Source organism: Lactuca sativa, chromosome 2 (genome assembly GCF_002870075.4).
Source record: "Lactuca sativa cultivar Salinas chromosome 2, Lsat_Salinas_v11, whole genome shotgun sequence".
Classification (NCBI taxonomy): domain Eukaryota; kingdom Viridiplantae; phylum Streptophyta; class Magnoliopsida; order Asterales; family Asteraceae; genus Lactuca; species Lactuca sativa.
The window spans coordinates 168,793,173-168,865,261 of record NC_056624.2 but is presented as its reverse complement, the minus strand read 5'-3'; the positions used below and the strand labels follow the sequence as shown (position 1 = coordinate 168,865,261).

The 72,089-nt window shown below is 37.9% G+C and overlaps 1 protein-coding gene and 1 pseudogene across 1 annotated transcript; one reads left to right on the top strand and one right to left on the bottom strand.

The window, feature by feature from the left end:
- The first annotated feature begins 37,650 nt into the window (after positions 1–37,650).
- On the top strand, positions 37,651–40,538 carry LOC111908366 (vicilin-like seed storage protein At4g36700). Its single transcript, XM_023904192.3, has 5 exons — positions 37,651–38,018; positions 38,833–39,023; positions 39,243–39,326; positions 39,394–39,687; positions 39,780–40,538. Exons 1-5 carry the CDS (start codon positions 37,697–37,699, stop codon positions 40,368–40,370), a joined length of 1,482 nt encoding a protein of 493 aa, XP_023759960.1. The 5' UTR covers positions 37,651–37,696; the 3' UTR covers positions 40,371–40,538.
- A 19,059-nt stretch (positions 40,539–59,597) lies between these two features.
- LOC111902979 (40S ribosomal protein S13-like) lies at positions 59,598–60,347 on the bottom strand (annotated as a pseudogene).
- Between the last annotated feature and the right edge of the window lie 11,742 nt (positions 60,348–72,089).

Sequence of the window (72,089 nt, the reverse complement as noted above, 5' to 3'; positions counted from 1 at the left end):
TAAATTGACTAGCCCTGATCTACAAGCGTTACAATTATCACCCCCTTAGGATGATTACGTCCCGGAATCATCAACAAAAATAGGGCGTGGATAATGATTCCATATATTACCTATTCATCCTAAGTAATAATCGCAACGTCCATGTTTCCTCGAATGAGTATTTAACTCTAGGGCTTCTTGACTATAGACGATGCTCAATCTTGCATCTGCTTTTCTTACCATGTTGTACTTTCAATCGTAACCTTCGAGTTACCAAAAAAGTCCTTATTGTGGACTCCTTCTTCTTCTTAGGATAAATACTTTCATTTATCTATTGAAACAACCCGATGGGTCGTGCTCTATTGACCTCTCATCGCATGATGTGATGCTTAGACTCGGTCTTTTAGAGTTAAATTCCAAAATGGAGTATGCCTTCCTTCATATTCTAATGTGATATAATCACATTCAGCATGTAGCACTTCTACCTGCAAACTTCTTTTAACAACGATTGCAATACTATTGATCGCATTAATTTCAACCTTCTGACTTAAGTCAGATGTTACATCTAACTTGGCCCTCTAGACCACGTAACATACTCATTGCAGTCGAACTCAAATTTATATGACCACTAGGGTCGGAATAACAACCATCTCACTAGTCATTACCGAAACAAGGGTAATGACATACTCGAATAAAACGGAATAAATCACTAGCTTCTTGGTAACCTTGTGACTTTCCCTGATCCAAGTACGAGTCTTGTGCTTCCGATAGTATATTCATCTACTACCTTTCACACCTACTGATACCCGTCCCAAGTATTGTCTCGCAGTCGACCAAGTCACCATAGAAGAAAATCACACAACAATTTAACACATATGAAAGTGTCCAAATAATCATAAAAATTTCCCTAGACTCCACTAGGATTTCTTCATTTCTCTATCTACAATCATCAATTTTAGTTCAACTCGATTGGTGATGGAAATTCCAGGCGATGGGACAACTTCAAGAATTACACCAAGCCTTCTATCATCCTGCCAATCAAAGGTGTACTTCATACGTACCGTACTCCCCTAAACGTTCCGTTATTTTATCAGACATAAACTAAAGGCAAGACGCCACTCTTACGATATCTTCGATAGGTGTCATTCACTATCATAAGCCTCCTTCATTTCCTCCATTTACTCAATTTCTCTATGAGTCTTCACCATGACCTCTTGCACATCCAAGCAAATATTCGGTGTACCAAGTGAGAATTTAAGATAAGAAAGCTTTAATTACAATAAACGTATAAATCTCCTTATCACCCTGAAATGTTTACATGCTAGTTCTAATATCGTAATCATACGCTTAGAATCCTAAACACATAAGGTTTCTAGGTCCGGTCGGCAATAGACCATAGATCCGAACAAATAATAGCATCAATATAGCTATCACACAAAACATTTAGCACATAAAAGCATTTGAGGCATCATTCCTAAAATAAACCAGTGCTTGTGTCAATTTAGGTGTACTACCTAACATATTTTAGACACACTCCTCACAATCATTACTTAGCATTCTAAGTTTAAGTCAAGAAATTTCCTACAAATTCCTAGTTCGCTTTAACTAATGCTCTGATACCAACTGTGACATCCCCAATTTCACGGCCAGAAAAGACCGACTTGTTTATGCTTTGTTTTTTAAATCAGAGTAATCATTTAAAGAAATGTATTTTCATTATATAACACAATCTCGAGATGTCATGTTCCGATACAGACACATAAGCATAAACAGAACTTACATTATTTACACTAAAGATTTTACATCTCCTTTAATCTCTCTGTGAAATATATCTTCGTATCGATACCTGGGAGCCTGGTGAGCATATAGGGTTTTCAACTCACAATAATATAATTATTATATTCAATTATCAAACAATAAATTCAAATACCCACCCCCATTATCTCCATTTATTTCTTAAAGATTTATCTTAAGAACCGATTACCCTTCTCCCATTCATTCCTAAGGATTGCCCTAAGGAACTGGCACAAAGTCTAGTGCTATCAAGGTTCTTAGATTACCTATGGAGAACACGCAATTCACAATAATTAATGAACACCTAGTTCAAGAACACCTAATGAACACTTAGTTCCAATATTACCCAATGAACACCTAGTTCACAAACACTAAATGAACACTTAGTTCAAATATTACCCAATGAACACCTAGTTCACAAACACTAAATGAACACTTGGTTCAAATATTACCCAATGAACACCTAGTTCACAAACACTTAATGAACACTTAGTTCAAATATCCCTGTTGAACACTAAGTTCAAATATCTAATGAACACTTAGTTCGAATATCCCTGGTGAACCCAATCACCTAAGGAACACAAAGTACGAAAGCTCATAGTTCAAACAATGTGATAATAAAGTATATCTCGATCCTGCAAAAACCACTAATATTATAAACACATATAAATCATATTTCTAAAACAATATATCCCATCCCGTCGATCCCCACATACTGACCCTATACAATGATCTTACGAAATCTAGCCTAAGGAGTCGATATGAACCACAAACTAACGAAGATGCTTCATAAATTCCCTGGCAGCAAACGAGGATCAATAAAGACATCAATTGAGGGGAATGTAATAAGTTTCATCACGAACCTTTGTTCGTAAAAGAAAGAACCACAAGACAGTTAAGTCAGGGGTAGTTATCTAGATAATAATGCCTAGGCGTGGTCCGACTATCATGAGGTATTATACCCCCAGACTCTACCTATCCCAGCATCGAACTTTGCCTAGCAATGGCCTGAATACATGAGGTATTTCACCCCCAGACGCATCCTATCCAGCAATATAACACCAGACATACCTAGCAGTGGTCTATTACCGACACACTTTATTAGGCAGTCTACGAAGTTCCCTTAATTACTTCGTGAAAGAAAATGCCGACATATGAAGCTTGGTCGATCACTTCATAAAAGAAATGCTGACTCCAAAGCTCTCTCAAAATAAAAGTACAGGGAAATACTAATAGAGTATTTCCGTACACTCCTGTAACCGACACATAAAATTATCAAAAAGACTTTGTACATGATAGTACTTCTGGAACATTATAGTACTCTGGTATGCGAAAGACTCGTACCCGAGAACATAATAGTACCCTGGCACAAGCAACACCCAAGACAGAGAGCTTTGAAAAGGACTTCGTACATAAAATGTACTTTTGTACGTAGGACGTACTCCACCGATCATCAATCTCATGATACACTTACTCTTAACCCATCACTAGGCAAGCCTACGATGCCTATAATCAATTTTCGATACTATCTCCATTTGGAAACGCTAACTATGAGTGTACTTAGCACAAAGTTTTAAGTAATAATATCATATATACATATCTTAACACATATTGGACCATAACTGGTTCGTACGTTGTATATCATCAATTATATATATAACACGTATTTCGGGCAATAACAAATACTTCACAGACATATATAATTAATACTTTAATCAATACTTGTATTAAAATTATGTCCATGAAAGGGACTATACACATGATACCCTATCGGATGAACACTTAGTTCAAAAATACATAATTCGTACTTCCGGGTCTAAAATTTACCTCATTACCTAATCCATATTCCCGAATCTAAAACTAACCTCTTGATCTAATCCATACTCCCGAATCTATAACAATTTTATCTCTTTATCCTTTTATCTTATGATCCAAATCATCTTTTATCCCATACCAACAATTTCATCTACTCATGCTCTACCCAACATATTCGTAGATACAAAATATGTATACATTTTAACTCATTAAAAGCTATATAATTTATCCATTCCACAATTATCTCAAATAAACAACAATATATACACACATAACACGTATTTCATAGCAAATATTTAATATTTATGTGTAAGAAGAAAGTGACTATAGACTCACTTGAGAGTATCGGGAGTGGGAGAGTAAGAGATGAGCAACCAAACTCGGTTGCCCCTTGAATTCTATTTATAGGGTGAATTTTCTGGGTTTACCTCGTGAGTTTCTAATGTTCACCTTGTGAGCTCGATACCTCATTGCGTTCGTCATGGCCACTTACCCTGGAAGACATCCATTATCTGTTCACCTCGTGAGCCACTAATGCTTACCTTGTGAGCTAGGCTCACCTCGTGAACTACATATGTTCACCTCGTGAGCTCTGACATAGCCTTGGGGTTCACGCCCCGAACTTCAGGAATTCATAACTTTCGCATACGAGCTCCGTTTTCGACGTTCTTTATATCCACGCGTAGGTGAGCTCATTCTATACAACTCTCGATTAGACTTCGTTGGCTAATTTTGAATTTATTTTTAATATATTATAAATATATTATTTTTAGTAAGCCCGGACAGGAAAACTCCGTTATAAATTCATAACTTCTTCATTCTACGTCCGTTTTCATTTGTGTTTTTACCGTTGCACTTCCATTGACGAGATCTTCGATTCTCGTTTAGATTGTTTCGGCTAAAAACCACTCGATCTCAAAGTCGAACTCCGGACTGCATACTGCAAAGCTGAAACTTAGAAAAATCATAACTTCCTCATACGAAGTCCGATTTAGGCGTTCTTTTTACGCATGCTCTCGGTTTAACGTATTCTACGACTTTCACTTAGATCAATAAGGCCAAATATCGCTCTAACGTAAATTCACTATTTACGTTGCGCTGTGTCGTGCCGATTCTGTCGCGAAACTTCGATGGGTCATAACTTCTTCGTTATAACTCGGATTTCGGCATTCTTTATATGTACGAAATCCTTGTAACATATACTACAACTTAGTTAAGATTAATCCTTCTAGATAATCTTCCATCAAAAAATTATTTTTGATGCTTATCGTCTCTAAATTGACTAGCCCTGATCTACACAGATGACCGTAATTCAACGGGATACCACACAGACACTTCCGAGTCTCTCGTGACTTTCAAGGAAGAGATCGTTGACCGGGATTAAACCGTTTCATTTCTTTAATGACATCACTAGAATCCCTTAGGTAACTTGCTTTATTTCTCTATCTTTGGCACACTCTTGTACGAAGATCCTTGTGATTTTCAAAAAGTCTAGTTCATAGTTCTATTGATTACTTTCAGAATCGGAGAACAAGAATTGGTGAATTACTATGAAATAGTAAACTAAAATGGCGGACTTTAAGGGATGGGATTGCGATAATGACGCACGAAGATTTCAAAATTAGCCTGGCATCCAGCCCCCTGACACATGCCTAACACACCTCAACCTGTCACGCTTTTCCGGGCGTTTTTTCAGGGATATGGAGTGTCAACCACTGGTTTTATCTCACCACTAATTACGTATATAAGGAAATTCAAAGCGTCTTTCCCAATCACAACTTTCAAAGAATTTCTACTTCCGGTGCTTGCAACATTTTCTTCATGACTGTTCATCATCTTCTGCATCGATCTCCATGGTTGGTTCATCAGAAACTCCATTTGTCGCTGATCAAACTGCTTCATTAGGGCTACTGGGCATCAAGGTTAACCAAAATCTCATCTTGGACCTTGATCCATCCAAGTATGGCGCTTTTCTCCAACCACTGATCAAATGCCTTAGATACTCTCCTTTGGCTAATGTTCCATCGAAGACAGAACATGTTCCTTTGGCTCTTCTAACTAAAGCCTACTCTACTGCTTGTTATGAAAAGAGTAGTGCTACTATTACTTTCGAGCTTGGTAATCAACAATCATCCATCACCAAGTCCAAATTCAGTCGATTAATGGGGTTTCCCTCTGCTAGGGATTTGGTCGATCCTGAATCTATCCCCCATATACTATTTTGGAGATGTTCTAACAGATGGGCTACAACAATTATCTTGTAGTCCTATCCAAGCTCAAGAAACCTAACCTTCCTCCCATGTGGAATGGGTTGTTTACCCTAATTTTCAAAAGCTTCTCAGAGAGCGTAACGGGTTCTGATAGCACAAGTAAGCTTTTTCTTACGATTCTCTATGGTGTTTACTCTAGGATCAATGTAGATTACGGTTCAATTCTTTGGTCTTAACTCGTTCAAAGTATTGTTTCTGTAACAATGCACTCAGAGATATCTTGTGCTCTGTTTTGGGCTATCATCGTTCAGCGAGCAATTGATCATCACAACATTCCGGTGATAGAGGGTTCGGTGATTGCATCCATTCCAGTTTTCCATACTTCCAATTTTATTGTGTTTGACAGTTCAAGGTTCGCCTTTATCGAATCAATTCCAGAGACGATGCTTCGCAATGTTCCAGCAAAATATCGCATACAACCAGCATCTAGTCCTCATTGATTGACCGTTGTGATGCAAAAGGTCTTAGACGAGGCTGACAAACCAAAGAAAGGGGGTAAAAGAAAATCAAAGGTTGGACCTTCCGAGCCTGCACACACTCTAATGAAGAAAGTCAAGTGAATCTTTCGCAAGCCTAAGTCTCCTACACCAGACATTGAGGAGGGTTCGAAGTCACACACCATCTCCGATGTTCGTATACCAGAGTAAGTCCAGCATGTGACCGAAGACACAATTGTGTCTTCAGAACCCATGGTTTTGGAGCCATCAACTACTCTTCTTCAGGTAACTTTTTCTGTTCCCATAACAGATGACTTTTTCAAGGATTTTACTCCACATTCTCTTAATGCTACTTCTACTACACCAATCACGACTGCTCCCTGTCCGAATGTTTATGTGGGATTTTCAAAATCCCATGTGTCTATTGTACAATCCGTTCCTTTCTTCACAAACTCAACAACAACAACAACAACAACAACAACAACAACAACAACAACAACAACCACTAGTACACCACTGGTCACTGTCAACGTATCTGATACGGGGGCAAGGGCTTCTAGTTTTACTTTTGGTGCTACTTCTACTCCCATCTCACCCCTTCGAATTGATAATCCTGATACCATGTTCGGTGACAGTCGGGATGTTTTGGAAGACTTTCACTGCATCCCTTTCAAAGTCCAACAGGCTAGTGATGATGAAGATGATCTGATGACGAAGGGGCAATCTAAAGCTCTAAATGATAAGTCGGATATTCTCCTTGAGTCTTCCAAATCTTTGTCTAGTATTGAATATTCTTACGAATCTATCAAAGCTCTTATTGAAACTTTCAAAAAGAAGCATGCCACATATCTTGATGCATCTACAAAATTCATGGAAAATTCCGAGAAGACAGTTCGTGACACGACCGAAAAATTCGAAAACTACTATCTAATGTTCAAACCTTCATGGGTGAATTTAAAACATCTTTTGAATCCATCACCGCCACAGAAAATAAAGTCTTCGTCAGTCCAAAAAGAGAAAGATGTTTTTAAGAAAGTTTGCACTAAAATCCAGACTGACAATTCGGAGTTTCAAACCTCTATCTCCTTCAAAATTGAAAAGCATCAGGATGATCTGGCTATAGAGATAAAAATCATGGATCAACTTGTTGTTAAAAATAAAAAGGTGAAGTTTCTCTTGGTGAAATTATCTCATGCGAAATCACAGATTGATGCGATCAAGTCCGGAAAAGCTGTAATCAAAAGTTGTGTTGCTGATGCCAATGCTCACCTACATAATCTCGTCGAGACTCGTGATTCTCTTCTCACATTCTCTGTTCGTCAGTGTTGTGCTAAGAAACTGAAGCCCATCTTCTCCATGCTAGACCGAATTGAGGGTGTTTCAGAATCTTCTATTCCAAAACAAGGGGAGAACCGGGGAAATCTTCTGGTGAAGGCAAAGCAACTGATGGTGGTGATGAGCACGAACAAAAACCACCAAAGTATATTGATTCAAAGGATAATGTAGCTTTGCCATCAAGAGGAAAAGAAATATTGGTTGATGATAGTGATGAGGAGGAAGAAGATGAAAAAGAAAAGTTAAGGCGCAAGGGTCGTCGCACAGAAGTTGATGAGAATCACCGAATTGTCCGAGAAGCCGAGGAAAAAAAAGAGGAAAGCTCGTGAAGCCCAAGTTACTCTGGAAACTCAAAAGCTTCTTTTTCCTGCCTGGTCTATGGAGCGTATCTTGAACGAAGCCATCGATAATCCAAGTGTTTATTGGTTGGAGCTAGTTACTTTGTTTGACGTAGAAAACACTTCGGATTCACAACTTCATTTTCCCATGACTCCGAAAGCCTTCTTGTTTCGCTGCATTGACAGAGTTGAGAATGCTCTTGATTCTGACAATGATATCTATCTGATGCTCATCTCGGTTTATCTGAAGCATAGCAAGCCAAAATATCAAACCTGGAGTTCAAAGAAGATTACAACTGTGAAGGTTATTGCCCCAATTGAAACTGAAAGCTTCATTAATGCTCGGTTTAAAACTGCTCGAGGTGTTGTGAGTTCGTTTTTTGAATTTACACTCGCAGACCTGTCATGCCTTAATCCTTATGACTAGATATCTCTATTTCATTTCTTGCTTAAAGATGAACATAAATATGAAGCTATTATGGCTCATCTCAAGAGGATGTTGGTCTCGTACATCCACGAAGTCAGAAAAATGGATGTAGATATTGCATCAGTGCTCTGAAAGAAACCCATCGTCAAACCCAAAGAAGCCTCGTATGATGTTTACAAGGTGAAGCTGAGAACAATTTATAAAGACGATTGGAGTTTGGTTTTTCAACAAAGCGCTAGAGATGGTTCAAATTCTCAAAGATGTTTCTTCTCTCTTCCGGATAAGCAACTTTACTCCACTTCTTGCTTGAACTACATTTTGGAGTTAATTGTGAAATCTAAAGCGAACGACACTACAAGTAAGAAATGCTTCGCAGACATGATCAGATGGTATAGTGCAATTCGCAACAGTCTACTCAGTCTCATTCCAAAGCTCTTCAAGGTCTAAAAGCGGCAACATAACTTAAGAATTTGCCTTCCTTATTGACACAAAGGGGGAGATTGTTGGGATATTTTGTGTTGTGTCAATAATGCTTTGTACTTTAATAGTCCATTATGTGATGGGTGGGGCATGTCCACCCGTTATTTAAAGTTTGTAGGGTTAGACTATATATAGTGTAAACATGCACCGTATTAGGTATCGATTGTATTTTTCCCTACTTGCATTACAGTAGAAGTTCTTAATCGAGCTCCTCTAAGGAAATTATTATTAACCATTCGACACAATTTTGATCATTGCATTCATTGTTTGATTTACTTTTCTATTAAGAATCTATCGATAAACTCTCGTTTATTCTAACACTTAGGCCCATTGAGGAAAAGAGATTTAGACCCATTTGGGTGTGGGTAATGTAATTTGGATGGTCCAATAGTTTGGTTTGTGTTTTGGAGCCAAGGGGGTATATTGATAAAGTGTCAGTTCGGGCTTTTATGGAAATTGGATTTTAGTTCAGGAAGTTTTAAGGCAAGTATGAGTTGATATAAGGGTAGACCTTCTCGTTACCTTTTCGTAGATATAAGGATCGTCAAAAACGGACTTATAATGAAGAAGTTTTAGCCTTCGGAAGTTTAGTGGTTTTGGGTGAAACCGGGTATGCAGAGCGTACACAAGTGTATGCATGGCATACTAGTGTAAAGGCCAGTACGCGGGGCGTACATTGGTGTATTTTGGGCATACTAAGCAATATGATCGCCTACGCCTTATGGAGTACTTTGGGCGTACCAAAAGTACGCATGGTGTCCTCCAGTCCGATCCAAACCCTAATTTAGGGTCTTAGACCCTATTTAAGCTCTTTAACTCACCACCAAACCTTATTATCTTCAGCCTCCATCCCTCTAAACCCTAGAAACGAAACACTAGCCCCCATTCGAGTGGTTTTTGAGCTTTTGGTGTTATTTCATGCTTTTTGGTGTTTATAGAGGAAGAAGGAACTTATTGGAGAAGTGTGCTATTACTTGAAGCTTTTGGAACCAGACTTGTTTCATCATGATGTACATTTTGGAGGTATAAAGTTTCTATCTTGATGACTCTGGATATTAGATCTAGTTTAAGGTGTATTTTGGGTTCATATTGGCCCTTAGAGTCATCCTTGTGAGCATGCTCTACTCCAAGAGCTTAGAATGATGGATCTTGGCCTTTGGGAGGTCCCTTGTTCATAAAAATGTCATCTTGGTGAGTTATCTTGACCATGCATGAGTTGGATGTTTATTATGGATGTTATTAAGGATTTTAGTCCCATTAAGCCATGAAAAGGAGTATAATTGCCAAGTTTACGTGTTAAGACATCTCATTAGGGTCATATCTGAGTTTGGAAATCATTGGCTTAACCATTAAGATTTTAATATGGATTTTTACTCCTTGATGAGTAGGTTGGGCGTACGCAGGAGGTACGCTCAGCGTAATGGAGGTTTTGTGCATCAGCCATTTGTACTTTGTGCTTAGAGGGTGAGTATGTTGGGCGTACCATTTTGGTACGTGGGGCGTACTCCCCAATTTTCAATTTGGTCTTTTTGAGATTTGAGCCTTGTTGGGCCATTGGACTTCTAACTTTAGGCTATGGATGGACTTAGGGTTTTCTTGGAAGTAGCTCCATGATGGTTTCGTGGCCCAATCCGGTTGTTAGGCCATATTGGGCTTCATTGCTTTTGATTTAGGCTTTTGATTGCCATTTTGGGTTTTAGGCTTTTTATGTATTTTGGGATGGGCCTTGTTATGGAACAAGTAAGAAAAGGATAAAATGCTCTTTTACCGTTAGGAAGTTGGTTTATGGAGTGGGCCTCAGATTTTGGGTTATCGGGTTAATTGTTGATGAAGATTGTATTTATTAATAGTTGGCGCGAGGGTATCCGGTTCTGTGGTCCGAGCAGTTATTTGATTGTCAGCGGATTGAGGTGACTTCCCTCACTATACTCGATGGGTCGAAGGAACGAATTTCGGCCCATTAGGTTTTGTTTGCTAGTTGTCTTTGTGATCTTTCATGGTATCCTGGGTGATGCCCATTTCTATGGTGGGCTAGGCCCATTATATGACGGACTATGCCCATTTTTATGTTAGGATAGTCCCATGGAAGAGGAAGGGCTAGACTCATTGTATGTTACGTAGGTGCTAACTGTCTTCATGACTTTTTCATTTGTAGGATTGGGCTAGGCCCAACGATTTGGCAGGGTTGTTCCCATTGTGGTGGGTTGGGCCCAATATGCGGGATAGACCTAATATGAGGGCTAGACCTAATGGTATGTAATGTATGTGGTATTTTGGGTAACTTACTAAGCTTTATGCTTATGGTTTTTATGGTTATGGTTTCAGGTAATTCTGGTTCGAAAGGGAAGATCTCGCCTTGGTCACGGCGCATCCACCCATATTTCCGCATCATGATGATTTTGGGATTGTACTATGATAATTATTTTCTTATAAAAGTACTTTTGAAATATTTGGATAAGCAGATATTGAATGTTGACTTAAAGATAATTAATGTTTTAGTTGAATCAAAAATGAAATTTTTACCTCATAATTTCGGGATGTTACAATTACTCTGATGATTTTGATATTGTACATTGTGAATGTTTTGGAACAAGTTTGTGTTTAAAACTATTGATTTTAAAATGAAAATTTTTTTATCACACTTTTGGGATGTTACAAAGTCAACCGGAAAAATAAATTTTCCCACTTTCACCAACAAATCTTCAACAATCCCATGTGGGTGGGTGATTGAGTGATCCGCCATGTGAAGTGTCATCCTTGTGTTTTGTAGTTTTTATAAGTTGATCTTCTCGTAGAAAGAGTATGTCATGAGATTGATGCTTGCCCCCCCCCCCAAATCGGCCAAAACATTTATTGAAGTGGAATTAGAAAATTCATAAGGCAAAGTTAAACGGCCTGAACCTCCCATCTTGATTGGAAATCCATCAATGATTGCAGCAGAACACAACTTATTTTTCATGATGGTAGATGCTTTCTCCAATTCTTTTCGGTTAGTCATCACAACTTTAGAAAATTTAGGAAGCTTATCCATGGATTTGAGAAATGGATTGAGAGGGATAACACTTGTTCCATAAATTTCTTCTGGTCCGGCTCCAAAGAATTATTAAGGGATCAAGATGGAAATGGCAGAGGAGGCTGGTATGGTTTTAAAAATGAAGATTTTTTACTCTTTAGTGGCCACGTCGTGGCCTTGTGGGCACCACGTTATGGGCAATGGGCAAGTGGGCAGATGATTTTTCTTTTTCTGCTTCAGGCTTCTATTCTTCCAGATATGGATTGGGTTGTTTGGTGTCTGTATCATACACAATAGATGGCTCAGAACTACCATCTTCTTTAGTAAATATCGGCATAACATGAGGTTATGGTTTTGAATCGGGATTTATAGGTGGTAACCTCTCATAAACAAGTGTTGTTAATTGCCCAAGTCAAGTCTCAATGTTATTAATGGAAGCTTAATGATTTGTCATGGTAACATCAGTAACATCTTGTCTTTTTTAAGAGGCTTTCATAAACCTATTAAGCACTGACACAAATTCCATCTTCTTCTTGGGTGGTGGTTGTTCTTTTTGGTACAAGCCTCGACTAGTTTGCCAATATTTTTCTTCTTTTTTTCTTCTTTTACTCATCGTAAGGTAACCGCTCCTTCTTCGTTTTTCTCCAATCCTCATCATATTTGTCTCCAATTGAGTAATATACTTGGGCCTTCCGATTCCCATTCTCATCTAAATCACAATCTTTGGTTAAGTGGGGTCCACTACAATTCTCACACCCAACTCGTATGGTATGTATAGACTGATACAATTTCGTCATTCGCCGATTCATGTTCTCAAGTTTAGCAATCATTGCTCCCAATTTTTTGTTTCCTCCATCACCTCTACCTCTTGTAGCATCTTCTCACAGGTTATGATATTCTCTTGAGTGTTTTGCGAACTCTTCAATTAACTCTTTAATTGTAGTCGGATTCTTCTTCGTCATTGGCACTTGAGAATCAAGAATTTGTCTTGTTGTAACGTTCACCCCATCATAAAAATAGAGACTTCTTGTTGCATGTTCAAGTCATGTTGAGGACTACCTTTCCCAAGCTTCGTATAAGGACTCACCGATTTCTTGTTGGAAGTTAGCAATTTTCTTCTTTACCTTTGAGATCTTTGAAGGAGGACTAAATTGTTCAATAAACACCTCTTTAAGATTGTCCCAAGTTCAAATAGCTCCAGGTGCTAGTGACTTCAACCAAACTTTTTCATCTCCAGTAAGCATTACTAGAAGCATCCTTAGTAAAATCACGTCTCTATTAGCATTTGAGACATTGAAGTAGTTAGTGATGTCCAAGTATTCATCGATGTGCTTGAAGGCATATTCACGGTCCTTCCCAAAGAACGGGATATCTTTCAGCATAACAAAAATATGCCCCTTAAGTTCGAAATTTGCGGTTGTTGGAATTTTGGGTGGTACAAGACCCGGTTCATTGTCGTTACGTAACCTTTTCTTTTATTCCTCCATCGTTAGATCTGCAATGTCTGCCATCTCTTTGACCTTGATTTTTATCTTGTATTCTGAACTTTCTTTGGTAGATGTTTCTGGCTTGTATCCAACTTCCTTCTTGCTTGGGGTCTTCTCAAAAAGCTTGAATTTGTCAGATTGGAAAGTGCTACTTGATTCGTCGACCTTCTTTTCTTTCTTCTCATGGAAAGCTGATTCTGGATTTTTGGGTGGTGGAAGAATTGGAGTCTTAGATCATCGGGTCGTAAATCACTGTAACAAAAATAGAACAAAAACGTTAAAACGAACTAAAAATAAATAATGAGTCTGTTTGCACAGTGACCATGATGTGGCCAAAATTGCCTATAGCGTGACTAATGATCAGACAGAAATATCTAATAAGTGCAGAAAATAACTTTTCATAGTTTTTACCCTACAAAAATGATCGGCTAACTAAAAGTAATTATTTTTAACTAAATTATGTCGTTCCCTAGCAATGGCTCCCAAAATTTAACGTGAAAAAATATATGTATCAACTTTTAAATTTGTAAACCTAACTACTTACCTACTTTTGTACCTATAGGTAGTGTACCTAGTCGGATTATGGAATAGCTTGGGTAAGTCGGGTGTCAAACACAAGGAACTGAATTTAATTAGAAAATAACTACTTTTAATTAAACTAAGAGAACAAAATTAAATTGGGGGGTTTTTTTACAAATTTTCCAAGATCAGAAGAACTTAAATCAAACTACTATTAACTAAATAACTATTAAAACTAACAAGCAATAGAACGACCTTTTACTTCAAGATTTAAAGAGTACTTTCGTTTAGTTCTGATTCCCCCTTTTCGTATAGTTCATTTCTAGTGGGTGGCTTATATGAATTACCAACTTTTTACATTACTAGTTATTATAATCAAATACCTAGATATATCAATTACAAATTACCATACAATGATCAAGCATAGCTTAAACACAAAATCGATATAAGCACGAATTAGACTATGAATGATAAATCTAAGAGTTACTTTCCTATGATCAAGTCAAGCAACCAAACACAAATTATGATTAATTATGCTCTCTATTATAGTTATAATAAATCTAAGAGTTAATTATGTTATTAACTGTCAGTTACTTAACTCTAGGATATGACTAATCACTAGCTCTAATTATTTAATGATCATAAACAATTAGGTAACAAATTCATGCAATTAGAATGATCATTTATCACACAGAACAATATTAATAAGTAATAAAAATTAAAACTTCAACATGTTAGGGTTTTAATTATCAAACACAAGTAAAATCATAAAACATCCATAAATAGAAATCAACACATAAGATCTAGGTTCATCTTCACCAAATAGAAGTATGGGGTGATTAACCCATAACTAAATAGAAACAAGCCATAAATCAAAGTTAACTAGAAAAGACATGGTTAAATCTAGCAAACTGAATGATTTAGTGGTGATCTTTCTTCATTTCTCTTCAAAGCTTGAATGCAATCGTAAACCTTAGCTTAATCCTGAAGCCAACCTCTTTAATTCGACCTAACGTTCGGATATATATAGTTTCCTAAAATTTGGTTGTTGCACCGTGGGGATAAGAGTCATGGTGTGGGTATCATTTAAATCTCGTATGCGATAAGTCATCAGAAGCTTCTAGGTCAGGACAAGAGGCCACGCCGTGGCCTTTATATTTCCATGTCGTGGAATGCAAATCTACATGACTTCTCTTCTTTTTCCATGTTGCTTCTAGCTTTGACCTCCAACTTTCCAACTTTGTTCATTTTTGGTCATTTTCCCTCAAGAATTTCCTTTTCGGCTGCAAAATGTAATTTAAATCAATAAGTACAAAATATCTTTGCATTTTACCAAATTATAGGTTAAACATATTAAAATAATGCCTAAAAAATATATAAATATGGCAATATCAAAATACCTGACACTTGCCTTTTGCTTGCCCTCAAGCAAAACTGATTTTTACTATCAAACCATCACATTAAAATCCTAGCTACCAATATCGCACAAGCCAATCCATTTTGAGATTCTCCATTACATTAAGACTGCAACGCATGTATTTATGTCTAATTGTCCTAACCCCCCCCCCCCCCCCCCCCCAATCCTAAATACCTATAATACTCATAAACACTTCCCCACTTCTTTTGAACTTTTGAACAACATTCATTTTATGCATCCCTCTGAATATATCCTCAGAAATCTTTCTTAACCTCAAGGTAATTTTTGGTTAAGCCCCCAAGCTAACATATGGAAAAATAACCTAGAAAAAAAAATTCAAATAAATAATAACTTGGCAATTGCCTTATTATTGAGTCTTCGATTATTGGGTAAGTCGGGTGTCAAACATAGGGAACATAATTTAATTTATAAAATAACTACTTTTGATTAAACTAAGAGAACAAACTTAAATTGGGAGTTTTTTTTACTGATTTTGCAAGATCAGAAGAACTTAAATCAAACAACTATTAAAACTAACAAGCAAGAGAATGACCTTTTACTTCAACATTTAAAGAGTACTTTCGTTTAGTTCTGATTCCCCCTTCTCTTATGATTGATTTCCAGTGGATGGATTATATTAATTACCAATTCTTTACATTACTAGTTATTATGATCAAATACCTAGATGTACCAATTTATGAATTACCATTCAATGATCAAGCACATGTTATACACAAATTTGGTATAACCACGAATTGGACTATAAATGATAAATCTAAGAGTTACTTTCTTGTAATCAAGTCAAGCAACCAAGCATAAATTATGATTAATTATGCTCTCTAACACAGTTAAAGTTATTAAATGTTAATTACTTATGTAACATCTTGCTTTTAAGCACTTTCATTGTTGAACCTTATATTGAGATTTAATGCATATTAGTCCCTAAGTAAAAGAAAGAGTGCAAAAAGGCCTTAGTGGCATTTTGGTAAAACTGAGACTATGGGACTACGTTGCGCGTACGTGTGTACGCTAAGCATACTAGGGTGCGCCTCAGTACGCTAGGCGTACACCTCGTAATCATGGCGTACGTGAGGTTCATGTAAACCCTAATTTTTTGGGTTTTGGCTCATATTTAAGAATCATTATAGCCTCACATCTCATTCTTATTCAAACTCTTTCTATGGAATCGACCTTCAAGCAAACCCTAAGAGCAAGAGTGCATTTTGGAGCCTTTATATAGTTTTGAAGTTTTTTGTAGAAAGAAGAAGGTGGTGAGAAGATCATTAAGTTTAAGAGCACTTTGGATCTGGGATTTCTACCTTGGTTGCAACCTCCAGGAGGTATAAAGTTTAAAACTTTACCACTCCATCTTGTAGATGTAGACCTTCTCCTCTTTTAAGTCACTTGTTGGTCCCAAAATGGTGACTCTTGGGCACGATAAGATCTTTACCCATTAAGTAATCCTTTCAAACCTTAGGAAGGGTTATGAGTCATAAAAATGGGGTATTAATGGTTGGTTTTGCTCCATGCATTCTTTAGAAGGTCTTACTGTATTAAGATGTTGAGTTAAGCTTCTAATGGACATGCAAGGTCATAAAGTTGGAAAATTTATGACTCTTGAGGATGATTTAGCCTTGGATCTGGAAATGGGATGTAAGAGCTTAAGTAATTAAGATCTTAATGGACGTTTGAGAGGTATGAGTGTACACCATGCATACCTGGAGTACGTAGCGTGTACGAGGTCAAATATCTTGTCTGTGGTCAAGGGTTGATTACACCCCGCATACCTTTGGAGTATGCCCGGTATACGCGTTCTATATCAACTCCGCTGAGTTAACTCAGCTGGGTTGACCCGACTAGGTTGACTCAGTTGAATTATGGATTTTGATCAGTTTGACTTTGACTTTAACCAAGGGGTATTGTGGGTATTTTGTTTGGTGTGTGAGAATTGGTCTTTTGGATGGTGTTTGATAATTTTGTATTTTGGATGGATAGGTGTCGGTTAGAGCTGAGATTCGGAGTCGGGACGTCATCAACTATTACTCATATCGATAGGTGATTTTTCCTCACTATACTTACGGGTCGAAGGCACCAAGGCTGACCCGGTGGATTGGATATCCTATGATATGATAGTATATTATTATGATGTGTAGATTCGTTACATCGGTATCCTGCTAAGTATGAGCTTGATCTACATGATTATATGCTAGTTGTTGATATACATAGACTGGTAGATCTGTAGGACTACCTGTGATTTTGGTCTGCATAATTATTTTTTTTGTTGAATATATTTTTTATATGCTATAAGTCGACATATGGTGTTAGGTTAAGGTTGTACTGCTTTGTGTTGTAGCCAACAAACCCTGGAGCATTCCAGATACGAGCTGAGGGCCGGGTAGGGCATGCCAGACTCATATTAGGGCTCAAGAGCATTCCATATACGAGTTGAGGACCGGTTGGTATACCAGACTCGTATTGAGGGCTTGAGGGTATTCCAGTCTGATAACTGAGTGGGTCCGCTGTATATTGTTATTTCAGTCTGGTGACTGATTGGGCTAAGGAGCAAGCCATACATAAGCTGTGTGCCCCGAGGGCAAGCCATATTTTTGCTATGGGCTCAGGAGCAGGCCATATATGAGTTGTGGGCCTGATAGGCAAGCCAAACTCATATTGTGGGATCAGGGATAATCTAGTCTTTTAGTTGTGGATCCAGTACATGATGTTATTTGTATATGTTATCTGTTGTGTTGGTACTTTGGGGGAACTCACTAAGCTTCGTGCTTACAGTTTTAGTTTATGGTTTCTTGTAGTTTAGAGGACCGTGGCAAGGCGATGGTGTAACCGTACACATCTAGATTTTTATGTTGTTGATCTTGGGAGACTATGATTTTAAATAATGTTATAGAAATAATGTTTTTGTAAACACTTTGATTAGTAAATGGGTTTTTTTTTGAAAAGTTTAAAATTTGTTGAAATTTTTGGGATGTTACAACTTAACCCTAGGATATGATTAATCACTAGTTATATTTATTTAATGATCATAAACAATTAGGTAACAAATTCATGAAATTAGAATGATCATCTATCACACAAAACTTGATTAATAAGCAATAAAAACTAAAACTTCAACATGCTGGGGTTTTGATTATTAAAGACAAGTAAAATTATAGAGCATCCATAAATCGAAGTCAACATATAACATCCAGGTTCTTCTTCACCAAACAAAAGTATAGGGTGATTAGCCCATAACTAAAACAGAAACAAGCAATAAATCAAAGTTAACTAGGAAAGACATGGTTAAATCTAGCAAACTGAATGATTTAATGATGATTTTTCTTCAATTCTCTTCAAAGCTTGAGTGCAGATCGAATTCTTCACTTATGGAGGTTTTTTAAGAGTTTTTAGTCGTAAACCTTAGCTTAATCCTCAAGCCAAATTCTGGAATTAGACCTAATGTACGGATATATATATATATATATATATATATATATATATATATATATATATATATATATATATATATATATATATATATATAGTTTCCTAAAATTTGGTTCCCTCGTCCTGGGGATAAGAGCCATGTCGTGGCCATCATTTAAATCGTGTATGCGACAAGTTATCGAAAGCTTCTAGGTCAGGACAAGAGGCCATGTCATGGCCTTTATATTGACACATCTTGGCAAGCAAATCTGCACGACTTCTCTTCTTTTTCCATGTTGTTGCTATCTTTGACCTCCAAGTTTCCAACTTTTGTCGTTTTTGGTCCTTTTCCCTAAAGAATGCCCTTTTCGGCTACAAAATGTAATTTAACTCAACAAGTACCAAATATCTTTGCATTTTACCAAGTTATAGCTTAAACGTATTAAAATTATGCCTAAAATATACATAAAAATATGGCAATATCACTTAGCTTGACCTACGTGGCCATCATAGGCCACCTCAGTAGTCCTACGTGGTGTAGTTCGCTTATATGAGGCTCTCAATCAAACCTATTTGTTAACATGGTTACCCCAAATGAGGTCACATTCCTTCCTCAAAATCCTTTCTTGCGACCGATAAAACCTAAGGATGTCTTCCTCATCTTCTTGTATTCGAAACTTCATTACCTGTACTCGTCTTTGAAATGATGTTGAAAAAGAATGTCCTCCTTGTCATTTTCTTAATGAGATCAACATTGCATGCACATCCTAGAGTTACGATTGCATGCACATCCTAGAGTTACAATAACCCAAACCGGAGGTTTCAGAACTGCAAAAATTCACTGGTGAGGTTCATTCATTATAACAACATCCTTGATTGTTTCTTTATCTGAAAATTTCATACATTTTGTCATTCAAAACCCAAAATCTAAAGAATGTTATCAGTCAACTGTAGGGCCAAAGTGTATTTTTTTCAAGTGGAAAGATAATGTCATGGAGGAGGGACATTACAAAGAATGTGTTCGTAAGATGAGGTACGGGATTGTCAAGAAAGAAGACTATAGTGAGGTGGTAAAAGCTCAGAACGTGTAGTTCGTTGCATAATTCTGAACAACACTTAATTAACCAATAACCTTTTCATATCATTATTTTCAATTCAAAGTTGGTACCATTGACAACAACATAGTTGCATAACATCGATTTTAATTGAGTTGGATCTTGGAATCTTATACCAGGTATGGGCTTTTGCTTTTTCCAAGGTGTTGGTTTCTTAAAAATTAAATTTCCTTGAGTTATAGGTATAACTTCACCCCTATTATCATCATCTTTTTTGTTATACTTTGCCTCCTCCACTTGACTATATAATTAACTAAAAAACTCATCACCCTTTGTTCTATTCATAATCACTATTGTTGGGTTTTGATACGATATAAAAGTTTGTTTTTCATAAAAAAACGGCAATGGAAGACTTTAAAAATAACAAGTTTATTTTTAGTTCATAACAAAACCGAACCATCATGGATCCATTTATAGAGGTTAGAATGAAATAAAAACAACCATAGGATGTTTTAGAGATAACCTTTGAAGCCTTTGAACCCACTTGGTTTCAGGGTGTTGATGAAGATAACAAAATATCAAAGTATAAATCTTCTCTACAAGTATCCACCATCAAGAGAAAGGCACTTGGAATGCTAGTTCCTTCTTGTATTCTTGAGTGTCTAACGCCTTTAAGTGCTTAACTCAATTAAGCACTAAAGGGAACAACTCAAGAGGTCTTCTAAACACCAAACTAACTTCAAAAGTGTAACATCCCAAAAATCGAGACCAAAAATTTTTGTTTTAATTATATTGCTTATAAAATTTGTTTAAGGAAAATATTATTGATATCATTAATTCATAAACCATAGTTACATTTCTCAAAAACCATGTCGTCAAATAGTAATAATGTCAGAGTACAATCCTAGGAATCTCAAATGCGGAATCATGTGTGTGCGATGCGCTTCTACCCTGCCGGCTCCTTCCCCTTAGACGAAGAGTTACTTGAAACCAAAAACTGAAAACCGAAAGCACAAAGCTTAGTGAGTTTCCCCATCATACCACATAACCTACAATCATACATACTACCAGGCAATTCTGGGGTGCCCGGCCTACACATGTCAAGCCATTTTGGGGTGCTGACCTACCCATGTCAAGGCATTCTAGGGTGCTGACCTACCCGTGTCAGACCATTCTAAGGTGCCTACCTACCCTCCTGTCCGTCTCAACCGGCCATGGGGATTGTTTCACCCCCTACCACTATCACATAATAACATATCATAATCATGTTGTCAGACATATCTGGGGTGTCCGACCTACCCTTCGTCCCTAACGACCTAATCGGGGGACTATTCCCCTCCTACTACCACTATCGCATATAACATATCAAATTGGAACATAGAACACATCATGTAGAACAAACCTAGACAATTATTAGAAAGACAATCATCTAAAGACATTCCTTGCTGGTAGACCGACATTGTGGCCGTAGACCCACCTCTACTGGAAGGTAACTCACCACAATGTCGTGTAGTGTCTACACTATCCTTGGTATGGAAATCAACTCTTCTCGACTCCTCAATCCCTACATAACATTTGTTCTACATTACCATTTCATACTCATAACCCCTACAAGGGGCAACTCAAGTCCAAGTCAAAGTCAAGGTCAACACCTTGGTCAAAGTTAATATCTGGTTGACTAGACTCACCGAGTTGGTCCACCAACTCGTCGAGTCCCCACATCCACAAACTATTACAACCTCGTCCCTACTCATCGAGTATAGCAAGATCTCGACGAGTTCTCCTTCAAAAAAACATCAGGACCTTCTTCAACTGACTCGTCGAGTTCATCCTTGTACTCATCGATTTCATCTTCATCCGTATGAAGGTGTTTAGTCTATGACTCACCGAGTTCTCCTTGAACTCGTCAAGTCCGTCATCATGGGAGGAGTTCTTGGAGCAACTAAGGGTGCAGTATTGTTCAGAGATAGATCTGATTGATCTGAACAATAAGTTCCAAAACTTGAAGAAGGGGAAGATGAGCATAGACGACTATGCTACTGCATTTACTAAGAAAATGAAGTTGTTTCCGTACCTTGTGCCAACAGAACTCTCCAAGATAGAGAGGTTTGCTAATGGACTGCCTGCCGACCTTGGTCCGACAGTCAAGATGGCAACTACTCTGAAAACGGTTGTTCGTGCAGCTAAGAATGTGGAGGCCCAGCAGAAGGAAAAGGGTCTGGAAAGGATAGATGTTGGAGAAAAGAGGAAGTTCGATGGAACTTTAGGGTCCAACAAGAAAAACAAGTTCTCGAAGTTTGGTTCGAGGGGAAGTGGAGGTGAAGCGAAGTGGTGCGACAAATGTAAGAAGAAGCATCACGGAAGATGTGAGGTGGCGAACACATGCTACAAATGTGGAAAGCCAGGGCACTATGCCAATGAATGTACCCTCACTAAGAAAGTTTGCTATGGTTGTGGTGAGGAAGGACGCATGTCGAGGGACTGCCCGAAGAAGAAAGAGGCAGCTAGACCCAACATTCCACCAAAGCCAAAGGCGAGAGCATTCCAGATGACACTGGAAGCTGCTAAAGATGAAGCTGATGTCGCTTCAGGTACCTTTCTCATTAACAAATTGCCTGCCCAAATTTTATTTGATTCTGGAGCCAACTACTCCTTTATATCGCATGAATTTGGTAGAAAACTAGCCTTGCCTGTTGTTAGACTAGATGATGCCTTATTAGTCGAAGTTGCTAGTGGCAAGTTTGTACCTGTTAGCCATCGTACGAGAAACATCTTAATTGATCTGAATGGGAATAAGTTCCACGAGGAATTATTGCCTATAGAACTTAATGGTTTCGACATCGTGCTTGGAATGGATTGGCTTAGCGCCAATGATGCCGAAATTTTATGCAAGAAGAAAATAGTCAAAGTAAACCCGCCTGGGAAAGATTCGTTTATGGTGTATGGGGACAAACGCAGAGTGAATTCTGGAATCATTTCATTGATGAAAGCCAGAAAATGTTTGACGAAGGGGTGTACATCATATCTAGCATTCGTGATTGATGCTAAGAAGGAAAAGAAGGTGATGCAGAATATTCCAGTTGTGTGTGATTATCCGGAAGTATTTCCCGAAGATCTTCCTGGATTACCGCCTGATCGACAAGTGGAATTCCGTATTGACTTGTTGCCAGGAACAACGCCAATTGCGAAAGCACCTTATCGATTAGCACCGACGAAGATGAAGGAGCTAATGATGCAACTTCAGGAGTTATTGGACAAAGGTTTCATTAGACCTAGTTCATCACCCTGGGGAGCTCCGGTGTTATTTGTGAAGAAGAAAGATGGAAGTATGAGAATGTGCATTTATTATAAAGAGCTGAACAAGGCAACAATAAAGAATAGATATCCATTGCCAAGGATTGATGACCTGTTTGATCAATTGCAAGGTTCGAGCTATTTCTCGAAGATCGACCTAAGGTCAGGATATCATCAGCTAAAAGTAAGAGAGCAGGATATAGAGAAGACTGCATTCAGAACTAGATATGGACACTACGAGTTCTTGGTTATGTCGTTTGGACTAACCAATGCTCCTGCGGCATTCATGGATTTAATGAATATGGTTTGTAATACTTTCCTTGATAAATCCGTGATAGTGTTCATAGATGACATTCTGATTTACTCGAAAAGCCAGGAGGAGCATGGCAGACACTTGCGAGAAGTGTTGGAAGTTTTGAAGAAGGAGAAACTGTATGCTAAGTTCTCCAAATGTGATTTTTGGATTCGTGAAGTCCAATTCTTAGGTCACGTGGTCAACCAAGAAGGCATAATGGTTGATCCAGCAAAGATTGAAGCTGTGACAAAGTGGGAGCAACCGAAAAGTCCCACGGAGATTCGAAGCTTTTTGGGATTAGCTGGATATTACCGAAGGTTTATCCAAGGCTTTTCTTCGATTGCTAGTCCATTGTTAGCTTTGACCCACAAAGGAGCTACTTATGCTTGGAGTGATAAGCATAAAGAAGCATTCGAGAAGCTAAAGAAGAAGCTATGCGAGGCACCGATACTTTCTCTACCCGATGGAGTTGAAGACTTCGCCGTTTATAGCGATGCGTCTGGGGTTGGATTGGGTTGTGTTTTGACCCAAAGAGAAAAGGTGATAGCATATGCGTCTCGACAGCTGAAAGAACATGAAAAGAATTACCCGACTCATGATTTGGAGTTGGCAGCGGTAGTTTTCGCTCTGAAGATATGGAGGCATTACCTCTATGGCACGAAGTGCAAACTTTTCACTGATCATAAGAGTCTCCAGTATCTCTTTAATCAGAAGGAATTGAATATGAGGCAACGACGCTGGCTGGAATTACTTAAGGACTATGACTGTGAGATACTTTACCACCCGGTAAAGCTAATGTTGTTGCTGATGCTCTCAGTCGGAAAGTCAATATTGAAAGAAAAAGGCCAAGAGCGTTGAGAATTAAAGTTGTCTCGACTATTGTGGAAAGTATAAAGAAAGCTCAAGAGGAAGCTTCTGAAAAGAATGACCGAAAGGAGGAACGTTTGGGCAAAACGTTGGTGTTCGGTGTAAACAGTCACGGACTAAAGGTGTTCCAAGATCGGATTTGGTTTTGCTTAAAGTCTCGCCGTGGAAGGGACTTATAAGATTTGGTAAAAGGGGAAAGTTGAGTCCAAGGTTTATTGGACCGTTTAAAGTTCTTCAGAGGATTGGGAACCAAGCTTACAAGCTCGAACTACCAGAAGAACTGAATGGAATTCATAACACTTTTCATGTGTGTTATTTGAGGAAGTTCACGGGAGAAGTTCCCGACATAATTCCAATTTCTGAATTGAGAATTGATGAGAACAAAAGGTTGATTGAGGAACCAGAGGCAATTGTTGACCGAAAGACTAAGAAATTGTGACGCAAGATAGTTGGGTTAGTGCTTGTCCGATGGAAACACACGAATGGGCCGAATCTCACCTGGGAGACGGAGAGTGACATGATGGGTCGCTATCCGCATTTGTTTGTTGATGTGTGATTCCGGGGACGGAATCATTCTAAGGTGGAGAGAATTGTAACGCCTGTGTTTCCGGGCTTGCCATTTTTAGCAATGTAATAGTCTAGGTTAACCTTTGTAACCCGTTTTGAAATAATAAGAATGTATTATTTGAGTATTATGTGTTTTGTGCTTAATTGCTTAATTATGTGGTTTGATTAATTAAGAATAAAAATAAGCGTCAAAAATTTAAGTGTAAAATGAACTTAATATCTTTGGTTAATGTTGTAGTAGTTGAAACGAGGTTTCCGAATATATATAGAACGCCCAAATCTGACTTCGTATGAGGAAGTTATGATTTATCGAAGTTTCGACTTAGCGGTATGCAACCTGAAATACTCGATTTGAGATCGAGCGGTTTTTAGCCGAAGCAATCTAAACGAGGATCGAAGGTCTCGTTGTTGGTATCGAAGCGATAAAAAGTTAGGCGAGAACGGACGTCAAACGTAGAAGTTATGAATTTATAACGAAAGTTTCTGTCGCGGCCTATTAAAAATAAATAATAAAAATAAATTCAAAATTAGCCGACGGAGTCTAAACGAAAGTTGTAGAGCATAGTCTCACCTTCGCGTGGATATAAAGAACGTCGAAAACGGAGTTCGTATGAAGAAGATATGAATTTCCAAAGTTTGATAAATAAATTGTATTTATTTTTAATTGAAAAATCGGAAGCTTTATCCGAAGAGTAGTCATCGATCTGATCCGAGGTACGCGCCGCGTACTCGTGTACGCCCCGCGTACTCCGAAGGTGTCGACATCGCAGCAAGTGGCTTCGGATGACGCATGCAGTGACGACTTCGGAGGCCAGTACGCCCCGCGTACGCCTGTACGCCCCGCATACTCCGAGGCTCCAGCCTCTATAAAAGGATTCCGAAGGCAGCCGAGTCTTTTGCCAATTTCTTCTCTTCTCTCTCCCATTTTGCATCGTTTTGCGTGCCAGAAATACCCCGAAGCCCCGGTATTATTCTCGAGTCCCGAGATCCCGAAGATCCCGAGAAGTGCGGTTCCCGAGTCGAAGCTCTGCCCGCGAGAAGTTCCATTTTTATGAAGATCTTCCAGATCTGCTGAGGATTACTACTTCTGCAAGCCGTAGTGCTGTCTGATCATCTTCTGATCAAGTGAGTGTATACTACCTTTCATAAACACGATAATAATACAAGTATGGTTTGAGTGTATTAAGTATATTGTTGTTTATGTGTATAATTTTGTTGTTATAAGTATGAATGTATATTCATTCTCTTCTATCTCATAGATCTGATTTACTTTCTATGAAATACGTGATTATGTGGGTGTGCCTCATCTGTTATGTGGAATATGTATTGAATGGAAATGATATACAGGTTTTAAACTATGTATGAAAATATATATGTTTATCTACTAATATGTTGGGTAGAACATGGGTAGATAGTTGGTGTGTAATAAACAGATGAGAGGCCTCGATGTTGTTGTTGTTGTTGGTCTAGTTATTCAGCAGAGTATGGATAACGACCATGGACTCTTTCTAGACAGTCCAGTGGAACGCTAGCAGGTTCATAACCTGTAGGTGTTGTGAACGATGTGTTCACCGGTGTACTCTATCCCCCTCATGGTTGCCTTTAGGATATCTATTGTTGAGGAAACCCCTTAGCAGTGATGTCCGTCCCGATGAAAATCCTAGATTAGGTCCCTTGAGATAGATGTTATTTTAGGGACGTAAAGTGAGGATAACGGGAATGGGTAATCGGGATAGTGATTGGTTGGTGAAATTAAATATAACTTATTTATTGTGGGTTGAAACCCCTATATGCTCACCAGGCTCCCAAGCCTGACCCACTCAGTTTTATTTGTATTACAGGTAGTGGCGCGAGGGCATAAGATGGTTGAATCATCAAGTTCTTTTGTTTACAAGTCTGTATATGTTTATATTTGTTGAATGACTTGTAATGTTATCGTTTATGCTTTATGGTCTGTATCGGAACATGACATCCCGAGTTTTGATTATATAATGAAAATGCATCTCTTGATGAAATGTTTTGATAAATATTATTTTATCATGTTTTGTTTTGGGAACAAATTCCGCAACTCTTTCAAATCAAAAGGATTTACTCTGAAATTATTTAAAAGCATAAATGAAAATCGGTCTTTTCTGGCCGAGATTTTGGGGATGTCACAGTTGGTATCAGAGCATTAGTTTAAGCGAACTAGGAATTTGTTGGTATTTCTAGACTTAAACTTAGGATGCTAAGTGAAATTGTGAGTTGTGTGTCTGTTGGATTTTAGAGACGAGCACTAGTTATTTTAGGAAAGTTGCCTAAAATGCTTTTATGTGCTAAATGTTATATGTTGCCATATATGATATTAATTGTTCGGATCTACGGTCTATTGCCGACCGGATCCGGAAACCGTATGTGTGTAGGATTCTAAGCGTGTGTATACGGTATTAGAACTAGCATGTAAACGTTTCGGAGTAATAAGGATGATTTGAATATCTATCGTGAACGAGGATCTAATTTCACCTTATTCGGTGTGTAGATCAAAAAAATGGTGAGAACAAGGAGTGGCGTTGGAAACGCGGATGAAAACAGGAATCAAACGCCAGTGATTGAGCAAATACCTGTTGTAGCAGCATCACCAGAACCAATAACAATGGTTGCGGTGCAAGCCATGATTCGGGCTATGCTAGCCGAACAAAGGGAGGAGATGCAACAGATGTTGCATGATAATAGGGATGAACCTATCATACCTATTGAGGAACCTGAATTGATTCCCGAGCAATCGGAGGAAGGGAACAATAGTCGCATGATGAGTCAAGTTGGGACTCAAGGAGAACGAAGGAACGATCTGGAAAAGAGAAACAACAAGGATGGGCGAATGTACAAGAACTTCTTGGGCGCCAAGCCGCCAAGTCTTTCTGGAAGCCCAAAGCCTGTTGAGATAATGGATTGGATCTCTGAAATGGAGATGGTATTTGAAAGTTGCGACTGTAGCAACAAACAGAAGACCGTCTTTGCGGTTAGACAACTGAAGACTAGAGTCTTGATTTGGTGGAAGTTGTTGGCAGATACTATGCCACGAGGAGAAGCCCTAAAAATGAAATGGGAGGAGTTCTTGGAGCAACTAAGGGTGCAGTATTGTTCAGAGATAGATCTGATTGATCTGCACAATGAGTTCCAAAACTTGAAGAAGGGGAAGATGAGCATAGACGACTATGCTACTGCATTTACTGAGAAAATGAAGTTGTTTCCGTACCTTGTGCCAATGGAACTCTCCAAGATAGAGAGGTTTGCTAATGGACTGCCTGCCGACTTTGGTCCAACAGTCAAGATGGAAACTACTCTGAAAATGGCTGTTCGTGCAGCTAAGAATGTGGAGGCCCAGCAGAAGGGAAAGGGTCTGGAAAGGATAGATGTTGGACAAAAGAGGAAGTTCGATGGAACTTCAGGGTCCAACAAGAAAAACAAGTTCTCGAAGTCTGGTTCGAGGGGAAGTGGAGGTGAAGCGAAGTGGTGCGACAAATGTAAGAAGAAGCATCACGGAAGATGTGAGGTGGCGAACACATGCTACAAATGTGGAAAGCCAGGGCACTATGCCAATGAATGTACCCTCACTAAGAAAGTTTGCTATGGTTGTGGTGAGGAAGGACGCATGTCGAGGGACTGCCCGAAGAAGAAAGAGGCAGCTAGACCCAACATTCCACCAAAGCCAAAGGCGAGAGATGATGCCTTGGTAGAAAACTAGCCTTGCCTGTTGTTAGACTAGATGATGCCTTATTAGTCGAAGTTGCTAGTGGTAAGTTTGTACCTGTTAGCCATCGTACGAGAAACATCTTAATTGATCTGAATGGGAATAAGTTCCACGAGGAATTATTGCCTATAGAACTTAATGGTTTCGACATCGTGCTTGGAATGGATTGGCTTAGCGCCAATGATGCCGAAATTTTATGCAAGAAGAAAATAGTCAAAGTAAACCCGCCTGGGAAAGATTCGTTTATGGTGTATGGGGACAAACGCAGAGTGAATTCTGGAATCATTTCATTGATGAAAGCCAGAAAATGTTTGACGAAGGGGTGTACATCATATCTAGCATTCGTGATTGATGCTAAGAAGGAAAAGAAGGTGATGCAGAATATTCCAGTTGTGTGTGATTATCCGGAAGTATTTCCCGAAGATCTTCCTGGATTACCGCCTGATCGACAAGTGGAATTCCGTATTGACTTGTTGCCAGGAACAACGCCAATTGCGAAAGCACCTTATCGATTAGCACCGACGAAGATGAAGGAGCTAATGATGCAACTTCAGGAGTTATTGGACAAAGGTTTCATTAGACCTAGTTCATCACCCTGGGGAGCTCCGGTGTTATTTGTGAAGAAGAAAGATGGAAGTATGAGAATGTGCATTGATTATAAAGAGCTGAACAAGGCAACAATAAAGAATAGATATCCATTGCCAAGGATTGATGACCTGTTTGATCAATTGCAAGGTTCGAGCTATTTCTCGAAGATCGACCTAAGGTCAGGATATCATCAGCTGAAAGTAAGAGAGCAGGATATAGAGAAGACTGCATTCAGAACTAGATATGGACACTACGAGTTCTTGGTTATGTCGTTTGGACTAACCAATGCTCCTGCGGCATTCATGGATTTAATGAATATGGTTTGTAATCCTTTCCTTGATAAATCCGTGATAGTGTTCATAGATGACATTCTGATTTACTCGAAAATCCAGGAGGAGCATGGCAGACACTTGCGAGAAGTGTTGGAAGTTTTGAAGAAGGAGAAACTGTATGCTAAGTTCTCCAAATGTGATTTTTGGATTCGTGAAGTCCAATTTTGGGTCACGTGGTCAACCAAGAAGGCATAATGGTTGATCCAGCAAAGATTGAAGCTGTGACAAACTGGGAGCAACCGAAAAGTCCCACGGAGATTCGAAGCTTTTCGGGATTAGCTGGACATTACCGAAGGTTTATCCAAGGCTTTTCTTTGATTGCTAGTCCATTGTCAGCTTTGACCCACAAAGGAGCTACTTATGCTTGGAGTGATAAGCATAAAGAAGCATTCGAGAAGCTAAAGAAGAAGCTATGCGAGGCACCGATACTTTCTCTACCCGATGGAGTTGAAGACTTTGCCGTTTATAGCGATGCGTCTGGGGTTGGATTGGGTTGTGTTTTGACCCAAAGAGAAAAGGTGATAGCATATGCGTCTCGACAGCTGAAAGAACATGAAAAGAATTACCCGACTCATGATTTGGAGTTGGCAGCGGTAGTTTTCGCTCTGAAGATATGGAGGCATTACCTCTATGGCACGAAGTGCAAACTTTTCACTGATCATAAGAGTCTCCAGTATCGCTTTAATCAGAAGGAATTGAATATGAGGCAACAACGCTGGCTGGAATTGCTTAAGGACTATGACTGTGAGATACTTTACCACCCCGGTAAAGCTAATGTTGTTGCTGATGCTCTCAGTCGGAAAGTCAATATTGAAAGAAAAAGGCCAAGAGCGTTGAGAATTGAAGTTGTCTCGACTATTGTGGAAAGTATAAAGAAAGCTCAAGAGGAAGCTTCTGAAAAGAATGACCGAAAGGAGGAACGTTTGGGCAAAACGTTGGTGTTCGGTGTAAACAGTCACGGACTGAAGGTGTTCCAAGATCGGATTTTGGTACCTAAGTCCGGAGGAATTAGAGGTCTTCTGATGGAAGAAGCTCACAAGACCATGTACTCGATTCATCCGGGTAGCACTAAAATGTATAGGGGCCTGAAACCCTACTACTGGTGGCCAACGATGAAGCTTGATGTTGCAAAGTATGTGGCTGAGTGTGTGGCTTGTGCGAGAGTCAAGACACAACATCAGAAACCGTACGGGAGTTTAGAACCTTTGCATGTGCCAATGGGTAAGTGGGAAGACATTGCTATGGATTTTGTCACTAAACTGCCCAGAACAAAGAATGGTCACGACATGATTTGGGTGGTCGTTGATCGGTTCACTAAGAGTGCGCATTTCATAGCGGCCAAGGAGAAATGGTCTATGGAGAAGCTTGCGAATTCTTAGGTAAAGGAAATTGTGAGGCTTCACGGTGTTCCATTAACGATTGTGTCAGATCGTGATAGCCGTTTCACCTCATGTTTTTGGAAAAGTCTACAAGAGTAATTGGGTACCAAGTTATGTATAAGTACAGCTTACCATCCGCAGACTGATGGTCAGAGCGAACGAACGATACAAACACTTGAAGATATGCTGAGAGCATGTACCTTGGAATTCCTAGGTAATTGGGATGAACATTTACCATTGGTAGAATTTTCCTATAATAATAGTTTCCACTCGAGCATTAAGATGGCACCTTATCAAGCTTTGTACGGGCAGAAGTGTCGTACGCCGTCTTGTTGGCTTAAGGCTGGGGAAAAGCAGTTTATGGGACCGGAGTAGGTTCATCAAACTGCTGAAAAGTTGAAAATCATTAGAGAAAGAATGTTAGCAGCTCAGGATCGTCAAAAGAGCTATGCTGACAAGAAGCGAAGAACGATGACTTTTGAGGTTGGGGATTTGGTTTTGCTTAAAGTCTCGCCGTGGAAGGGACTTATAAGATTTGGTAAAAGGGGAAAGTTGAGTCCAAGGTTTATTGGACCGTTTAAAGTTCTTCAGAGGATTGGGAACCAAGCTTACAAGCTCGAACTACCAGAAGAACTGAATGGAATTCATAACACTTTTCATGTGTGTTATTTGAGGAAGTTCACGGGAGAAGTTCCCGACATAATTCCAATTTCTGAATTGAGAATTGATGAGAACAAAAGGTTGATTGAGGAACCAGAGGCAATTGTTGACCGAAAGACTAAGAAATTGTGACGCAAGATGGTTGGGTTAGTGCTTGTCCGATGGAAACACACGAATGGGCCGAATCTCACCTGGGAGACGGAGAGTGACATGATGGGTCGCTATCCGCATTTGTTTGTTGATGTGTGATTCCGAGGACGGAATCATTCTAAGGTGGAGAGAATTGTAACGCCTGTGTTTCCGGGCTTGCCATTTTTAGCAATGTAATAGTCTAGGTTAACCTTTGTAACCCGTTTTGAAATAATAAGAATGTATTATTTGAGTATTATGTGTTTTGTGCTTAATTGCTTAATTATGTGGTTTGATTAATTAAGAATAAAAATAAGCGTCAAAAATTTAAGTGTAAAATGAACTTAATATCTTTGGTTAATGTTGTAGTAGTTGAAACGAGGTTTCCGAATATATATAGAACGCCTAAATCTGACTTCGTATGAGGAAGTTATGATTTATCGAAGTTTCGACTTAGCGGTATGCAACCTGAAATACTCGATTTGAGATCGAGCGGTTTTAGCCGAAGCAATCTAAACGAGGATCGAAGGTCTCGTTGTTGGTATCGAAGCGATAAAAAGTTAGGCGAGAACGGACGTCAAACGTAGAAGTTATGAATTTATAACGAAAGTTTCTGTCGCGGCCTATTAAAAATAAATAATAAAAATAAATTCAAAATTAGCCGACGGAGTCTAAACGAAAGTTGTAGAGCGTAGTCTCACCTTCGCGTGGATATAAAGAACGTCGAAAACGGAGTTCGTATGAAGAAGATATGAATTTCCAAAGTTTGATAAATAAATTGTATTTATTTTTAATTGAAAAATCGGAAGCTTTATCCGAAGAGTAGTCATCGATCTGATCCGAGGTACGCGCCGCGTACTCGTGTACGCCCCGCGTACTCCGAAGGTGTCGACATCGCAGCAAGTGGCTTCGGATGACGCATGCAGTGACGACTTCGGAGGCCAGTACGCCCCGCGTACGCCTGTACGCCCCGCATACTCCGAGGCTCCAGCCTCTATAAAAGGATTCCGAAGGCAGCCGAGTCTTTTGCCAATTTCTTCTCTTCTCTCTCCCATTTTGCATCGTTTTGCGTGCCAGAAATACCCCGAAGCCCCGGTATTATTCTCGAGTCCCGAGATCCCGAAGATCCCGAGAAGTGCGGTTCCCGAGTCGAAGCTCTGCCCGCGAGAAGTTCCATTTTTATGAAGATCTTCCAGATCTGCTGAGGATTACTACTTCTGCAAGCCGTAGTGTTGTCTGATCATCTTCTGATCAAGTGAGTGTATACTACCTTTCATAAACACGATAATAATACAAGTATGGTTTGAGTGTATTAAGTATATTGTTGTTTATGTGTATAATTTTGTTGTTATAAGTATGAATGTATATTCATTCTCTTCTATCTCATAGATCTGATTTACTTTCTATGAAATACGTGATTATGTGGGTGTGCCTCATCTGTTATGTGGAATATGTATTGAATGGAAATGATATACAGGTTTTAAACTATGTATGAAAATATATATTTTTATCTACTAATATGTTGGGTAGAACATGGGTAGATAGTTGGTGTGTAATAAACAGATGAGAGGCCTCGATGTTGTTGTTGTTGTTGGTCTAGTTATTCAGCAGAGTATGGATAACGACCATGGACTCTTTCTAGACAGTCCAGTGGAACGCTAGCAGGTTCATAACCTGTAGGTGTTGTGAACGATGTGTTCACCGGTGTACTCTATCCCCCTCATGGTTGCCTTTAGGATATCTATTGTTGAGGAAACCCCTTAGCAGTGATGTCCGTCCCGATGAAAATCCTAGATTAGGTCCCTTGAGATAGATGTTATTTTAGGGACGTAAAGTGAGGATAACGGGAATGGGTAATCGGGATAGTGATTGGTTGGTGAAATTAAATATAACTTATTTATTGTGGGTTGAAAACCCTATATTCTCACCAGGCTCCCAAGCCTGACCCACTCAGTTTTATTTGTATTACAGGTAGTGGCGCGAGGGCATAAGATGGTTGAATCATCAAGTTGTTTTGTTTACAAGTCTGTATATGTATATATTTGTTGAATGACTTGTAATGTTATCGTTTATGCTTTATGGTCTGTATCGGAACATGACATCCCGAGTTTTGATTATATAATGAAAATGCATCTCTTGATGAAATGCTTTGATAAATATTATTTTATCATGTTTTGTTTTGGGAACAAATTCCGCAACTCTTTCAAATCAAAAGGATTTACTCTGAAATTATTTAAAAGCATAAATGAAAATCGGTCTTTTCTGGCCGAGATTTTAGGGATGTCACAATCTACTAGCTTCCACTCGAACTTCCAAGCTCCTTCTTATTTCTCAAGCTTCACAATCACCACAAGCACACAAAAATAGCTCAAGAACACTCAACAAGGTTAGGGTTTCGATTTAGGGTTTCTCTGAGTTGGGAGGGACGATGGAGGCTGGGTCGAGACAAGATAAGTTGTTAAAATAGGGTACAAACCCTAAATATTAGGGTTTTATCCAGACAGCCCTACTCGTCGAGTCGGTCTCCCGACTCGTCGAGTAGGTCACTTATCCTCCCATGCAAAAGTCGAGTCTACCTGACGAGTTGGACCTCCAACTCGCCGAGTCGCAGTGCAAAACATGAAATTACTTGAATTTAAATACGTACCAGGAACCGGGTGTTACAAAAAGAGAGAGAAGAAGAAGAGAAGAAGAACCTATGGTTCTACAGAGAAAAGAGAGGAGGAAGAAGAGTTTCACTCTTTCAAAAATGCAAGTCTCATGCATCTCTTATATAGCCCATGAAAAGTAAAGCATAACCATTAAAATAATCTAAAGTAATGGTTGCCTTTAGAAGCATGGGAGACAAAATGTTGAAGGTTGAAAAAGCAACCTCCCATACCATCATTATGCATTTTAAAAAGTAAGATTCTTTATTTTTTATACACTCCACGTTTATGAAATATAAATTTTCTTTTTAGGTAAAAGACAAAAGAATCCAACTAGTCCAAAATGTTGTGCATGACTTATTAATTCATACCATATGAAATAATAAACTTGTGATACTCTCTTATAATTATTATTTTTACAAAACAATAATTATACCCTAATTAAAATACAAGAATCGATATTATTTGTTAATAATCATATTAATAATAAATATACAAATATGCCAACTTGATAAAGGTGTGACCCTATAGGATCATATATTATTAGCAATATCACTCCATAATGATTCTTCGGCATATAGATCCAACAACTATATTCTCATTAAAGTGTAACTCCTCATCTCTAAGGTTATCAATTTCCTTTTCATATTCCCCATTATGAATACATGAATCCTCACTATCTTCTTCTATCTCAGGACCATACCAATCCTCTATTCCTACACCAACATAGTCCACATAGGTGGGAATTATACCATCAGTTCCATAAGCATAAAAATGAAACCAACATAGTCTCCATCATTTGCAATAAGAGTAATCCCGAATAAAAGGGGCTTATCTAGCCTTTCACTAAAATAACTTATTTATACTCTTTTTCATGAAACGTTCGAGAAAGGTGATACAATCAAAGTATGTCATTTTAGCACAATCATGATTAATGAATGTGAATTTGATACCATGATTATATGAGAAAGGATTTTAGAGAAAAACACCTTGGAAGTTAGCTCCACTTGACATTGTTGGATGCTTGGCTGTTCGATCAGAGAAACAAGATTACACCCTAGATTTTTTTGTTTCGTTCCTGGTCACTGAGAAGGGAACAAAAATGAGAGTAACTTCTTTACTTTAATTAATGTGAGGTGGATTACTTATGCGACTTTCAAAACTTTTTTGTCTAATTTATTTAAATGTCGCATCAGGAATGGAACTAGTTGTTCCCATTGTCCGATGTATAATGGTGTAATTGACATATAATTTCTTACTTTAAAGACAAAATTTTGTAAAAAAAAAAGAACTTTAGTCACTAAATTAGTTAAATGACCAAATTTATTTTGATACAATAACATTCTTTCCTTATAAATTCTTAAGCATGTTCCATGCTTCCATGGTAATTGTCTTCAACTTTTAATTTTTATATAAGTTAAATAAAGAACAAAATTTTACATAGACGTAGCGGGTAAACGAGCAACAAGCTATGCCGCAACCCCTTTTGGATGGCAAACCTAATTCTTTTAAAAAACAACATCTATAGATCTTAGGGTCATAACATTATTATGCATGACCCGTTGAACTCTATTGAATAGCTCCACAACTTCTGGCACAAGAAAAGTGAAGTATCAAATGCAAAAGCTATAAACGTGTGTTGATTTTACATGCACGCTTTCTCATGTTTTGCCACTTTTGCTTGATGTAACTTTTAAAACAGTTTGCCCTACAGTGAAAACCCCACTCCACAAGCCCACAAGAGGGAAAACCCTTGTTAGATCGACACATGCATGCTTTCCTCCAGCCTATCCAAATACTAAAACATCAGCTGATCTAAGTGTTGATCTTCCTTCCAATGGATCAGTCAAAAAGTTCACATGTGCCTCTTTCTTGGCAGAAACCTCAGCACGCCTAAATATGTCCAAAAGAACATCCTTAACTAGATCATGTCGGTACTTGAAACCTGGGAGCTCTTTAAAATGAACTGCATGCTCCCCAAAGGAGTCCAAGCATGCCTTGTTACAAACTGGGCAAGTCTTGTCAGCCGGAAATAAAGGGATCATAAGGCGATACTTGGGGATGACACGATACTCCAATGGCAACATATGCTGGCCAAAACCGTCAATAGGAATAGTCATAAGAAAATTCTGACCATGTGGGACCCTTAGACACTAAAAAATTATTTTCTGCCTAATCGGCATGTGAGTAAACTTCTATGTCTTGGACAATTTTACTAAAAATGACACTCACCAATGAATGTTAGGCTTTTGGATGGACGGTGTCCTTATTAATGAATCCTCCGTAATTTAAGCTATTCAATTATTTTTTTAGTGGTGACATTTAAAATTAAAGTTGATTATATTAATTATTGTTGCATCTTTTAAAATATGAATCCTTAAATTCAAATTGAAGTCCTTTTTTGTCTTTCATGGAGATGCACAAAGCCACAATACAAAGAGTAAAGATCGACTGACAACCCATACCAGCCCTTGTATTTTTAAGGTTTACTTTGATTTTTTATTATGTTTATTAATTAAATAATATTTTTGTACAGTGTTTTGATCTGAGCATTATAAAGTTTATTTTAATTTGTTTGATTCAAAATTACATTTCCCTTTTTAAAAGTGCGATTGTTGGCGCATGAGAATTTGGTACATTTGTTATATTTTATGTTGACGGGTTAAACAAATTTACATAAAATTTATTGTATTCAATTACGAGAAAGATAATTGTCATTTTGCGTATCCATACTATGAAGAAATCAGTTAACACTTCTTAAATATTCGTTTGTTTTTTTTGTTTTTTTTTGCAGAATATTTTATAAGGTTAATGTCATAAAAACCATCAAATTTTGAAGGTTTTGTCGGTTTTGCTCAAAGTTGAAATTTATGTCCATTTTCACCCAAACATTTTTGAAAAAATGTTCGGTTTTATCCTTTTACCGGTGATAACAGGTTTTTCAGATTACCATTATATTAAATTCGCAAAAAAACCTTAAGTTTACCATTTTTATGCGTTTTTATCCTTAAATTTATAATATTTTTACACTTTTACCCGTTACCCTAAGTATATATTTTTTTAATATACATATTTATATGATTTTTCTGTTTGAATATGTATAATATGAAAAAAAAAATACATAAGATAAAAATATAAACAAAAAATTATAAATTTAAGGATAAAAAGTAAAAAAATTTCATATAATTTCAAACCATTAATTCCAAAAAGAGAAAGAGCTGGAAAATGCCTATAACGAGTAACCACTGCATGTAAAACCCGAATACGACCAACACTATGAATCGAGGGTGCACCCGTTTCGCACCACCTCCCATTGACGTGTCCAACACCCAATGCCACGTCACACGACACTGATCCCTCTATTTAACGCCTTTATCAATTATCACCCCACGCACACTTTCAAGAAAAAACATTTACGAAAATGAGGGACAATTCTTTTTCACTTCGACTTGTAATCTTTGCATACTTTCTAGTACCTTTCATTCCCCACTTCCCGCATGCAATTGCAGCAACAGGTTTAGCTGGTGGTGTTCACGGCGGTACTGTGCCGGTGAGTGACGGACCTACGGTGAGGAAAGAAGAGAGGTGGCCTTTAGAGTCGTCGGAGTTTGGTGAAGTCTCAGGCGTTAAGATTAGTGATGGTGAAAATGGTTGCTACCACCTCCATTTTATTACCATGGACGCTAACTCTCTATTCCTTCCTGTTCATCTTTATTCACAAATGGTTTTCTATGTTAATTCAGGTATAATATATATGCGTTCCTAAACTCGATTTCCAGACCACTTTATATATCTCAAATCCACAATTGTGTGTGACTTTTTGAAGATTGATCATTGATATACAAGTGTTTATAGACACGACTTTAAATTTTGAACTCTCCGACTCAAAAAAGAAAAAATAAAACAAAATAAAATCATAAAACAATATTATATAATAGTGTAAGACTTTAAGGTTTAGTGAATATTTAAAATTATTAGTTTCGCTGTTTAAAAAAAGAAGTTAACCGTTTAATCTTTTAAGAAAAAGAATTACAGTTTATTTAAAATTTCAGCCAAAAGTTAGAATGGCCTTTTATTAAAATAGAAAATTGAATAATTATATATGAAATTATCTTTAGTATAAGATAAACTAAAACCTACAAACTTATAAAAAAAAAAATCAACAGCAATTTTAAATACTTTTTAAGTTATAAACTTATTTACCTAAAATAAAATTTTAAGCTCGTAATTTTTAAACAATTTTTTTTAAAAGCTAAAAGTTCTAAAAATATTCTTACTAAACACGAATTTTTTTTAAAAAAAATGTACAAATGAGATAATATATATACTTTTTAAAACAAACGACCCAGTTTACTACATAATTGATGTAATTTTTTATTTTTTATTTAATATTTTTTTTAAATAATTTTAAACAACACTTGGTCAAAGAATATAACTTGTAGTACTGATAATACAAAAATAAATAAAACCGAAACTAAAATCTTACTAAAATAACTTTCTGTATTTAGTAACATGTATCTATTTGAATTAATAAAGAGTACTTTGTTATATGATCAGGCAGTGGAACTCTGAACTGGATGAATGTCGAGGAAGATGACGATAAGCTCCGAACAGTAAAGTTGCAGAAGGGAGACATCTACAGACTGACTCCCCAAACTGTTTTTTACTTGCAAAACGACATACACTACCAAGACCCCCAGAAACTTGAAATTTACGCCATTTTTTCAGCTGCAGATGACCAACTACAAGTATGAGCATCAACTTATATATATATATATATATATATATATATATATATATATATATATATATATATATATATATATATATATATATATATATATATATATATATATATATATAAACACACAGAAGCATATATATACTCTGAATCTCTTGAATTTATCTTTGTTTTATTAGTTTCGTAATCAGACATTGACTGATCATATTTACACATCATAATGCAGAACGGACAATTCGCCAAAGCTTACGCCAGTGTTCAAGATCTACTGCTAGGGTTTGATGACAAAGTCCTTCAGTCATCCCTGAGTGTAAACTCACTGATCACTCACTCACTCTTATGTTTAAGAGCAAAATTAAGCCATTAAACTTTTTCAGGTGTCGGAGGAAGTGATAGAAGAGCTAAGAGAAGGGAAGCAATCTATGATTGTGCAAGGACAACCTGAAACGAATACATCCATGTGGGAAGTTGGTTCTCGAGCTATCAGAGCTTTCATTGGATCCAAGAATGATGGATTCTTCGAAGTCGAAAACGATAAGAAAGCATACAATATTCTTAAGGCAGATCGTGATGTTGAAAATCGCTATGGATGGAGTACAACTGTGACAAGAAAACAATTGGATGTGTTGAAAGATACTGATTTCGGTGTTGTAATGGTGAATCTCACCAAGGTCAGTTGTTGGAAACTTGTTTCTTTCAGAATGTTGAAAGGTTTTATAATCTAAATGATGTTTTTTATGTGTTTTATTGTTCCAAATTAAAGGGAGTGATGATGGGACCTCATTGGAACCCAAATGGCGATGAGGTAGCTGTTGTGTTGCATGGAGAAGGAATGATTACAGTGGTTTGTCCTACCATTGAGAAGCAAACATTATGCAAGAACTCAAAGTTTAGAGTTGCAGAAGGTGATGTGTTTGTAGTGCCAAGATATCATCCGATGGCTCAAATATCCTTCAATAACGACTCCTTTGTTTTCATTGTGTTCACGATTACATCAAAGAAAAATCATCCTCAATATCTAGCTGGAAAATCGTCGATTCTCAGGAAGCTGGGTAAAAAAGTGTTGACCAAGTCTTTTAATGTCAGGAACACGACAATTGATCAACTTTTGTCTGCTCAAAGAGAATACGCCATCTATGAATGCACGTCGTGTGCTGAGGAAGAAGAAGCTGGTAGGGAAAGGGAGGGAGGAGGTGGAGGAGGATGGAGGCATGATGAGAAAGAAAGAGAAGGAGAAGTAGCTAGAAGGGAAGAGGAAGAAATGCAAAGGAGGCAGAGAGAGGCGGATGAGGCGGCTGAGAGAGGAAGAGTGGGGGAGGGGGAAGGTGGCAGCAACGGTCGTGGAATCGAATGAAGGGGAATGTGAGGATGGATAAAAAGTACGTAGGAAGAAATGTTTGTTTCTATGAACATCTAATGAACTTGTTTACTAATAAAAGAGGTCAAACTGTGTGGGCAACCAAATTGTGACCATAATATCGATGTCATTGGCTTAAATAAACATAGAAGGTTTTATGGTTTATAGTATAATAAACTCTCTTTTACTATAGCAAAACACTAGAATTGGAATAGCACCACGAAACACACCCACAGCTAAAGCCCTCTAGTGAGAATTAAGATCAGGATGAACGCATCAATGCCAAGACATTAAGACTTTAGGAAGTTAAGACCGATAGTATACAATTTAGAGGTGTCACGACCTGTAATAACATCGAATATCGGAGACCCACACAACAGTAACCACAAGAGCACTTGAAGAGCATCATCAACGAACAAATGAATATATTGGAATATGTGATTCGATCCATATAAAAAAAAAAAAAAAAAAAAAAAAAAAAAAAAAAAAAGGCAACGGATTATAATCGAACCTTTGCATAACCAAGAGGCTAATTAAGTATCCAACTATATCAACAACCCATAGTATGTACAACAAAATTCGAACTTGTTGCAAGACAAACTCTTGAAACCGAATCCAAACAAATTTAACTTTACAACAATGAATTAGTAAAAACATCAACGAACTTATGAGCAACAAACAAAAATAGCATCGAGCTATAGAACATCGGCATAAGCAACACCTGATTATTGAATATCGATCAAGTAATATTAAACCCACAAAGATAATCAACACCAATTAACAATACACCCACAATACAGTTTCACCAATGAACATTTAAAACCATCAATGAGAAGAAGACCTTCAACCATTTGAAATGTTTTTCAAATAAAGATTATAACTTCAATATATATATATATATATATATATATATATATATATATATATATATATATATATATATATATATATATATATATATATATATATATATATATATATATATATATATATATATATATAAAACCTTGTAAGAACCATTAAACACGAAAAGACAAAACACACACCAAAAAAGACCCCCCCCCCCCCCCCCCCCCCGGTACATTGGAAAGGCGTCGCCTTGGAGTTCCAGGTCGGGGATATGGTGCTCCTGAACGTGTCGCCTTGGAAAGGCGTCATTCGGTTCAGGAAGCGGGGCAAATTGGGCCCCAGGTACATTGGACCTTTCAGGATTGTAGCCCGGGTGGGCAAGGTAGCATACAGGCTGGACCTACCAGCCGAACTCAGCCAGATTTACAGTACTTTTCACGTCTCCCAGTTGCGGAAGTGTCTGATAGACGATTCAGCAGTGCTGCCTTTGGAGGATATTCAGGTGGATGACAGTCTGAACTACATAAAGCGGCCAATAGCTATCATCGACAGGAAGTCGAAGGATCTGAGGAACAAGAGGGTGGCGCTAGTGAAGGTGCAATGGCAGCACCGCAAGGGCTCGAAATGGACCTGGGAGCCAGAGGACGAGATGAGAGAACACTACCCGAGCTTTTTCCGAATCCAGTAGCAGACCTCGAGAACGAAGTCTAAAATAGTGGGGGGGATTTGTAACACCCGGATCCTAGTACGTAATCAATTCCAAGTATTATTGCATTTTACCCTGAGACTCGGCGAGTCGAGTCGACTTTTCGCGCGGATTTTAAGTGACCTACTCGACGAGTCGGGAGACCAACTCGACGAGTAGGAGCTGTCTAGACAAACCCCTAATATTTAGGGTTTGCACCCTATTTAAACACCTTAAGTGGTTCCCTTGGCAGCCTCCAACACCCCCCAGACCATCCCCATGAAACCCTAGCCGTTTTTGAGTGATTTTGAGCTCTTTGTGCCATTTTGTGCAAGATAGAAGGTTGAAGAGGAGAAGAAGGAGCTTGGGATTTCAGAATGAGCAAGGAGATCCAGAGGTTTTGCTTCATTTCCTTTTTACTAGAGGTAAAAAGTCCAGACCTTGCTTCCCCTTTCATTAAATACTCTTTTGGAGTAATAATTTAGGGTTTTTGGAAGCCATTCTTGGATGCAATCACGATTTTAGGATAAGGACTTCAGATCTGGAACCATTGAGGGTTCCCATGGCATAAAGGTGCCAACTTTATGGCCATGGGAGACCCATGCATCATATAAACCCTTTTTTATGGATTTTTTAGCCAAAAGCCCCATGCATGGACGTCAAGTTTGTAACTTTACGTGAAAAAAGGACCCTAGGAGGCTAGATCTATAGTTTTGATGCATTAAGACCCATAATAATTGAATGTATAGTTTTGGACAAAGAAGGACTCGACGAGTCACTTGGGGTTTGGTTGAGTGGTAGGAACACTTAGCCTGCTAGGGGTTTGTTTTGGACCTGGAAATCATAGGACTCGGCGTGTGTATGAACAGACTCGGCGAGTCCAAGGCAATGTCCCAACCTCTTGAAGACAGACTCAACGAGTTCATGGAGAACTCGGCGAGTCAGAGGCTAGACTCATTCATTCGGATGAAGATGAACTCGGAGAGTTCAAGAGCGAACTCGACGAGTTAGTTGAAGATAGTCAAAAGGTGTGGTTGAAGGTGAACTCGTCGAGCTCTTGCTAGACTTGACGAGTAAGGACGAGATTATGGCAGTAAGGAGACGAGGGGACTCGACGAGTTGGTGGACCAACTCGGCGAGTCTAGTCAATTAGAAGTTGACTTTGACCAGGGTTTGACCTTGACTTTGACTTGGTTGTGGGTTGACTCTTGTAAGGGTTATGAGTATGTAATAGTAATCGAGAAAGGTCGTTGTGTAGGGATTGAGGAGTAGAGACGAGTTGATTTCCATGCCAAGGACTGTGCAGATACTACACTACATCGATGTGAGTTACCTTCTAGTAGGAATGGGTCTAAGGCCACAATGCCGGCCCATCATCAGGAGTTGCTTGATAGATGATTGTCTTTGTGATAATTATCTAGGTTTGCTATTATCTTTTATATTTTAGGTGCTAGCATGATATGACGTTATGTGATAGTAGTAATAAGGGGGAAAAGTCTTCGGCTACTGGTCAATAGGGCCCAAGGGATGGCCTAGTACCCAGCTATGCTAGAAAGTATGTTTATGTTATGTTATGTTATTATGTGGTAGTGGTAGAGGGTGAAATAGTCCCCATAACCGGTTGAGATACACTGGAGGGTAGGTCGGGCACCTAGATATGCCTGACAGGGTAGGCCGGGCACCCAGATATGTCTGGCAGTACGTGATTTGTATAATATGTGGTATGATGGGGGAACTCACTAAGCTTCGTGCTTATAGTTTTCAGTTTTGTTTCAGGTACCTCTTCAGCGAAGAGGAAAGAGTCGGCGCAGTTGCTGCACATCAGATTTCCGCACTATGTGATTCATGGGATTGTACTCTGGTTTTATTACTGTTCGATGTTTTGATTGTGAGACATGTTCATGATGATTTATGGATTGATATGATATCGACAATGTTTTCATTAAATGATTTTATAAACTACTTAATTAAGAACGAAATTTTTGGACTCGAAATTTGGGATGTTACATTCTAATCTTCTTCCGTTAAGTAACCAAATTTGGGGACAATTAGAAACAATTTTCAAAATTGTTATAGTAAACAGAATATATATATATATATATATATATATATATATATATATATATATATATATATATATATATATATATATATATATATATAAGTATAGACTTATTTACAAAATGAAATTCCTATGTAAAAATTTACCAGATCACAAAGACCAAAGAAAGAGAGATCTTGAACTATATATGCAATGGCGATGACATAAATCAAAGTAATATAGATTTGGCATCAGGGAACTAGGTTACCGGAGGAAGATCCATCAATTAAAAACATCAACATATCAAAAAATTGTTAGGTCCAGATAGTGTTGCGTCTTGGGCTCGATATTTAGTCCATTTAATCTCCGGTATGGGCTTGTCCATCCGTGAGTTATTTTGTAGGGTTTAATATTTATAGATGCTTGCATGCATCCTAGAACATAAATTTTTGATAGAGATTTTAATAGCGTTCATTGTTCTTATCTTTTGTAACCTTAATATCCTCTACAGCGGAAGTTCTTCATCGAGCTCTGCTGAGGATTGAATCAATTGAATCATTCGACACATTCAGATTCATTCTTGTGCTTTATCTTACTGTTTTTGCTTTCTTGATTTACCTGTTATAAGATCTAATCGATCAAAGAGTTTTATAAACTCATCAATTGGTATCAGAGCAGGAGGCTGTGTAATTCATACACATCTCTTCTGTGAAAGAAGTGATTAGGGTTTATTCCGCATTAACTGATATTTTTTGAGCCGTCACTCCATAATTGACGTATCTCATTATTTATTCGTTTTGCCCTAATATTACATATTACAAGTCTGATCTTGCAACAGGTTAAACGATCAAGCATGGACGATTCTCAATCTAATCCAATCAACATCTCAAACAGTATTGGATCTATAACAAAGATTCCAATTCTTTACACTCAAGATTACGAGGTTTGGGCGCATCATTTCGAAGACTACGTCATCGGATCTGAAGATAATGGGTATCTAATATGGGAAGCCATTGTGTCTGAACCATTTGCTCATTCAGGAACATCCAGAATTATCAAAACTCAGAAGGAGTATAATGATCTGTTAAAAGATGTGAAAGACGTCGCTCAGGACGAAAAGGAGAAGTTTCAGTGCAACATCAAAGCATTGAGACTTATTCGATTCGCTCTTCAATCTGACACATTTAGGTTGGTGAGTTCCTGCAGTACTGCTAAAGAAATCTGGGATCGGCTGCGAGAGTTGTATTCCACAGATGAAGATTTGGAGCACTCAATTCAGACCTTGCTTTTGTCTGAGTTTGGAGAGTTCAAGCAAAATCCCGATGATTCTGTTACACAGACGTTTGATCGCTTCAATCATCTTCTCAGCAAGATGATTAAACATGATATCGAAAGGAAGCTTATTGAACAGAAGGTTACTTTTTTGTGTAACATCCCAAAAACACAGTCTGAAAATTTCGTTTAATTTAATGATAAAACCATAGTCAATAAACCTCATATAGAAATCATAAGCAATGTATCTCAGAATATTATAACAACTGTCAAATATATCAGAGTAAAAACATCCCAGGCTGAACAAATGGTGTGTGCACTGCAATCTTCCCGAGCTCCTCTTTTGAAAACTGAGTACCTGAAACCAAAACTGAAACTGTAAGCACGAAGCTTAGTGAGCTCCCCCAAACTACCACATACCATACAATAACATATAAATCACATACTGGGCCTTGCCCACTGCATCAGACCGAGGTCTGGAACTAGCTGCATCGGACCGAAGTCCGGAACTGACCGGGACCTTGTCCCCTGCATCGGACCAGAGTCCGGAACTAACTGCATCGGACCGGAGTCCGGAACTGACTGCATCGGACCGAAGTCCGGAACTAACTGCATCGGACCGAAGTCCGGAACTGACTGCATCGGACCGAAGTCGAACTGACTGCATCGGACCGAAGTCCGGAACACATAACACAAATATGCTTGAATCACAAAGACGTCAAGCCAGCTAGCTACTATATCAAACTAAAGACCGGACTACTGATAATTACACGGGCCGGCATTGTGGCCGTAGACCCGATCCTACTGAAAGGAGACTCACCTCATACTGATGAAGTCCCGTAGACACAACCCCACACTGCTGAAGTCCCGCAGACTCAACCCCAGCTGCTGAAGGACAGATTCCCGAACTGTCAACACCAAAATAACACCCAATTAATAATTGGGTTCTAACACATAACTAAAAATACATGCTTTGGATAATTACTACATTACCCCTAGCTTGGCTTACCCAATCCCATGGCCCAATCCATAGGCCCAAAGCGAACTAGGAATCAAAGCCCAACATATGGCCCAATTTTCCAAATTGGGCCCAGGCCTATACATGGTCTTATTCTAAGGCCCAACATCATACAATCATTAAGGCCCAACTATGGTCCATCTATGGCCCAATTTTCCAAATTGGGCCCAACCCCTTACGTGGGACTTACCCTAGGCCCATTAAATTATTTTAGCCCATATAATTATTCTTGGATGGCCCATTAATAATCCAATCATTAAGGCCCAATAGAAAGGCCCAGCAATAACCCCAAGTGAAGTTAGGGTTTCACATAAAATGCCGATTAGGGTTAAGTTTCCTACTTAACCCATTAAGGAATTATTCCTCTAAGGACTTAATCCATTACGTCCATCATTCTTTTAAATAAGTCATATGATGTGATTGGGCTTAATCACACAATTCCATTCCAATGGCCCAAAAGTGGGTCTCGATAAGTCCAAGCGCATAATCCCAAATTAGAGTTTTCACATGAAATGATGATCAAGGTTCGGTGTTTCTTTCTTAACCAATTAAGGACTTAATCCATTAAGTCCATTATGCCTTACGCTAGTTTGCCAATGATTATTAATTATTATTTCAGATTTAATAATTAATTCTCGTGTGTGTCCCAAGCAATTTCCACAAATTAGGGTTTTATTGGCATTATGGCTTTTCCAACCCAAATATTAGTCCATTTATTAATTTGTTGGGCTTTTAGGTCCATTAAGGCTTTATTGGGCCTATCAAGCCCACTAGAATGTCATCAAGCCCATTTTGGTTTTATTGGGCCCATTAGGCTGACAAGGCCCATTAGGGTTTTAGTCCCTTTTCCAATCATCTAAACGAGTCCAAACACCATCAAAGCACACCGCCACCCGACACGGCGGCCGGTGGCGGCAGAAGGCGGCAGCCACCACCCTGAGGTGGTGGTTTTCAAGTTCTTTTATTATTCCAAGCTGTGATTTACATTTTACAATGCCAAATATTAAAATAAACACAAACTAAACAATTAAACACACACACACACAGCCACCTTGTGGTGGCCGGCGGCGGCAGATGGCGGCGGTGGTTGATCTTCGAAAATCCCGGCTAAACGACACCCAAAACCACATAACTGCAAAGCACACACACACCTACACTTTCTGTTGTAAATGAACTCAGCCACCCTAGGTGGTGCACGATGGCGGTAGCAGAAGCTTGAACATCGACAGCCACCATGATTGGCGGCCATGGTGGCTCCCTTGCTCCCCAACGAACACACGAGGACTGCTATCATACGGACGTATACGCATCCTGAAACACGCACCACAAAATAAATGGGAAAGAGGAGGGAGGTCGCGAACCCATCAGGCAAATAGCAGCAGCGACAAATCGTGTTCTTCTACTTCGTCGACGGCAGTCACTCGGGGGCTTCAACATATAGGAGAACAAGAGGGAGTCGGGCGGCGGCGGCTACCTGCACACCCGACGACAGATGACGGGTAGCAGCAACATCTATCGGCGGCAAAGGAGCGGCGATCGGAGAAGATATGGGAGGAAGAGAATGATGAAGGAGGGCGACGACGTCTTTGAAGAAGGAACAACGCAACAACAGCCTCGGTACCGGCCTTCACGCCCGCAATCGGAGTCGCAAGGATCGCCGGTGGTTCACCAAGGTCTCATGGAAGCGACGATTGGGACGAGGGGTGAAAAGGTGAGGGTGGCGGCTGGAAGATGGGAGTCATAAGGGTGGTGCGGCTGATCAAATGAGGCTAGGGTTAGGGTTTCATAACCCTTATATACCGGATCTTCATACTATTTTGCCATAATGACCAAACTAGTCCCTCCAGCTCCAATTTAATTCGAAATAGATCCATATTTTACATTTCTAACCCAATCCATGGAGATCCCTTACAATTTATGTCCCATAAATTATCAAACAGCCCCTAATATCTTAAGTATTACATAATCATTCCCTCCACCTCATTTCCTTTTAAATTAAATTCAATTAATTACTACAGAGCCCCTATCTTTATAAATATTTATAAAATGAGTCCCAAACTCACGCTTTTAACCCCCGACTTCTAAAAATGATAATTAGCCCTTCGAACCATCCTTTGGTATATATATAATTATTATTTTAGGACTACTAGCCATTCATTAATTAATTTATTTATTTAATAAATAAACGGGGTTTTACATTTTGAATGGCTTAAGACCCGAATGGAGAACTGTTGTGTCTACAGTTAAAGCTCATGAGCAGTTCAAATCATATTCGCTGGCGAAACTGGTGGGAATTCTGAAATCCCAGGAAAAGATAGTGATGCAAGAGAAGAGTGTGGTCTCAAACTTAGGGTCCTTGGCCCTCCTGTCTAAAAGTAAGAATGCAGTAGAAGATGAAGATCTGAACCTGGAGGACTACGATCTAACTTCAGAAGATTATGCTATGATGGTGTCCAATCCTAAAAGGTTCATCAAAAAGAAGTTTCCTACCAATAAGAACCGAAATTGACAGGGAAGCTACAGTTCTGAAAAGGTAAGGGAGGAGCCGAAGACTGAAGAACCAAAGAAAGAGGTGAAGGTTGAAGCGGATTCTGGTGTCAGCTGTTATTACTGTGGAGGAAAGAATCATTATGCCAAAGATTGTGTTTTGAAGAAAATGACAGAGAAAGATGAGGAGAAAGATGAAGAGGCAATCCTGATGAAGAAGCTAGAAGATTTTAAAAGGAAGAAAGACGCTACTAATCCTTCTATGAATGCTCTTATTGTACAGGGTTCGGAAGAGGATGACGAGTTCGGTGGCGTACAGGTATGGTCGACCGACTCAGAAGATGATGAGGTGAGAAAGCCTTCTCATGGAAAGGCTTATGTCACAAGAGGTGGTGAAAGCAGTGGAAAGTGTCTGATGGTGACTGACGTATCTCACATGAGGGGATATAATACTGACGGTGGAAATGAAGACACCAAGGAGCGAGAGGACTTGTGCTTCACAGCAAAACCTCTCAGTGTGCAGATCAGTGAACTTGATGAACTGATCAAGAAGGTACAATCTCTTTTTATTTCGTTCAAAATCCCACAGAAATCATATGAAAAGGAATTAAACAACTTAAATTCAAGAATCTCAAATCTGGATAGTTGTTTAACTCAAACACGGGTCACAAATTCTAACCTAACTGACCAAATAAGCAGGGTGTCATCCAAGAGTGAGGAGCGAAGGATATGGATTGAGCAGAAGGAGTCGGAGCTTATTAAGTCTAAGGATGAAAACATTTATTTGCAAAGAGACAATTTGAAATTGTTAAAACAAAGGAATGTTGTTTGTTTGATTGCTAAAAGACTTTATGCTAACATTACTCAACTGCATCTAAATTGTGAAATAGGGAAGAAGATACATCGCATGATTCTACCCTTCCTTGAGTTTAAGGAGGATGAAATCGATGCCGAAGCATACAACTGTGAAAGTGTTGTATCTTCCGATGATGTGAATCCTACTTATATGTATGGTCTGGACAAAATAGAATATTTTATAAAGTCCAAAGACCATAAGGACATGCTTAAAAATCTTTTGGATGAAAACGATAAGCTGAAACTCAGGACCGAAACCATACAAAAATTCGACTCATTGAGTGCCAATTTAAGTTCAAAAAATAAAATCGATGTTGAAAACGCATCTGAACTTAATGAGGACGATGATATGAGTGAAATTTATGTAGAGGTTGAAGTCGACTGTTCTGAGTTTGTCAAGAACGAACCCGAAAACCACAAAAATCTGATTTCTAAAAATTCTGTGGAATTCGCTCGTTTGTGCAAAAATAAGTCCCCGGCCCTTGAAGAAAAGGTTGTTGTGTACCAAAAGGTGAGAACCACACCGAATCAAGTATATAAGGTCACAGGAGTAACCGAACATCAAACAGCCGAACTCACTGCCATAGTGAACGAAGATAACGTAGATGGCTGTGATGAGTTCTTCTGGTCAGCTCCTATAGATAATGCAGACGAAACAGTTGGTTTGTCAGAGCGAACGTCCTGGAAAACCAAAGGAAGATATGTACCAGAGCCGCTGAATAAGCCTGACAACTTTGACGTGCCAAGTACAAGTGGCACAAAAGAAATACCTATAGAAGAAGTCACCTCCACAAGCGAATCATCATCTATGAAAAGTGAACCAGCTGTCAAGAAGCCGAAACAAAAAGCCAATATCCATAGACAACCGAAACAGGTGAAAAATCAAAAGCAGCAGAGAAATCTTATATACAATAAGAATCTCTCAGAGCGAAAGCAGTTTTGGCGTTCTCAAAATCCTCATTACTCTTACCATGATAAAGATTCTAAGTCAGAGAAAAAGACTTTCGAGCCACATGAAGCACAGAACCGAAAGGATAGGTTCGGTCCCGAAAGCAACAGCAACCGAAAAGCGAGTTTCGGTCCGCCAAGTAATAACAAGCAAAGACCCAGTTTTAGTCCTTCAAGCTTTTATAATAAAAGATCAAGTTTCAGACCACCAGCCAACAACAACCAAAAATCCAACTTCAGCTCATCATCGAGCAGCTACCGAAGGTCCAGGTTCGGTACCTCTAATGATCATAGAGAAGAAATCCAACAAGGTTATCCTCAAATCAGACCGAAAAGGCGAAATGTTTCCTCTAAATCTCAAGCCAATCAAAGGAAATCCAGCTATATGTCTTTTGTCCAAAGCTCATTCTGACGAAAGCTGGTTGTGGCACCGAAGGCTCTCACATCTCAACTTCAAAGACATCAACAAGCTTGTCACTGGAGGTCATGTTCGGGGTCTTCCCTTGCTCAAGTTTGATCGAGAACACTTGTGTGCTGCATGTGAAATGGGGAAACAAAGTCGTCAAAGTCACGCATCCATTATAAAAACAAAAGTTGTTGAACCACTTGAGTTGCTTCACATCAACTTGTGTGGTCCATCATCAATCGAAAGCATTGGCGGTAGCAAGTATATTCTTGTTATTGTTGATGATTTCTCACGTTTTACATGGGTGTTCTTTCTGAAGCACAAATCTGAGGCCACTCCTAAGCTAAAGATGTTTATCAAGCAGGTTGAAGTGCAACTGAGAAAAGTCGTTCGCAACATTAGGAGCAACAATGGACTGGAGTTCAAGAACAAAGAATTTGAAGACTTTTTGGCAGAAAAAGGAACCAGTCACAACTTCTCTGCCCCCTACACGCCTCAACAGAACGGAATTGTTGAAAGGCGAAACCGATCCTTGTGTGAGGCGGCCCGAACTATGCTAAGTTTCGCTTCTCTTCCCTTATATTTCTGGGCTGATGCTATTGCTGCAGCATGTTTTACGCAGAATAGGTCTTATCTCAACAAGCGCTTCTCTCTTACTCCTTATGAGATCATCAACAACAGGAAGCCAAACGTAAAATTCTTCCATGTGTTCGGCTCACGATGTTTCATCTTCAACTCCAAAGAACATCGTAACAAGTTTGACGTTAAAGCTGATGAAGGAATTTTACTGGGATATTCTCTTACTTCAAAAGCATACCGGGTTTTAAATAAGCGTTCTAGAAAGATTGAAGAAACATATTATGTGACTTTCGATGATAGCTACGTCAAGAAGCTAAAGACTACCAAAGAAGCAATTGGAGAGATTTTCTCTCAAACAGGTCAAGTCACAGCCATGATTGCTAATTTGTTCGATCAGTTTGTGGACTTATTTGATGAACCTGAGAAAGCTACTCTCTCGGAAGCCAAGGCAGCAGACAACAAAATTGATCATCTGAAGCAAATTGTCGAAGATGCAGCCAAACAAATGGGTGAAGGAGAACAAGTTCCAAACGAACCTCCTCAGCATGGTACTTCAGTTGAGGGGGAGAATCTATTTTCTTCAAATCAACCAAACTCACACTTTCAGGGGGAGAATTCTATTCCTGTAGCACCCGAAAGCTCTGCTACACCCGAAAGTCCTGTAGCACCCGAAAGTTCTGCTACACCCGAAAGTCCTGTAGCACCAGAAAGTCCAGCTACACCTGAGAGTTCTGTTGCACCCGAAGGTACGAACCAACCTGAAAATCAAAGAGATTCATCAGTCGAGGGGGAGAATTCTGATATGTTCTACGATGACGAATTGGATCCATCTTATGATCCAAATTATCCTCCTCTTATCAAATGGACCAGAGATCATCCTGTATCTCAGATAGTGGGTAATATCTCTGAAAAGGTCCTGACCCGATCCCAACTGAAGGCAAAGCAATCATCTCTATTCTCCAAAGTAGAGTTCTGCATGTATAATTCTTTCGTATCCAAAGTTGAGCCGAAAATAGTAAACACGGCTCTTGATCATTCCGATTAGGTTCAAGCTATGCAAGATGAACTCAATGAGTTTGAAAGAAACAAGGTATGGCGCCTCATTCCAACACCTAAAGATGCCTCAGTCGTTGGTCTCAAATGGGTATTCAGAAACAAAATGGACAAGGAAGGTAATGTGATTCGAAACAAAGCTCGTATCGTGGTGAAAGGATACTGCCAGGAAGAAGGCATTGATTACGAAGAAACTTTTGCTCCGGTGGCGAGGCTGGAATCTGTTCGAATATTTTTGGCCTACGCTGCACACAAGAACTTCGAGGTCTACCAAATGGATGTAAAATGCGTCTTTCTGAATGGAGAACTTGAAGAAACGGTTTACGTGGAGCAACCTCCTGGTTTTGTGAATGAAAAGCATCCAAATCACTGTTATATTCTGGACAAGGCAGTTTACGGTCTGAAACAAGCGCCTAGGGCATGGTATGAAACGCTAACTAAGTTCTTAAAGATGTCAAAATTCAAACAAGGTTCGGTTGACTCAACCTTCTTTCGTAAGAAGGAAGGTAACCACCTTATGATAGTTCAAATCTACGTCGATGATATCATCTTTGGCACAACGAATCCTAGCTTAACAGCTGAATTCAGAAAGTTGATGGAGACTAAATTTGAAATGAGCTCAATGGGTCCGATTAACTTTTTCCTTGGTTTAAACATTAGACAGGGACCCGAAGGCATCTTTATCAACCAGGAAGCATACACCAAGACTCTTCTTGCTAAATTCGGCATGATGGGAGACTCAAAGGTCAAAGTTCCAATGGCGTTCGGCACCAAGCTCACACCATCCTTGGAAAAAACGGCAGTCGATATAACATTATACCGCCATATGATTGGTTCCTTGATGTACCTAACCGCTAGCAGGCCCGATATAATGTTTTCTGTGTGCTATTGTGCTAGGTTTCAGGTGAATCCTCGTGAACCACATATGCTAGCAGTGAAAAACATACTTCGGTATCTGAAACGAACCACCTCCCTCGGTCTTTGGTATCCATCAAACTTAGGCTTCTTTGTTCAAGCCTACTCAGATGCAGACCTTGGAGGATGAGGTTTAGACAGGAAAATCACCACAAGAGGTTTCCAATTCCTAGATGGGATGTTGGTTAGCTGGCAATCAAAGAAACAGACATGTGTTTCTCTGTCTATAGCCGAAGCAGAGTACATTGCAGCTGCCTCCTGTACGTCTCAAGTGATTTGGATCCAAAGCCAGCTACGTGATTATGGACTCAATATGAAAAAGATCCCACTATATTGCGATTCAGAAAGTGCAATTAGGATCTGTCATCACCCAGTGCAACACTCCAAGACAAAGCATATAGCAGTGAGGTATCACTTTATTAAGGATCATGTGGAAGATGGAAACGTCGAAATTCACTTTGTTCGAACCACTGATCAACTGGCCGATATCTTCACCAAAGCTCTTCCTGAAGCAAGTTTCAATAAAATTCTACAAGGGCTAGGAATGATGGAATTGGAGTCAGTACCAAAAACTACTTCTCAAAACTAAAAGTTAGAAGCGAAATGAACCGAACGTTCGGGTTCGGTTCACGTGTGTGCCGAAATAGACCGAACGCTCGGGTTCGGTCCTATTCTCTTATCTTCGCTTATCACTCAAAGGTAGTTTCTTTGGTTGTAAACCTTTTGTATCCTTTTCTCAATTTCATCTCTCTTATTTTCAAAGTCCTTTTCTTTTTCAAATTCATTTTTTTCCAACCGAAATAGACCGAACGCTCGGGTTCGGTTCCAAATTTTTTTGTGTCTGTTTTTTTTATTCTTTAAATCAAAAATTCCAAAAAAAATTTCAAAACTCCAAAAACAATTTTTTTTGTGTTTGTTAATATTTTTTTTTTGTGTGGATATTTGTGGGGAAATTCTTTTATTAGTTAAGTGTCCCTAGAAGCATGCTGTTGTATGTGTCCAAAGCCTCACCTGATTCTGAATAATAGCCTTACTGACTTGGTATATACAAACCTTGTCTTCCCAATTAGGCTTTTATATTTATTCTAATCATGAGCTACCTTACTCTCTTCTCACATGAGATAAGAGTTTTCTACTTGGTCCTTATTTCAATAGCGGAGGTACTTTGGTTTCTTTACACCATCTCAACTATTTTTCTCCATCATATTTCGATCTCATACACATAACCCTTGAGACTCTCAGAAATTACCACTGAGGTTTATGGTTACACAATTTCTGTGTTCATGATCTTAGCTTCGGGCCACTACATGCTAAGTGAAACTCTCAATTCACTGCCTTCTATGCATTGACGGTGAACAATTAACTTTGCTCTAGTTTTCACTAAAGAATTGACGAATTCAGCCTTAAGGCTGTACCTTGAAATCTCTGAATTTTATCTTTGTGTGATTCCTATGAAATTGTTAAATCCCATAACATTTCTTCCCATGGAATCCAGTTTTAATTTTTTATGAGATTTCACCTACAAATATTTTCACCATGCCACTTAAATTCTTTTCAACCCTACTTGTTCAACAGACTACATTGGTCTCACAAGTAATTCAGTCAATTTATGTCTTATGTCAAGATCAGGAATTCTGAACTGAAGCGAAAGCCACCCAAATTAGCCTGATTAAAAGATGCCTTTCAACACTTCTCAATAAGTTTTTGATCGTAATTCAACGGGAAACCAAACAAACACTTTAAGGTCTCTCTTGACTTTGAAGGAAGAGATTGGTGCCCGGGATCCATTGTTTCGTGTCTTTCTTGACATCATAATTTCCCACATATATGTTGCTTTATTTCTTTTTCTTTTACACACTAAGCACGAAAATCTTTTTGATTTTCCATAATTCTGGTTTCATTACTTACAAGCCATTTTTTGAAGTTATAAAAGTGTTGTGGCTCACAATGTTACACGTGGTCATTCTGCTTTATGATGACAGCTCACTCTAAAGGGATAAGTTGCTGACTCAGCCGGGAGTCAAATCGCTTTGATTTTTAAACAGCGCTTGAAGGACAGGCGTGCGAAGTGGAACCGTTTTTTTTAAACGGCGCCTGATGGGAAACCGTGTGAATCGGGACAGTTTTTTTTTCTCTCTCCTGCGTAATTATCGGGGCTCCCAACTGTCACACATCAATCTCCTAAGGAAACCCTTCGTATTTCCCTCGAAGATTTGGGAACAGATTCTTCTCTCTCCTCTCACCACGGTATAAAAGGTAACTTCGACCATTATTTACCTCTTTACTGCACCCAAAATTCAGAGAGCAAGAAACGCTTTGATTATTCTCCTGTTCATCATCTCTCCCAACTTCTTCACTTCGATGGCGGACTCATCTTCTGTTCTTGCCACATCCCACATTCTGTCGATTCGTCCTCAACAAAGTCTGATCATCGATCTCACTCCGCACGTTTACGATGCCGTTATGTTCCCGATTATCGAATGTCTCAAATATTCGCCGCTAGCTCCTGCTCTCACCAAAGTTGAAGTTGTTCCTATGGAATGTTTATCGCAAATCTTCTCCATAGCTCATTATGATAAGTCTGTCGATAGAATTTTCTTCGACATTCTTGATCACAAGGCATCCATCTCCAAGAAGCGATTATGTTCGCTTGTAGGGTTTGAACCCGATTCATCTAGGGTTAACCCTGAATCTATTCCAGTGGGTTAGTTGTTTTCCATGTTTTATAACATGGGATACACTGAGGTTCTGACAACGGTCACCAAGTTCAAGAAATCGTGCTTGCCTCCTCAGTGGAACGGGTTCTTCACAGTGTTGTTCAAGGGATTATTGGAACGCAGTGCTGGTTCAGACGAAGCGAGTCGTCTGTTCATAACGATTCTTTATGGGGTATACAACGGCATCAACCTTGACTATGGGTCGGTTTTATGGAAGCAGTTGATTCAGAGTCTTGCCTCTACATCTCGCCATTCCGAGATTTCCTACGCTCGCTTCTGGATGCTGATCACAAAATGGGTGATGGACAAGTATCACGTCCCAATTGTTGCTGATTCTCCACTCTCTTCGATAGGTACTTTCCATACTACGAAGATTATTGTCTCCGATGCATTTAAGTTTCAGTTCATTGGCTCCATCCCTGAGTCGATGTTTGGAGATGTTCCTAGCGACAGCCGCATCATCAGAACCTACAAGGAGTTTCGTCGCTCTGGTCCTAGACAACTCACTCCTGATATGATTAAGTCCATTCATGATGCTAATAGGCCCGCTCCAAGGGGAAAGAAAAATGAAAAGGGAAAAGACAAGCAGGTTGGCAAGGGAGCGAAAGGCCCTTCTCTGAAGAAACGCAAACCTACCAAGGCGGCTCAATCTCCTCCACTGAAGAAGAGGAAAACCCAACTTAGGCAAAAGCTGATACTTGCTTCCTCCTCAAGCGAATCTGAGGGAGAAAGTTCTGACTCCGAAGAGTCCCCTCGTGGTAACACTCCTCCACGATCGCCTACCCCAGAGGTACATGTTTCCAGTCCACCTGTCTCTTCTCCACCAATCTCCATTTCTATTTCCATTCCCACATAACCTCCACTACTCAAATACCACCTACTTCTATTCCAGTACCCCCTCCTATTTTCACTGAAGCTACCACAACAACCGCTGAAGTAAGAACCAACGTATCTGATATGGAGGTTCCTACTAAAGCACCCGAACCCACTCCCACTACCGAACATACATCAAAACCCGAACCTACTTTCACAACCGCACCTCCACCCTCATCTCCTGCTCACTCCGCAGACAATGAAGAACCTTTTCTTGGTGGGGAGAACATGACATTTGATTCGGTCTATTACAGTCCGTATCAGGTGCAAAGTGATGATGACGCTAATGCTCCTGTCACCAAGAAGCATCTCAAGGAGCTTAACGAGAAGATTGATTCGCTCATTGCTTCCTCCTCTTCTTCCTCCCAGTCTACTATCTCAGATGCTGCTATTCAGAGGATTGTTGATGCTTTCACTAAGGCTCATGAAGCCTCCATCAGCTCAGCCACTGCAGCTATTGATGCCTCCACCGAGGCATGTGCTGCTGCGACTGAAAAAGTCGAAAAACTATTTGTTGATGCTTCTTCTCTTTTGTAGTCTTTACAGGAAACTGCTGATGCCAATAAAACAAAGCTTGACCCTATTGTCAACAAGCTGGCTACCTCAGTTGCCTCAGAACTAAAGTCCTTTGCCAATCTTCGTCAAACTCTCACTGATAACAGCTCATCGTTTAAGGCGACTATTGAGGAGCACCTGTCTAAGCTACAAGAAGATCTAGCTACTGAGAACGCCCTCATGGACGCTCTCGCTCGAAAGACCACTGCTCTCAAGGTCAAGAATCTTCAACTTTCCCATTCTCAAAAGGAAAATGAATCTCTTCGATTTGAACGAGAGGTTATTTCATCATGTGTTTCGGATGTCCACGCCGCCCTTTCCAACATCATTGAAGCCCATGATCCGATTCTGAACTACTCGATGAGGCGTACTCTCGCAGAAAAGCTTGCTCCTGACCTTTCTCTCCTGAGCAAAATTGAAGGGCTCCTTGAGTTCGTGTACATTCCGAAACAAGGGGGAGAGGATGTATCTCAACCGCCTCCTACTTCTACAGCAACAAAAACAACCGAACCTCCTTCAACAAGTCAAGCCTCAGGTTCGGGTGTCAAAGACAAAGGGAAGAAAATTGCTAAAGAAAGTGATGACGATAAAGAGACGATTGTAGATCTCTTAAAGAAGCAAGGTCGCGATAAGGATGCTGATATGAGTGCTCGCGTTGCCAGGGAGGCTGAGGAAACTGAAAGAAAAATGAAAGAGGCTCATGACCTTCTTGAGAGCAGGAAAACCCTTTTTCCTCCGTGGACTCTTGAGAAGCTTTTGAAGGAAGAGATTGAAACTCCCAGCATTTTGTGGCTTGAACCGGTGATTTCACTGGATCGTATCAACTCTGTCGATTCATAGTTTGATATGCCACTGACCCGAAAGGCCTTCATCTTCCATGCCTTTGATAACGTTGCTGATATCCCTCATCCTCATCCAAAGGTTGATAGGGATCTCGTCGAATTCTACCTGAAGGCTGCCCAACCACAGTATCAAACTTGGAGCGCTCAGAAGATAATCAACGTTCGGGTCCTCAAGCCGTTTCGAGAAGGGAACTTCACGAACGTTCGGTTCAAGGTGCTGAGGGGTTCTGCTAAGACCGAACATGCCATATCGCTTGCTGATCTTCCCAATTTGAATCCACATGATTGGATAATTTTGCACAACATCCTCCTCACAAATGAAGCAGAGTATGGTCCGATTATTGATCACTTCAAGAGGATGCTTGTATGCTACATCATGGAAGTTGCCAAGATGGATCAGGAGATCGCTAGCATCTTCAAGAAAAAGCCCACTATCTCACCTGTTGGCTCTGCCAGTAACCTGAACATGATGCAGATGGGAAAGATTGACCCGAAACGCAATTCTGTCATGTTTACCAGAAACGAAGGCCAAAAATGCATGTTCGCTTTGGCAGACAAACATCTATACACCACTGCATGCCTGTAACATGTTTTGGGAATCATTCATCGTTGCAAGCAGAATTCAGCAGACGACAAGAAGTACTTCGATGACATGATCCAGTGATACATTCGCTTCAGACAGACAATCCTCGCTCTTATCCCACGTCTGTTTGAAACCACTAAGAAGGTTCCTGCAGCTGGACCCAGCAAGAAGAAGTGATAGTCTCGCTCCAATTGACGCAAAGGGGGAGATTGTCAGGTCCAGATAGTGTTGCGTCTTGGGCTCGATATTTAGTCCATTTAATCTCCGGTATGGGCCTATCCATCCGTGAGTTATTTTGTAGGGTTTAATATTTATAGATGCTTGCATGCATCCTAGAACGTAACCTTTTGATAGAGATTTTAATAGCATTCATTGTTCTTGTCTTTTGTAACCCTAATATCCTCTACAGCGGAAGTTCTTCATCGAACTCTGCTGAGGATTGAATCAATTGAATCATTCGACACATTCAGATTCATTCTTGTGCTTTATCTTATTGTTTTTGCTTTCTTGATTTACCTGTTATAAGATCTAATCGATCAAAGAGTTTTATAAACTCATCAAAAACACAATAAGGATTTCAGGAGCAAGCCCTGACTTCTTGTTCTCAACAAGAATCAACCTGAATTTGGATCCTTGTCCTTCCTGTTCCTCTGCAAATGCTTTCTGATAGCAATTTCCTTCCTGATCAAATGGTATAAATCCTCTAGTATTTCAGGAGCAAGCCCTGCCATGTCCTCAAATATTAATAACATCAACATATTAAAAAACACAATGAGGATGAGATTAAGAGAATGCATACCATGTGCCTTGAGAATCCTGAGAATCTTACTCCTAGTTACACTGTTCACTTGTGCAATTCCATGAGAATCACGAAGGATAACACCAATTTGTGATGGGGTTAGACCCTTCTTTGCAAACTTATAGATACTGTCTTGAACCTGAAGAATTATGAAAGCAAAGAGTTGTAATCAGATTTGGAATTTATAATTAAGCGCTCTCAAATAGGTTACTTAGATACACCAATCACAAAGACATACAGTCTTTTACAGTAAGACTGAAAAGATATGTTGAAGTTGTTGAAATGCACAACAAAAACATCTTCAACTGATCCAAATTAAAAGAAGCTGAAGAACTGATATCAAGGTAATAGAGCTACAGGTAAATAAGTAATATGAACTTTGAACAATGAACATTAAAAACATAACATACATCCAAAGGGGAGATCTTGAGCCAACTTAGTGGAGTTCTCTTATATGGGATCACTGGGGAAAATGAAGATTTGTTCCATTTGAGCATAAGAAACTTATGACTTATTTGTGTTGAATAATCTAATAGTTTATGACTTTATGTATCTTCAGCTAAAGCAAATTCAAGCACTCTTGAAGGTCAAGGTGAATTTTCAGATAATAACACAGGAGACACATCATTTTCAGTTGAGATGACATCTGGCACAGGTGGACTTAGAGAGGATTCACTATATATATTAAACAATACACACAAGTTTGTTTATGAATGTGATTGCTAAATGAAATTTATTAGATCATGTCAGATTGGCAATCATTGCATCAAAATCCATAATTTACATCAAATGCAATAAACTCGATCAATCAAATTCATCAACAAAAAACTGAATCAAACTGCGTGTTTGGATTGATAGAGTTAACAGAACATTAACTCGCCTCGGATTTAATGGAGAGATCAATATCCTTCAAGTCATTGGATGATAGAAAGAGAAAATGGAGCAAAAAGAAGAGAGAAGAATGTTACTTGGTAGGGATGAAGGCGATCGAGAAAAATCTATCAGTTGAGAGAGCAGGCGGCGAACGACAAAGCAAATGAGAGTGAGAGGAGCTCCGATTTATAATGGCGTAAGTGATCTCAGGAATGATGAATGCGATCGGCGATAGGTCATGCGATTGAAAATTTTGATCTGATTTGGGGAAGAAGACTTATTTGGGTCATGTGATCTGACTCATTTTCCCTTAATAAGACTGATGATCTAAGACTGATGATCGGGACGTCAAAATTTTTTATATTATATATAAATTTTAATATTGTTTTGATCTTAGGAATGCTATATGTTTTTTCCTTTATCTATTAAACATTTTTTAGTGAAATATACGGTTGGTATTCCTTCATAAATAGATTATATATATTTAATAAAAAGTGCAAAATACTTACCATTAGTATAATAATTAAATTAAATGGCTCCTCATGAAGTGAATTGTCATAAAATATTAACTTCTTGCTAGCTTCGCCATTTGTATTTATAGTATGATATTTCATTTAAAAAATAGCTTTGGTGTGATGTTTTGCATAAATTACTGTACATTATGTTTTATTAATTATGTGTCGAATTGAGAAAAATGAAAAGAACGTGTAAATTTGCAACATCTACTGAAACTTTTGGACCACAATATTATTTCTGAGTAAAGAGATAATAAATTAGCAAAAGAAATCCAAACCCTTGTTTGTTATCCAAAATCTTTTTTTTTTACTAAAAAAACGAAAATAAAACAAATTAATTTTTTTTAAGAAACAGGGGTAAATAAATTTTGATGTAGGGATAATAATTTCCAAAGCCTCAAAAATATATGGATAATATTAATATACAAAAATTAGCAAATATGTATCATCAAAATCTAAAAATTGTATCTACTATAATAAATGAAGGTTTTTTTGCCACATGTCTTCTTCTCATTCATTTCGACACATGACATTTTTTAGATTTTTTAAATTTTCTATTTTCCACTTGTCATTTTATTGTATTTTTCATTTTATTAATTTAAAATTTCACATTTAATGTGTAAGGTAATATATATGTAAAGTATTTATTAGAAATAGTTTATATATGTAATTTATTCAATACATTAAAGTCTCATTCATTTTAATAATTCAAATTTTTCTCATTTTTCTTATAAATTCAAACTTTTCAAATTGTTAAAATTTTATATTTGTTTTTTTTAATTAAACTCATGTAATACATGGGTCTCACACCTAGTTTATAACGTAGAAATTATATTATAATTAAATTTTTAAAACAATTAAAAATAATATTTTATTTTTGTTGTTGAGTTTTCAAAGATAATTGTAGATTTTTAATATATGTTTTTTCAATAATCTTCTATATTTTGCTACGGAAACATATTTCATAACTACTTAACTACGGAATTTTACGTAGCCATTTACCTATGGATTTTGATTTCGTAGCTATTTTACAAATTCATCTTTTTGTAACAAGTTCCATAATAGATTAGCTACAAAAATTTATTTTGTAGCAAATTTTCCTAGCAAAATAGCTACGGATCCTAATTTCATAGCTAGCTACGTATTTTTATTTTGTAGCCAATTATGTAGCCAACTAGCTACATACATGAATTTTGTAACAAGTTTCATAGAGAACTAGCTACAACCAAAAAACTTGTAGCATTATTTGTAGTAAACTAGCTACAGATTTTAATTCCGTAGCAACTATTCAAGATTTAGCTACGGAATGCAATTCCGTAGCCATTTCCGTAGCAAATTAGTTACAACCAACCATTTTGTAACATATTCCGTAGTAAAATAACTATGAATTCAGATTCTGTAACAACTTTGCGTAGTTATTTAAGATTTAGCTACATAATGCAATTTCGACCATTTATGTAGCAAAATAGCTACGACTTGTCGTTTCGTAGCATAATCCGTAGTAAAATAGCAACAGATTTTGATTCCATAGTAACTTTCTATAGCTATTTAAGATTTTTCTTGTAGTGTATGTTACTTTCAATTGTGAAGACATAGATCCTTATAGGTTGAATGTGTCCCTTAAGTGTTAAGCGTTTTTTCCGCATGTACATGTAATTGTATAACCTGTAAAACCCTTTAGGGGTATCAGAGTCTTGGTTTCACATTTGATTGTGCATGAGGTCAAATGAGCATGCTAGGTTTAATCAAAAATAAACCCTTGCCTCTTGATGATTTTGTTTTTGCTAGGGTTTTTCAAAAACCCTAGCCTCCTTTGCCCATTTCGAAAATGACCAGAGTTTCTCTAAGGTTTCTAGTTTTCTTATTTGTTATTTTTAAACGCTTTAAAAATTAAACAATTAAAACTTGGTAAGCCTAACCCTAGTTTTTGAAAATTAGAGAATTATGATTAAATTTGAATTATCTAATTAAAAGTATAGTTTAAGATAACCATTTAATTCCTAAGCAATTTAACTATTTTAATTAATTGTTTATTTAAAGGAAAACATTAAACCATAATTGGTTTAAAATTAATTAATTAAATGTTTAACTTAGATAATTAATTTTTGAAACCTTTTGTTTTAAAAAGTTTTAAAATACATCTTTTATATATATATATATATATATATATATATATATATATATATATATATATATATATATATATTAAACGTTTAATAGTATATGTACTAGAAAAGTCATTCAAATCAATAGTATGCCTCATTCACGAAGCCATGTTGTAAGAGAGGTATAAGAAAATGTCTTATAAAGGACCATTAAATGGGTGTTCTTTTCACCCACCGCTCATTTGCTTGGTGGAGGGTCATTATCCGAACAAGTTTGATAGGACATAAAAGATTAAAAGTAAAATCAATAAAGTACTAGAACAATCTTTTAAAAATCTCACTCTAGTTACTTTTGGATAAAATGTGAAATGCATGTTAATCCATGAAAACGCACATCATTTCTTTATGAGCCATTAATGGAGCGTGCGTGGTTAACTGGCATACTAATGTGGGACTATAGCGATGAAAATGATGAAACAACTTGTGTTTATAATTGTTGATGGAGCGTGTGTGGTACTGACACATCAATGGGGGATTATAAATCGATCGGGGGTGTTTGATCGAGTTTTCATGGTTATTCACATATTAATTGTGATCATCGGCATCCTAGACATAATTGGTAAGAGCATAATCCAAGATTAACATGTCAATAATATTTCAATGACAATATCAAAAGATCTAGAAGTTTCATGTGATTGAAATTGGTGAAATGTTTCTATCTACCTAAAAAAGTTTTGTGATATGACTATGACATCCCTCTTCATATTAAGAAATGAAAATGGATTCTAGCATTTATTTATCTTTTGGGTTAATAATTAAGGATTAAAATCCACTACCTTGAATTCTCTCTTTTTTCACTTTTAGATGTCTAATCAAGATAGAAATGGTTTTTCTCGTTCTTATGGAAATGTTTTTCTTCAATCATTTAGAGATGGTCTTCCATATTTGATTCAAGGTGAAATTGCCTTCCCTTCCTTAAGTAATGGTGGAATGGGACATCTTTCTTTAACTCTTCCTCCTATAGTGACTCTCCCAACGTCACATTTTTCTTAAGTTGAAAGATATGAAACTACTCAAGCCTTATTGGCATGTAAACATTAAGGTGGAAATTTTGTGTGTGCCCATGTTCTAAAAATGAAATCGTACATTGACAAGTTGGAAAGGATGGGTGTCGTATTATTGAAGGAGCAAGCCAATGATTTGGTTCTTCTCTCACTTCCAAATTCATATGGCTAGTTCATTAAGAACTTTCATGTGAGGAAGCTCAATGTGACCCTAATAAACCTGACCATATATTAATGGTTGTTGAAGCAGAAATGCTTAAGAACACAACTGAAGCATAAATGCTTATAGGGTCTAATCCCAAGAGTTTCATAGACATTGATAGTGGTAACATTGATGATCAAGAAAAGATCTCTATTCTGAATCGAAAGGGATCGGCCAAGGTCAAACCGTTTGATCGTATGGTAAAGAGAAAGGCTCGTTCTGAGACTGTTCCTCATGTTGACCCCAATGAGTCTATTTGTTTCTACTACCAATTGAAGGGACATTAGAAATGAACTTACCCAAAATACCTAAAGGCTCTTGAAGATGGTAAATTTAATTCGTGTGACTCTACTTCAGGTACATCCATTATCTAACACCATTATAAGTTCCTATTCATAGACTTTTAATACATGATGTGATGATCACATGTAACGCTTGGGAATGGTTATGTTCCTAGTTGCCCTTCGTAATTAAAAGAATTGCAATTTGACCCTTGCAGGTAGTATGCGGGGCGTACCATTGGGTACATTTACCGTACTAGCTGAGAAGCTAGTACGCGGGGCGTACCTCTTGAGTACACTTAGCGTACTAGTGGAAGATGGTCGCGGGTCCGAGGCCTCGTACGCTGGGTGTACAAGGAGTACGCATGGCGTACTAAGTGGATAAGAAAACCCTATTTTTTAGGGTTGTAGCTTATTAATCCATAACTTAGCCTCTTGTTGCCTTGTTTAACCAACCTATCAAGTTGCATAAGTGAAGGCAGCCTAAGAGGACCATGCTCATAATCAAATCAAGTACATACCAAAAATAGTTATGGGCTTAGACACCTAATCCAACAGTCTCCCACTTGGATAAGTCTAATAACTATTATTGCAAGTATGACTTCAGAATCTGATTAGATATTGTAGCTTTCAAAAACCATTGTCGAACTCTGATCTTACCAGTAGTACGTCCTTTAGATAAGGGATCATATATTCCTCCATTCTACAAGATATTGTATGGACATGATACATGGATTATAATCATTCTCTCTATCCATGTGTTGTTTACCGATTTCTGATTTATGACAATTAACAACATACTACAATTGAACAATCAACTTAGTCCAGGCTTGGCCAAGCGCTTAGGGCATCATCAATAAATCATCAAGGGGCCCACAGATATCGCTTTATCCCTCTTAGGGTAAAATCAATGGATAAAATTTGACTCATAAGCTTGTATTATTTACTCATCAAATCACCCACAATAATACGTTTTATAACACTTAGTTATTGGTGCATTAACGCATTATTAATGTGCAACCGACTCGTAAACAACAACTCATATATCTCCGTTTAAATAATATAAGATATTATCATCTCACAGTCACTCGTGATAAAATCCATGAAGTGATTTAGATGAGCGTGGGTTTAATCCAATATTCAAATCTTATTACAGGAGTACTCATGAACACTACAGCAAACTTGTGCTTTGTCTAAACACTTAGACAATCTACAGTCGGATTCATGACAATCTTACCTCATTACTTACTTCCAAATTATGACTGACTGTGGATGTTTGAATAATCTTAATATTCAGGAAGTCAAAACATGCAAAGTGAAACACAAGAATAATCTAATCTAATATGGTCTCAAAACTTTTAAATATAAATAAAAAAAGTTATTATTTAATCACCATATTGATTACACATTATTCATTTTATAATGTTTCGACTAATCAACTTAATACTTGAACTAAAACAATAGTCATACCATGCTCCAAGCATGCACAATATGTTTATCTATGGTCCTTTCTTTGTGAAATAGATCAATTGAATACATTTCCAATGATGCTCATATCATAATTCCAAATCCTTATAATAATTGTAAGAATACCAAATCCTTTCCACAATTAGAATCTATTAGATTCTAAACTATCATGCAATGATCCTTTTGTAATGTCACCAAAGTCACAGAGACTTTGACAATTACAAAACATTCTAATGGAGATTGATAACATAAAAATTCCATGGAAGCGAAGTCTCAAATTCAAAGTACATTCCTTTGAACATCCTTCTTGCACAAAAGTTTCTAACCTCCACATAGATTGTTAATATCCAACTCCCATTATGGAAATATTTCCATATTTTCCATATGACAAAGTATTCTTAATAGAATTCTATCTATTCATAACAATGTCAATATGGTTCATTCATAACTATACTTCCAACTACCCATAAGCAACCAATCCTTAATGAACTTTAGATTATCCTTGACAGTTGTTTAATGACTTTCAGTCATAACCGATTCCAGTCCTTTTTCCCTCTCAATGACCTAGGCATTCGGAAAATTAGATTAGGCAAATATTATAGCATATTCAATCGATCCTATACCCGAAGCATATGGGATACGATTCATAATGTCTTATATAAAGACATGACACTTGACCAGTCCTTTGCTATAAATATTTCCACATATAGAATTTCCTTATGTTAAATCATTTCAACATAACATTCATGTACATACATGACTAGATTCTATTAAAATCTCAATCTAAGCTTTTAGATTTGAAATGAAGTATTAGTTCCTCTCCCTTAGACTTTCTATAGCGAAAAAACTTTTCATCCTCTGCAATTTTGCAAATTTAAAACTTTGTTTCCTATAAATAGCATCACTAACTTGCAACACTTAACATAATAATTGTGCTCCCAATAGCATAATAATTACATTTTTACTAGCATAACACTTATGCTCCCACTAGCTTTGACATGTACCCAGAAATTAGTTGGACTTCTAGAAATCAATATTTATTGACTTTCTTTCCAAAGTTCAGATTTCTGATATGAGATGCTTCGATAAGTCCTTATCTAAGCTCATACACCTTCTATTAGAAAGTTCATATGTGTGTCTAAACCATTTCAGAACTTATAGCGATAAGACCCGAATGTTCAGACTAATTTGCCAATTCTTACAATTCGAACTATGAAGAGGGATGTCGTAATCATACTCGAATTTGAGAACGCAATCACAAATGCTAATACCTTAAAATCCACTTAGTGAAAGTGTTTCCTCACAATCATTTTCATGAAGTCGAGAGAAACCTTATGTTACTTAGATTTTATGGTGTATGTGTTCCTATCCATGTGAATTTGTCATTTCCAACCAATATCATAGGATAAGGTCTACGACAAATTCAAACTTATATGGAATGAACTTGGTCAATCTTAATTTCTTGCCATATAGTAGCACAAGGGCCTACCATTGCTTCCAGGTTGCTGAGCAGTTTACTATATTGGTCAATGTACTTTCATTGATTAAGGTGCTTTGCCTTATGCAATCAATTAGGAACTCGTAGAACTCACAAGCATAGTCAAATTAATTGGAATGGTACCGAAACAAGAATATGTCAGCACGATATGTTACGAACATCAAGTCGTGTGATAGTGATAACCAAAAGGTTTACTCTTGATTAGTTCTTGAAACTTTTCAAGATCTTTAAGACTCCCACTGACCTCTTGACATATAAGATTCTCTTTTCAAGAAACATTCTTTGACAAACAAATATTCAAGAGTTGGTGTGGGTTCTTATCAAGACAAACACTACACATAATTGGTCTTAGTTGGTCTTCATCTTATCCAAGACATCACAACTTATCAATTTCAAATGTGCAAGAGTGAGAAACATTTTTACTCCACATTTGATGAGTGTTATAAACCTTCTTAAGATTATGTCACTCAAGGCCCAATCTTGGAGTGTGACTCTAAGACTTGATTTTGGAACGAAGTATGACTTATCTTCTTGATTTAACCATTTCAACAATTCCCGATTCCTCTTCTTATCCATAAAAGTGTACTAAGGTGTCCTTAGAGGATCAATTGTTATATGGTTTCATAATCACTAAGATGATCATAAAACACGATCCTAAAGTACTCTCCTTTCCTTTCAGATTGGAGAAACTTTTATCTTTCTGCCTAATTGATTCTCCTTATTCGTTCTCCTATACATTGAAACTTTTCAATAATTCAGAATTACACTTAATCTTGTAAACATAACCATATTTACTAAACTTTTAGTAAATCATGACGAATAGTTTTATCGTTCTTTGTGGTGGATCTGACCAGTTCACATCAATGTGTACTAGATCCTTTAGTCCTTCACTTGACTCATATACATATGCGAACAAGGAAGTGGTCTTAATTTTCCCAAGTACCAAGATTTTCATACATCATATAATTCAAATCACATGATTCCAAGTTTCTTTCCAATTGAAACTTAGGTGATGAGAATCTTTCTTTACTTAGAAAATTACGACACTACCACAATCGATATAACTAAGAATCAAACATTTTCAACATTTCTATTAATAGAAACATATAAACAACAATTTTCACAAATGTCATTGCAAGGAAATATAAAATAAGACAAAATCAAAATTTTCTTTTATTTATAAAATGTGAAAAACTTGTCCTTACAACACAAATACAAATAAAAACTATGTTACTAAATATTCCTAAGCAATCTATCATAACTCCTAAGCAGTAGCTCAAAAATCTGATCATCGAACCATGCGATCGAAATCTATCTCTTCGCGACCAGACTCAGCTTACTCTTCCGTTAAGCTTCCTTTCTCTTCTTTGATCCTACAAAACATCAAAATGCAATCTTATCACATCATGTATTAAGAATCTATAAATAAGAACTTAATAGAGTTAGATAGTGGACTTACCTGAAGTAAAACCATACAATTTGATTTTACCATCTCTTAGATCTCTAAGGTAGTCAGGGTAGCTTCGCTTCCAATGTCCCTTCAAATCGCATTAAAAACAAGTGGACTCTTTGGCATTCGTACATGGAACTATCTCAAATTCGTTTAGTTACTTTGTATTTCATTATACTTATTAATGAGAGTTTGTCCTATTCTACCCGTTCGGCTAATGACCCTCCACTAGTCAAGGGTGCGGTGGGTAAGAGTCGATACCCAATGACGGTCATTTTACAGGCCACTTCCTTAAACACCCCTTATAGACCAGCTTCGTGAATGAGGTCTACTAACGGTGATACTGACTTTACTTATACATATATAATATATTATACTTTTAATTTTACATAGTATAAGGGTGTATTTTACACATTTAAAATACTAGTTGGTTTACCCTATTAATAAATTAGACTTTTAATTTAATTAAACTTAAACCTATCTATGGACTTATTAATTGTCCTTTAATTAAAACACTTAATTAATTAATTAATTAAATCCATGAGGGTGTAATTTAAAATATTAAAAATACCAAGGTTCTAAATTTAAGATTTCAAAATTAAATCTATTTAATCAAATTTTAAATTAGAAAACCATGAGGGTGTATTTTTTAACCTATTTAAATTACTAGGGTTTAACCATTTAAATTACCAAAATCAAAACTTTAATTTCAAATTTAAACTATAAAACCACAATGGTGCGATTTGAAACTTTTCAAAAACTAGGTTAAATCTTTGAACCAAAATAATCTTATATTATCTATATTTAACCAAATCCATTAATTTTGATAAGGATATCACATATCAATAAGAAAAATCGAATTTAGGAATTAAAAACGAGTTATGGTAACTATCCAAATCAAAAAACAGATCAAAAGGTCGAAAATCCCGGCACTAGATGAGTTAACTCGTCGAGTTCACCCAACTCGTCGAGTCCAGCAGTCAGGCAGCAAAAAATTCAATTTCTTGATCTTTTGGCAGTTCACTCTTGCATCAAGTCAATTGAAAAACGACCTAGGTTCTGATACCACTGATGGGTTTTGAGCATAACAACAATCCTATGGTGTACATACAACCCTAATGCTTTGGATATAAGTTTTTTCTCTATTGAATATGCAAATATAAACTCCAAAGCAATAACCCTATGACTAGCATACAATTTTCAAAATCACATATGATTAGGGTTAGAAACTTTACCTTACTTGTTATGTAGCAATAACAAGATTAATCCTTCTTGATCTTGACTTCTGATAGCCTAGTGCCCCAAGTGTTGCACCTCTAATGGAGTCACAAACACCCAATGTAACAAGATGACTTGGAGAGTGAAGGATTTCGGCTAGGGTTGTTCACAAAACTCATAGGGCCGAAAATCTTATGTAGAGGGTATATTTATAGTTGAGGCTATTAGGGTTTTAAGGTAGAAACCCTAATTTCCTTGCTTAAGCTTTAAGCAATCCATGGACCCCCATATGAAAGGCCCTTGGACGAAAATTCTATGGGCTTTCCATAGATTTTCTTCCACCTCTTATCAATAAGGTCCATTAGCCCAAACTACAACTATTACTGATTTACATAATCAGTCCCTCCATTATTAATCAGTTCCTTTAATCCCAGAGTTAATATCAAATTAATTTTTGATCAATTACTAATTAATAATATGATTTCCAAATAATATATTGATCTATTAATATATTAATAAAGCCATTATGAGTACTAATTTATTATTCATATAATAAATCCTATTCTTTCTCCACTTGTCATCCTATCAAGTTGCATGAGTGAAGGCAACCCAAAAGGACCATGCTCATAATCAAATCAAGTACATACCAAAATAGTTATGGGCTTAGACACCTAATCCAACAAACAAATCTAGTTATTACTTAATCACACATGCACATTCAGAGCTATAACAATAATATTTTAACTTAACCAACATTTCATTCATGGGTTTGTGTTACATCTTTACATCTATTACACAAGTTAAAACAGGATATGTACCTGCATCTTACTACATACAACTACTATCACCTGTGATTACTGTCACACCCCCAAACCGAAACGGCGGAAACGTTCGGGGGTGGAGAACGTCATATGTAGTATCCCAACAATTGAATAATAGTAATCAAAGCAACAACAATCATTGAATTGATAGTATAGTGTTTACATTTCATTTGAATGATACATAATAGACACCAAAAGTAAATAACAAGTAAAGACTCAAAGTTGCTAAGCTCCATCTTCTTGAACTCGGTGTGCATACCTGTCTACTAATGTCCTGAGAATACAAGTAGGTTTTGAAAGAGTATCAGCATAAAGCTGGTGAGTTCATAAGCATTTTGATTTGGAAATAACTGTTCCTTGTTCTTTTGAAAGGTACGTTATTTTTATCCAGAGAACCTTACATATTCTGATATAGTAAACGTTAGGTAAAATTTGATTTATGTTGGTTCATCTTGCGAGTACTTAGTGTATACAAATCATATACAATCCAAATCGAACAAACAGTCGACTGTGTGGTTCTGCCCCAAGCCCTCAACCAAACAAGGAACAGGAAAAGAGGCGGAGACCACACATTCCACTGGTTGTCAGATTCTCATGTACATAATCCTGAAGTATCCACTAGGTACTTACAACTTTATCCAGTATTGATATGATGCTATTGATTCTTAAGAAAATCCCTTATTTTCTTATGAAAAGTATGATTAACCAATTCCTTCTATGACCACTTAGTTCATACTAGTTATGT

Coding starts and splice junctions, on each gene's coding strand:
- LOC111908366 (XM_023904192.3), top strand. CDS start 37,697: ATGAGGGACAATTCTTTTTCACTTCGACTTGTAATCTTTGCATACTTT. Junction 39,024..39,242: donor CTGCAGATGACCAACTACAA/GTATGAGCATCA, acceptor ATCATAATGCAG/AACGGACAATTCGCCAAAGC. Junction 39,688..39,779: donor TAATGGTGAATCTCACCAAG/GTCAGTTGTTGG, acceptor TCCAAATTAAAG/GGAGTGATGATGGGACCTCA.